This window comes from Sinocyclocheilus grahami, unplaced genomic scaffold, assembly GCF_001515645.1.
Source record: "Sinocyclocheilus grahami isolate Dianchi unplaced genomic scaffold, SAMN03320097.WGS_v1.1 scaffold168.1, whole genome shotgun sequence".
NCBI classification, from domain to species: domain Eukaryota; kingdom Metazoa; phylum Chordata; class Actinopteri; order Cypriniformes; family Cyprinidae; genus Sinocyclocheilus; species Sinocyclocheilus grahami.
In genome coordinates, this window is record NW_015505347.1 from 992563 (window position 1) to 1064651 (window position 72089).

General features: G+C 37.5%; 2 protein-coding genes across 11 annotated transcripts in view; both read right to left on the bottom strand.

The window, feature by feature from the left end:
• tfap2b (transcription factor AP-2 beta) overlaps window positions 1-5190 on the bottom strand; it is a 13178-nt gene extending 7988 nt beyond the window's left edge. Inside the window, exons 1-3 of one of the 2 annotated variants that reach the window (XM_016282920.1) lie at window positions 5057-5190; window positions 1845-2297; window positions 560-617 (exon numbers count right to left, since the gene is read on the bottom strand). In XM_016282920.1, the coding sequence (XP_016138406.1) occupies window positions 560-617; window positions 1845-2297; window positions 5057-5137 (592 nt within the window). In that variant the 5' untranslated portion in view covers window positions 5138-5190. Of the gene's footprint in view, window positions 1-559; window positions 618-1844; window positions 2298-2899; window positions 3210-5056 lie in introns of those variants that run through there. The other variant, XM_016282921.1, reaches the window with a different exon arrangement.
• A 4513-nt stretch (window positions 5191-9703) lies between these two features.
• tfap2d (transcription factor AP-2 delta (activating enhancer binding protein 2 delta)) lies at window positions 9704-38092 on the bottom strand. 9 transcript variants are annotated; one of them, XM_016282965.1, is made up of 10 exons: window positions 28674-28691; window positions 28232-28306; window positions 27717-27947; window positions 17524-18021; window positions 15405-15465; window positions 12584-12749; window positions 11659-11777; window positions 10940-11081; window positions 10468-10581; window positions 9705-10176 (listed from the first exon to the last, which is right to left on the bottom strand). In XM_016282965.1, exons 4-10 carry the CDS (start codon window positions 17986-17988, stop codon window positions 9960-9962), a joined length of 1284 nt encoding a protein of 427 aa, XP_016138451.1. In that variant the 5' UTR covers window positions 17989-18021; window positions 27717-27947; window positions 28232-28306; window positions 28674-28691; the 3' UTR covers window positions 9705-9959. The 9 variants fall into 9 exon arrangements, with proteins under 9 accessions (XP_016138448.1, XP_016138447.1, XP_016138449.1 ...); XM_016282968.1 differs by lacking the exons at window positions 27717-27947; window positions 28232-28306 and adding an exon at window positions 21213-21261 and having other exon boundaries at window positions 28656-28712; XM_016282967.1 differs by lacking the exons at window positions 27717-27947; window positions 28232-28306; window positions 28674-28691 and adding exons at window positions 21213-21261; window positions 21353-21379.
• Window positions 38093-72089: the final 33997 nt, after the last annotated feature.

Below are 72089 nucleotides of genomic sequence, written 5' to 3' on the forward strand. Positions count from 1 at the left end.
CATGGAGGCCTTATCTCGGAGTAAATATGTCAAAACAAAGTGGTGCTTAAATGTCGATTTTAAACAGTCATGTTCCCAAAGAAAATAGATAGGCATGAATAAATCTGGAATTTGCGCTACTGTTTTAATGCATAAAAGACAAGAGGCAGCTGATAATAACCTAAGTCTATAACAGACGATAGATTGGTCGATTATTAGCTACTAATAAATAAAGCTATAAATTCTTTGTAGTGACACAAATAACAGTTCGATTATAACGGTGACGATATGATTCTAAAAATATTCAATGGCTTCCAATTCCACTTGCTTTGGCTGGACGTCCAAGGTTAAGAAAATAGGCAGGTGACATCATTTAAATAGCAGATGTGTTTCAGCGCATGCGTGAAAAGGTGTGCCAAGGTGTATTCACCTGAAATGACTCTTTGCCCTAAATCCATAGAACAGTAATTCCTTCTATCAGCATTTTTTAACCAAAACCCAGTGAACGTTGAAAAATATGAAATGACCAAATAATTAAATACAACAATGGCATAATTCTTCCAGCCATTTTCTAACGTACCTTTTTTAATGACTGACTGATCCAGGATGTTCATCCCGTTGTTTGCGTCCTCCATAGCCTAAAAAGGCAGCATAATGAGTAAACATTTACATCGCTACAGCAATTATACAAGTTCAGATAACTTCAGAACAATGACCTTCTGTTTAGTAAATTTAGACAGATTTAGACAAAAATAAATCAATCGATCAATAAATAAATAAAACAAATTTCCAGTCCAGGGTTATTATTATTAAAACATTTTTGGATCCAAATAGTGAACATTAGCAATTGAAAAAAATATTTTTAATTAAGTTTAGGACGCATACCATTGTTTTCACTAACAATTCGTCCAAAAATAAAATGTTCCATGTAAGTTTTCTGAATGCATTTTTAATGGTATTTTCTAGTCAGGAAACGTAAACTAATCTGAATTTAATTAAATAAAAATAAAAATTTTTTTAACAAAATGTATTTATTTTTTATTGAAAAATGAAAATAAACCCGATGTCAGTTAGGCTACGTTTTATAATCATTTTGGGTGGAGAGGCAGACAGTCATTGTCCAGTCAGCTGAACGCATAAACTTGTCAACTGACGAAAATTAGATATGATGTGTGCAGAGATATATTAATAAAAAACAGATGGTTAGAAATGTGAACCGAGCATGGCTTAACAGATTTAAGGTGGGTGAAGTTTTCATTTTTAGCCATTGCAACAATAATTTTAAGTTAAACAGTAGGCTAGTTTTCCTCAACAGAAGCCTAACGTTATTGCTTTTAAATATTATTTATAACGTACAAATATAGTTTCAAAAACCAAAATGTGATTACAACCACGACAGATAACAAGCAAGCTCTACTACTATTAGCCTACTAAATATAGGCTACTTAGTTTGGATTCCGTTATTTGATAAATATTAATTTGATAAAAATGTTTGTAACTTGTCTCAAAAAATGTCAACAGGTCAGAAAACACCCTGAAAATATACAGAATTATGTCAAAGAGAGCTACTGCAATTATTTAGAATACAAGATAAAAATAACCTAAATCAAATCGTTAAACGTTAGTTCACTATTACACTAAAAAAAATGCTGGGTCGTTTTACCCCAATGTTGGGTCAAATATGGACTAACCCAGATGTTGGGTTACATTTTTACATTAAATGTATAACCCAAAAGTTGGGTTGAAACAAACCAGCATTTTTTAAAATGTTAACATTCTTAATGATTTACTACACGTCTTTGTGCAATTTCCATCCCGACAAAAGAGGTTATTGTCCAAACCAAGAAAGAAAAATCATAACCAACCTGCAAATCCTCCATGCCGTGCGCCAGGCCATGAAGGGACAGACCATCTCCCATCCCCACCTCGAGCCCGTGATGCGTGGAGTGGAGCAGCACGTCTGGTCGGCGCACGGTGTAGTCCCGCCGGGGGTCCAGACCCGAGAGCTGCGGTAAAGAGGCTCGAGGCTGCGGCAGTAAAGCTCCGCTCTCCGTGCCCACGTCCTGCCGCTGCCGGGAGCCCCACGGGTGCTGCTGTTGCTGGTGAAGAGCGTTCAGAGAGTACGGGTCACTGACGTGTGAGTACGGGTCCTGACTCTGGTGATACGGCAGCGGCTGGTACGGCGGCGGAAAGTACGGAGGTTGGAAGTCCGAGGAAGGTGTGTGAGAGAGCGGCGGAGCGCTGGAGTACGGACCCTGAGAGACCGAACCCAGCTGGGACAGTCTGGAACTGTGGCTCGGTACCCCATCATGGCGGTCCTTCAAACGAGAAAAGAATATAAATACGATTACAAACCAACCATTTGTTTTAATATTCTCATTTTTAAAAATAAATGATCTTTCTGGATGTTTTGAATGGCTACTGGAACGAATCCAACGACATCGAAAGAGTATTAAATAGAAGCTTATAGACTATAGCATATATCTGCGCCCGCTGTGATTCAATAAAGTACAAAAGCTTTCAAAATATTTGCATTTTCGGACTGATTCATGTGTAGTAACTTAACAAAACATTTTTAAAACGAGACATAAACGCAGGTTTTAAATTACTACCCTTACGAAAATTAACCATGGTTTTACCACAAATAAAGCCAAAAACGATGGTTTACTATAATTAAACAATGGTAACCATGGTTTTGCTACACTAACCATAGTTTAACCATAGTATTTGTATTAAAACGGTTTTTAGCTATACAAATGGTAATCAATACGCCAAAAAAACGATGGTTACTACACTTTAACCACAATAAAACCATGGTTGATTTTCGTAAGGGTAAGCTCGCAACATAAGCAAAACACGCATGCCACCTTTTTACCACGCAGCTACAAGAAAGTATTCTTCTCGCTGTTCTCAGACTCACCGTGGAGGAATAGGTGTGCACTAACATCTGGACGAAAAAACGCGAGCTCGTTCAGAGCAGAAGGACACGCGACAACGCGACAACGCGACACACGCTCGCCTGAAGAAAAACGCGTTCCTTTCTCAACTCCTCATGACCGCACGGAGCAAAAACTGGATTTTTTTCCACTTCAGCTCAAATGGCTTCTCCTACACAGACTTGTTCCTCCAGGTCTCGGTTCTGTTCTTCCCGATCCGGCGCTCTGATCCAGAGTGCGGTGCTCCGTCCGTTCGCCTCGCTACACCTCCTCCTCAGAATAATTGTTATTCATGACTCCTCTAATATTGCGGGCATACTTAAAGCAGCGGGGAGCAGCGGAGCGTGAAGGCGCTGCTGCTGTAAGTGACGTTCATTCAGGAGGAGGAAACTCTCGTGCTCTGTTGTACCCCTCTCTGTTTGAGGTCCGGCATGCACGGGTCCGGACTTCTTTCTTTTGCTATTGTTGCCTTTTATGTTATTGTTGTGTGTGCACAGTCCATTTATCTCCAGCCAGAACAAACGAATCGCCGGAATCAGCTGCTTTGAGGCAGATGGACAGAGGCCTCATTCACAAGCACTATATACTCACATACTTTCATATGCATTAAATACATCACACTCACCATAGCAATTCAAACTCACAATAGCAAAATTGGATTCCACCATATAGGGTAGGCTACTAATGTTACTTCATTTAGGCTAAATAAATAACAGCCTATATATCTGATAAAAAGCGTTATTTGGAGCTTATGTACCACAACTATGCCCTTCGCCCTTCCTATTCCAAACTCACCATAGTTTCACATGCATGTGTGTTTAATCAGGCCCAGGTCTCTGGTCAACAAAAACATGAACTTCACGATAACAATATTACACTAATATGATAAAACACTCATCGCGGTTTAAACCTTCCCTAATGAGTGTCTGAAAAAAGATGAAGTTTTAAAAGTTTTGCTTGTTTGTTTCTGCACCGGGTGACAGTTTAAAGTCCTCCACTAATGGTGCCCCATTAAACAGCTCGTATAATGGTCGATTTCACGGACTGGGGTCGAAGTGTTTAATTACACGCGTGACGGTTGACTGTGAGAGAAAAGCCAGGCCCAGGTCTCTGGTCAACAAAAACATGAACTTCACGATAACAATATTACACTAATATGATAAAACACTCATCGCGGTTTAAACCTTCCCTAATGAGTGTCTGAAAAAAAGATGAAGTTTTAAAAGTTTTGCTTGTTTGTTTCTGCACCGGGTGACAGTTTAAAGTCCTCCACTAATGGTGCCCCATTAAACAGCTCGTATAATGGTCGATTTCACGGACTGGGGTCGAAGTGTTTAATTACACGCGTGACGGTTGACTGTGAGAGAAAAGCCATGTGTGACTCTCCGGGTCGGCATCCCGCGAGGCTTTTCCAAAAACCACCACGAGTCTCTCCCACGAGCTCGAGCCCATTCAGGGGAATCCACGGGACTCCCACGCGTGACACTGCGTCCTCTCCTTCGGTAGATTCTGCGATTCTCTTATTAATAAATCGATGGCAGGCTCTCAAGAAAATAATGCGAGAAGTTTTTCAGTGCATATAAACATTGACATTTTCTTTTTTTTCCCCCCCCATCTGTTTTTTTATGCTAACTCTTTTTAGACAGTTTTTTTAAACATCACCTTACATAAATACAAACAATATTAAAGTGTAAAAATAGAGAATTTAAACGTGCCTCTTTTTTTGACAAAGCAATTACAGATTTTTTTTTCTTTTACAAATTCCAGAATTTGTAAAGTTATAATATTAAAAGCTCTTCTGTAAACAAAGGAAAAATTAGTTTTTTCCTAAATTTCCTACTTTTAAAGGAAATAAAGTAACCTGCTAAAATCACTACATTGTTAATACAAAAATAACACAAGCAATTGGGTAGAAAATGAATGAGTAGGCCTATGACAAAATTCTTCTAAATCAAACGTTTATCATTTGATTTTTTCCCTTATTTATATAACCAGAATAAACCTCCTGTCAACAAGAGACAAAACATAGCCTATTAGAAAAAATGTAACACGACCAAATGCAACGTAATTTTTTGTCGTTAGCCTATATAAATCATACAGTGAAAAAAAACAGATGTGGATGCAGTTTGTCTTCTCGTTACCTCGTATATATCTTCATACTTGACATTTTCCACCAGTTTCCACAGCATGTTCGCGCGCTGATCCCTGCGTAACGAGTGCATTCATGTGAAGAGTGAAGATCTCAACTCTCTCTCTCTCTCTCTCTCTCTCTCTCTCTCTCGCTCTCTCTCTCTCTCTCACCGAAAACGTAAAGCTCATAGAAACATTCCCGATTCCCCTTTACGGTGTTTGTCTGCGTGTGTGCTGTAACGGCGTTGATACAGTGAATGTCTGATGTTAAGTGTGTTGACTTTGAGCTGTATGTAAAGCTGCTGCGGGGGGCTTCGCTGAGACCCCAGCTCCATCATCAACTGCAGATGAAGTGAACGCTTAACAAAAGCGGTCTGCCATTTTACACGACAGAGTCAACGTGTGAGCACGGAATTTAAAGGAAACAGAATAAAAGTATTAAATCAAAACCACATAACGTAAAATAATCAATAGCTTTGCTATATAATTTTAAAAGTCATTCTTGCAAAGTCATTAAATAGCTGGAGAAGGCGATGATAGGTGGAACTGTTTATTCACGAGAGGGTTTTGTTCGCTACAAATCTGTCATTGCTGTAAGCAGACATTACCTCAAAGTCACTTGCAAGAAAACGAAGTCAGACAGTCCACAACCCGAGCGATGCCGTGATGAGAGGCGGTCCAGTGCGCCCCCTGCTGGTCAGTCAAACATACACTTAAACACTAAAAAGAGAACAACAAGCTCGTTTCAGGTTGACTAAAATAGTATAACAAAACGTTGCAGCTTGTTTTCAGACGAGGTCAAACAGTAGGCTACTTAACTTCACGTTACCGTGATACTCACAGTTTCTGACATCCTCAAGAACCGCGGTGCTCAATCCAGCTCCTGCAGAGTTTAGCCGCAGCCCTGCTCTAGTCTAACACACCTGTCTGTACCTGACCCTTCGCTAAGCCCCGCCCCTTGGTTACTGCTGCTGTCTCAGAGAAGCTGTAAAGAAAGTTCCATAGAAACAAACTCTTAAAGGAATTATTAACTGCAAATCAGAACAGAGGCAAACACTTCTCACAGTTAAATAAAATTAAAATGAAAAATCAATTATCACAGTGAACAAACCTTGTTCTTAAGGCGGTACTGAGAACTAAGTTTTATCAGCACTGCAGTGACCTGAATCAAAATGAAAACAAACAAACAAACACGAATTTACCTTAAAGCAAATGAAGGATATTTTTAAAACTTATTTTGAAGATGTATTTGGGAATGAGAGCTGACACATAGTTTAAAACGCAGGTTTATCAATAATTTAGTTACACAAAATTGCGTTTAAAACTGTGCAAAAATACACAAATTGTCCAAAGACTGACATTAGGCAACAGAAAAAGCTTATCTAAAAATCATCCATCCATCCGTCCATCTCTCTGTCTCTCTTTCTCTCTCTATACAGTAATTAATTGTCATTAATAATCAAATAAAATGTAAACATAAAAACGAAGGCAGACAGAATAATTATTAAAGAATTAAATTATTAATAATTTAAATGATTTTATTCCATTTAATGTTATTCATTTCAGTGCTATAAATATTAGTTAAGAAATTCAACACAAGCACATACAATTGAACTTGCAGACAGTTGCAGCCAGAGATCCAGTGTTTCTGTTCATGTAGAGCGTAACAATTCCCCCTTCCTGCACAAGAGGTCACTAGGTCACTAGAAACACACAGTTTACTTGTGATTAAGTATGATTTGTATTGTAAACATTTTGCTACATGTCCTAATATTTTCCAGAATGATTGAAATCAACTAAATGTGTACTGTGGGACATTTTTGTTTGAGACTAACTGAGCTCACTGATCATGACCCAGTTTCATGCCAGTTTCTCAGATCTGTTTCATTGGCCATTAAGATGCTGCCTGACGTATGGAAGAGTGAAAATAATCTGTGATGAATGTTTCAGCAGCCCTGCTGCCACAGAGAAAGTGCCAGAGCCACACAAACACACGCTCACTCTGGGCATGTCTAGAGGCCATGACAGATGTCCAAACAGTTTGAGAGAAAGTAGGCTCATTCTGCACAGACTTTGATTAGAATTCAACATAATCACACATTAAAATTCTCACAGAACACAAAAACACGCGAGCACACAGAGATTCTCACGCATACACACATGCACGCATGCACAAACACATCTCTGGCATTGCAAAAACATGTTTTGCCACATTTTCAATATTAGAATATATATTTAAAAAAAAGACAAAATAATTATTAAATTTTATATTTTATAGGTGTGCACATTTTTTTTACAAAAATTAAAATGTGCATAGTAACAAAAATATGTGAACACTTGTATGCACACTACATTTATTATATAATTTTAACGTGTGTGTGTGTGCATGTGTGTGTGTGAGCTCAACCATTGGCGGCCATTACACAAGCTGGCCACAAGATGGCGCGCGAGTAACGTGATAAATATCCATCGCGTTCAAGTTCATGACTTTCAGAAGACGGAAGTCTTCATCTATGATAAACCAAGTCCAGATGCTTCAGATTCCTTCAGATTGTACGATGACTTGTACAAATAATAATCTTCACAAACACGTTTCCCATTGGACCTTCAAAGTACCCAGTAAAATCTGAGTAGCCTAAACCAAAAAAATTAAAAGAAAAAAAAAATCCGGTGACAACCGGGGAAGTCCTTACATTTAAAAACTATTCATAAAGTAGACATTATTATTATTATTATTATTTTAATGTGAGTAGTTTAGCTAATTATCGTTGTTTAAATGCGATGAAAAATCGATGGTATGGTCAGATAGGGAGCTTGTAGTAATGTAAAGTAAATGTGGACTCATTTTGGTACACTAATTCAAAAGCAATATTAACATCTAGTGTAGCCTATGCGTGTAAGAATATATTTAGACCTTCGTTTTATCTGAATAAAGTTGTTGTGTCTATTATTTATGGTAACCGCTGGGTTGGAACAATCGGACTTGATCGGTTGAGAAATAATTTACTCTGAAAATGGATGTCTGTTTAACGTTACATAGAATAAGTGCCAATTGTTTGGTTGAGAGTAAACTGGCTTCTCTGTATTTTCCTCACGAGGACTTTTCATTTGCATTTTACTTTTTAAACTGGCAATTAATTACTCAAACTAGGTCGAGTCCACCTCGTAGCGTATTCAGTTAAAGCGGAACTTTATGTATTGAACGCCACACATGCATCAGAACTGATAAAACACACTCGTGATCAAAAATGCGCTAATTATGCGTCAAGGCTTTTCCTAAAATGGTGTTATTGGGAGAGCCTATGCAATTAATTACTCAAACTAGGTCGAGTCCACCTCGTAGCGTATTCAGTTAAAGCGGAACTTTATGTATTGAACGCCACACATGCATCAGAACTGATAAAACACACTCGTGATCAATAAATGCGCTAATTATGCGTCAAGGCTTTTCCTAAAATGGTGTTATTGGGAGAGCCTATTCAAGCTACGTTCGTTAACGTTGACTAGTCGCTGATTATTGAAAGTACTGAGATCAGACAGCGTTTTCCTCCCAAAAAATGCGAATATGAATCGCTTTTATCTTGTGCAAAGCTTCGCATCGATCTGTCAGTCGCTTATTGACTTTGTAAAGCCTTCCAGTGCAGCATTGGTCTTTCTGTGCTGTTAATGATCTGTTCTGCTTGGGTGCTTAATTTATTCTACATCAACCATTTTTTCGTGATGTATTCAATAATAGTCCAAACAATCAAGTTTAGCTGCATTGTGATTGTTTTTAGAATGAATAAAATGCAATAATTGTATAAATAAAGCTGCGTCTGTTCTCTTTTCCTTATAATGTTCTCCCAGTAGTTCCTCAGTGTTTTGTGGAATGAGTTCACTGGGTATTTTCATTCTTTGTGAATGAAATAAAAGTGTAAATGAGTGAGGTAAAGCAAATACTTCCCTACAGCATTTACTTACAAATCTATTGAACCTAAACCAGCTACTGAAGGTCTTCAGGCTCATTGAAAAGCTGCTATAGGAAGGGAGGCTGCTATAGATCTCCTGAAGTAGGATGATGAAAAGCCAGAGAGGCAGGTCAGCCAAAGACGTGTCTGGGTAAAAACCGCTTGTTTAACATGTAGGACAGACCCAGGTGAGTGAGATTTTTTGGCTGCAGCAGGTTGTTAGGTTGAAGTACGTGTCTGATTAATCAATAAGGAGTTGTCTGTGTCGAATCCATTTCAAATGCACATAAAGATTCGTATTCAAGAAGAAGCACAAGAATTCAAGTCCAGTAAGGAGAGTTAATATAAGACTTTGAGCAATATGCTTTATTGAACACCAGTAGTTTGCATGTAGGGTTATTTATATGTAGTTCAAAGCCTACAAGAAAAGATTGAATTTATATATTTATATATAATTTTTGTACAAATGCAGTCAAGAGTTTGTGTTTTGGAACAACAGTGGGGAATGTCAGTTTCAGATGGTGTACAAAGTTTAACATGCACAATATACAGTAACTAACAGGGAAAGTTACCTGTAATAATTTACAGTCTCAAACTGACCTCAAATTAGGTCTTGCCAAAAATGGAATGTGAGTCTTTTAATAAAAGATAATGCATTTTTTAAATCATTATTTGAACTAATTACATACAGACAAACTTTAAGCAAAATAACTTCTTTGATAACTTAGAAAACAATGAAAATGGTTCGCGTTCGTCGGGCAGTGAGAATGCCATGACTGGTTGGTACATACAGACAGACTCTGGTACAGGGAAAGCTGAGGTCATAGGAAGTTATGCCAGTTATATAAATAAAACGCATATGGAATAAAAACCCTGTAACCCCGCCCCCAGTAGCCACGCCCTGAACGAGGCCCGCCCATCAGGGCTCGGATCAGGAAGTGGGAAAGCGGCCACTCCTGTGTCAGAGTCATTCCGTTTTCTCGATTTTACCGTCTTTCATCTGTGGCTCGGTGGTTTTGCGCAGTGTTTTGTCCGAGTTGGAGTTGATCTGGTTGGTGTCCGGTGTTCCCGTGTTCTTATTGGCTGAGTGTTTCTCCAGGTAATTAAGCATTTCGCTGAGAATCGTTTGAAAGGTGCTAAGAGCCGCGCAAATCGCCGGCGTACCGAATCCATGCGTGATCAGACTAAAAAAAGATAATAAAAATGGTGATTAATAACAATACTTGCATTAGCATATTCCCCTTAAAAATATCTTGTATGTGCAAGACTTCCAGTAATTTTAGCTGTACAAAAACAACATACTGCAAACTTATATTATTTTAGTTTATAATTGTAATCATAAATGCAAATAGGTTTACAATTTAATGCACTTTTGTTACCTGTATCAGCTCATGAATCTAAAGTCTTATGGTTATTTTTTGCATAAGGTGCATGGATGTTTGCTCTATTTTTGCATGCAGGTTTCGGCTTTATACCTGAAGTGTGTTAGATGTCTCTGAATGTCCAAGTCCAGAATAGGTGTTGGTCTAGAGGAACCGAGTGGAGATCGATCCTGACTTAACAAATCCTGAAATTCCTTACAGATCTGCCTGCAGACACACACAGCCATTCGAACAGTTACAAGGACGCATTTTCAAAATGCAAACCAAAGCAGAGTTCCTCATAATTAATGCATAGAGCAGATTTAATGAGATCTTAGTTTTCATACGTTACACTCATGCAAACACGTATGCTTTCCTCCAATCCTCAATAATAAAACCTCATTCTCTAAGGTGCATCTGATTTTGAAGACGAGTTCTTATGAAGACAGACTGCACTAGATCATTCAAATTTGGTGCATATGAAGGTCTCATTTAGAAATGTATTATTTCAAGTTCAAATGTCTATCCAATTAAGTGGTATGCATAAACACATTTGGCTAAAAGTAGTAAAGAACTGCCGTCTTACTTGGTGGCCAGCACCATTTTCTTGCGCGCGTTCTGTTCCTTTGGTTCTGTGTGCTGGCGGGCGAGATGCTCCCCGACCGCTTTGGTGGGAAACTCTGTCTCACAGGTGTAACCAAAGTCCCGAGCCAGATGTAGCGCTTCCCCTACACACACACACAGATGAAGAAGATGAGGGATGAATGGAGCAGGGAAATCAGTTCAATCTCTAACTGCTGCCTAAAAAATTGCATAGATGTTGCATCAATCTGTCTCACACCATTCTAATTCTTAAACTCTTCCCTTGAGTAATAGAGATTTTGTCTGTAGACTAAAAATATTTCAGACTTTTTCTTTTATGCCAGAATAGATTTGTTTCAATCTTAATAAGAGCTCATCCACAACAAATATATAGAAACTAAACCAGATGCATCAATATCACGCTTACAACCTGTTGAATTGCAAAAATGCACTCAACAGGTCCTAGATATTAAATAAAATAGAACGAAAATATAAACAAGTTGCTCACATTTTGCATCATATTTTATATCTGCTTCCTTTAAACAACTTCAACAAACCAAATTCATTAAATGAGTCATTGTCCAAACATCAAGTATCAAATCAAATCAAATCAAGACAGTATTCAATGTCAGAAACAAAAGCATGCATATGAAAACAACCATGAACTTGATAAACAAGATATGGCATTATTAAAAAAAAAAAAAAGCACAAATGACTCCATACCTTCCACTAAAGAGGTCAACAGCGTGACGTTTGCTGCTTTCCTGCGGCCTGCTGGGAGATTGAGTCCCAACCTGTCCAGTTTCTCCCTGAGGCACCGACCGCCGTTCTTTGACTTGGCCCTGACCCACACAGATGGAGAAAGTCCATCAGCAACATGCTTACATGCAACTGACATGTCACATTTCATATCCACTGTAGAGCATTTGCTGCTGTCTTTTTTTTTTCTTTTTTCAAAATGCTTTTAAATTATTGAACCTAAACTAACTAAAATGAGTCCTGACATTTTTTTTCAACGGTGCAATTTTAAAAATATTTAGGACTAAGCATCACAATGCTTATTTTGCCCATGCATCGGCTTCATTCAGACTATAATGTGTATAAAGACCAATATTCCATTTTTCCTTACAGACTCAATTTCTGAATGTTTTTCTGTCGATTCTTTTGTTTCTGCAGGCATTAATGAACCTGAGCTTTACCAGCATGTGTTGTCCTGTGTTTAAAATGAGTGTGTGTGTCTCTCCTCTCTTCTCGTCACTGGCCTCATTTCTGCTCTCCAGTCTGTGTCCCTCATCAATAATGGAACCTCAGCTTCACTGTTCTCATTCCCTCTCCATCTCTCTCTCACACATCCACATTCTCTTCTTTATCTCTGGATTAAGTGTCCAGGACTCCATGTCCCATCTCTTTTTCCTCTTTCTGTCTTGCGTTTTGTTTTGCCAATTAACTAAATTTAAAAAAAGGAATTTCCTTCATTCTCATTACGCGTATTTCAATGCCTTGAGAAAATATTTTGGATTACTAATTGTAAAACTGTGCTTCTCTTAGACATGGTTTCCTAAAGCCTTAGTTGGTTCAGAATTGGATGCTTCCTTTCAAAATTTCAAACGTGTGCATGAGTTTCATGTGTCTAAAGTTCATCTCTTACCTTCTTAAAATCCCACCGAGTAGTGAAGCATTGAGACACTCTGGAGGAGACAGGCGGCGTTTGACTTCAGCGATGGTGACTTTGTACTTTGAGGTAGAGCTGAGCAGAGAAAGTCTTCCTGGTACAGAGCAGAACAGGTCTGTAGGGTTCACTACACACGTGCCACCTGCATGTGCACAACAACAAACCACAACACGTCAACCCTTCGGAAATGACCGGCGACGGTGTTTGCATGTTCTGTTGGGGGCCGCAAATGAGAAAATCATCCATATGCAAGCTTTGGTAACTGAATAAAACTGCAAAGAAATCAATTTAATATGATGCATAATCATTCATAATGCTTTTTTATTTTGCAACCATTTCTAAAACCATGCACTGAAGCTGTGCAGTTGCATATGAGTGGCCGATGACAGATAACGTGTCCATGACATACAGACAAGCTTATGTATTGTAGGTATTTTTGCTTTCTATACTTCATTTCAATAGATCATGTGGTGTGACAAACGAGTGCAAATATTCCATGTAGTTAAATACGAACAAGCATGCATACAACTTATTAAAAATGCCACTAAAATTAAAATGATTGTAAGTAGCTATTTCATGACAACCACTTGTGTGAATAATTCTGTTTTGTAGGCTACATTAGTTTTTTGCACATCTAATTGCATATGAAATAGTACCCATTTATTTATTAAGCACTGTATATGTCAGATCCATACCACACCTAGATCCATGTTGTAAAGATCACAAGTTCAGCTCCAGCTGCAATCAATGGCTCAGCTACCTTATTTAGCCACGTGTGTGTATTTGTGTTTGAGTGTGCCAAGGTGTGTGTTCCTGAAGGGGTTTTCTGGCTAGCCGGCCTCTAACCTGCTCCTCATCAGTCACCCTAAAGAGCTCTGACAAACCCAAGATCTCTGCTAGCATGCAAGTTCACTTCACATTAATTCCACCCAAAATGTTTTGATTCAAAGTAGTTTGTATTTTATGTTGCCAAGGGCAATTGAAAAAGAGCTATTGCCGGTAGTCTGGTCGCGCGCGCCGGGCCCAGAGGCGATAGCGGGTATTTAAGCGCGAGGGAGAGTAGCCCGAGGCAGCGCGCGAGCGATCACAAAGCGAATCAAGCGCTTTTTGCAAGTTTGCCACGAAAATTAAAGAAAAAAAGACATAGGCCAAATGTCATTCTGTTTCCATTTCAACTGTAGCGGTGGTGTGTGTTTGCGGCGCGCGCCTCACGCCCATCACCCAAAACACACACATAGGCGAGAGAACGGTGCGGTGCGCGCGCGTGTAAAGGCGGGGTGAAGCGCGATCAAATTCCTGAAAGCGAAGAGGGATGGATAATCATGATTAAAACACAGACGACTTTTCTAAGTAGGATCCTCGTTTCTTGACTGATTTCTTTTGAAAAACGCTATCTGAATATTCAACGAAGCCAAAGCTGCAGTCAGTGTGAACAACATTAATATGATCTCCACTGAATTTGGATCCGCGCGGCATTAACATATCAAAGCGTGCGCCTGAGGCGCGAGAAGCTATCGATACCGGAGCGCGAGGTAAAGCAATGATTATTGGTTGTGATGGTTGGAGCGGCGGAGCTCTCGGCTAAATCCTGCACACCATTAACTGGAAGTGATGGCGAGCCCAACACCTAGACAGAGTTTATTAAAAATTAAGCGCCCGAGACACCGCTCGCTTTATGGCAAACTCCACACGTGTGTCGATCCGCTGCAGCTTTGAAGAGTCAGACAAAGATGCGACTGATATTAAGAAAATATTAAGAAACGCGGAACGCGATTCATCCGCACAAGCCTCGCGGTTTTACAAAATACCGCGGCAGGCAGACAGAGAATACTGACATTCTTCTGAGATGATCTTGAACGGCTCTCAGTGGAGAATGACCTTGAGAAATGTATGTTTTATCGGGGTTTGAACTTCTCAAAAAGATATAGTTCCTTAATTATGCAGCCTGAATTGCGACGTCAGATAATAAGCATGCTTTGAGACAAAAGATAACGTTCATTTCAATACAAGTAATACACATTTTCAAAGCAATACGAACGTCTAGGACAACATAAACACCAATAGTAATACTAATAATAATTTTGAACATCCAAGATTTGCCTTTTCAGATATAATACGTTAAAATGAATTTGCACCTTTTTACTTGAGGACAAAAAATGGTTGCATCAAATAGCCTATGTAAATATGCATTTAATTAAGCTAAATTCATAGATTTTTTTCCTGACGATACTGAAATGTTTATTATTTCTTTGTTGCATTATTTTTTATTTATTTTTCTTTCAACAACAGTAATAATTTAACAGTCTAACAATGAAAGCAGTAGGCCTGTTGATTGACATTCACATTAATGCAATTCCTTATGAAAGGAAAGACAACATTTTATAATATTACAAATAAATTATTTTCCTATCATTTTTATTAAAATATTACTATTAGTTTTCGGTATTAAAACAATATTTTTGGATTCATAAATGAATAAAACCAACGCTGATTTTTAGTAGCCTATCTTTAAATGAAAAAGGCTAAAATGCTTATGCTAAAATATTAAAACCTTGTGCTTGTCACGGGAAAGCAGTACGTAGGCTATTAAATATACAAAAAAAAAATGTAAACGATGATACATTTTTTCGTATTTACTTTAATTATATTCTCATGTGATTATACAATAAGAATTCAAATCATAGTTAACAGTCAAGACTGGCGTTAGTGAAAATATAATTAGAAATAAAAAAATAAAAATAAAAACAGTTTATAAAATAAATTAAATGAGTGTGTGCTTCTCTTGTTGTGACCTTACCTCTCCGAATCACTCCACCTTGTCCATTTAACACGAGTCCGCATTGCGCGTCTACAGATCCCTAGACACACATATATGAACTTCATTATCAATAATAAACTAATCTTATACATGGTGATGATCAGTGTTTAGGTTTTGACGAGGCATGTGACATATTAAACAGACCACGTGGTTACAGGTAGTTAAGTTGCAGTAGCAATGGAACCGGTTACATTATGATGTCAAACCAACAGATTATTTTGCTTTCTCTTATCAGTGATGTCATCAGGCAAAGGAACACTGGATGGCATCAAAAGAAAAGAGTTAATCCGTCTCACGAGCCACGACCAGTCTGGAGGCCAAGTCAGAGACACAGTCTCAAAAAATAAATAAAGCACACATATTCACCCACACACGCTCACATCCATACTGGCGTGCTCTTATAACCCTTTAACAAACTCATGCTCTATTTTTTCTTTTCCCCGCAGTTAAAGTGATTATAGAATCAATATACAAACCCGTCGGATCAGGCATAAATTACTCGTGTGCGTGTTAAAGGTGCGGCAGCTTCTATTGTTCCGCGTGCCAAATCTGTTTAGCGGCTCAAAGATGCGCTTGTGCGCACGAGACTGACCGCATCTGTTCCGCGGCCTTCACCGAGCGCACGGTTTCATTCAGCACCAAAGAAAGGTCCAAAACCTTTTCACGGGACGTATGTGTTGCTTTCTATGTTTTTGTGTCCGTTCTCCTGTGGGCCTTTTTGTGTGCGTGTTTGCGTGTGCAGAATGTTCCTGAACACGCGACAGCAATAATAATCGAGTCTTCACGACTTTTTTGTAGAAAACACGTCTAAACTTTATACTATTGTGCTACTTTTTCAGTTTGTGTGAAGCTATTATTCAAAAGTATACCATATGATAAAAATCATGTGATAAAATAATATAGGCTACTACAAAATGACATCTCTGCTAAAATAGCTTAAAACGGTTTACGAATGTTTTCTGACAAATGATGCTATTGCAAAATAAAATGTTAAAAATAGAAAACGTAGGTGATGTTATTTTTTCAGGCTATTATTTAAACAGGCCCTATAAAACATGACGGGCAAATCAAAAATGAATTATTCAACAATTATCTATTTTTTATTATTAGTCAAAGCAATACAAATGTTTACATTTACTACACTTTTTATATTAGTTAGCCTACTGGTACCGTATTTTACTATTATCGAATCTTTATAAGAAACAATTTCTATTAATTCTATAAATTAGATTACGTCGATGTTATCATTTAAATACTCTATTAGAATTTGATTTGAGTAAAACAAATAAATAAAAAATTTAATCTGCAAGCTAAAATATGTTCTCTCAAAAGCAATATATTTAATCTGTTCAATTTCACTGAAGTATTAAAAAGGATTGTATAATTATTTTGATTTTAACATATTGTTGACTCACCGGTTAAACTTGAGCTGTTTCAGATGTCTGTGCATAAATAACCAGTTGATTGACATTAAGTCCTAAATTGGATAAACTACGGTGCTCTACTGCGGAGGATTTGCCTTTTGTTCGCACTTTTTCAAGCCCTTAATCCGCCTTTTAACGGAGGAAAAAGAAACGGCGGCTTTACAGCAGCGAGGCCCGACATATGCGCAGCCGAATTCAGACTTCTCAATATTCACTATATTAAATATGTAAAATCCACCAGCTAAATCAACTGAAAACATGGTGCCTCCAAACGTTTCGAAATATAGGTTTAAAAAGTCAAATTTCACATGTTAGGAAATAACGCATTTCTGCAAATCAGACGATTTTTTTATTTATTTGACGATTCTAATTAGCTATTTCGAAATACTAATGCATTGTTCGTTATTAGGCTACATTAATTTGTTTTGAGAAAACGAAAAGGCCGAAAAGAAGCGATCGCTCGGCTTCGATTTTTCTCTTTCAGACTCTCCTGACGTCTAAGGTTTTTTGGTCGAAGCCCTCGGGCGATCATTTCTTCTGTTCGGGCAGTGAAAGTGACTATACAACATCCCTGAAGACGTCAACCTCTCTGCAGCCTGCGTGCGTGTGAGACGGTGGTGGCACGTTGAGTGTGTGTATTTTGTGCTTGAACGGTAGAAATGCCGGTGAGGTACCTGTAGGTCATCGGCCCCCGATGGCGGCAGCCCCAGACCCGCCCCGGGCAGCAGTCTTTGCTCGGGGTGCATGCCGTACTGAGAGCCGTGGCTCATGATTGACAGGTCATGCCTGCGGTACGCGTCCAGACAGCCCAGTTCCCGCCGCTGCTCGTCCAGACACGAGGACTTGAGCGCCCGGGCGTTGTGAAGGTTGATGAAGTCCGTCGGTTCGCCGTGATGGAGCTGCTGGTAATACTGCTGCGAGTGATGGAGAGAGTTTAATGAGTACGCGTCCGGGTTCACGGACGGGTGGCTGTGCTGGAACTCGTAGTGGAAGGACTGGTGGTGTAAGGGCGTGTACTGGTGGTTCGTGGGAAAATACGGGGAGGCAAATTCGGTTCCGGTAGCTGGGTATGTAAGCGGAGACGATGAAGAGTAAGCGACAGACGAGTTGGCCACAGATTCCAAGCACCCGAGTTGCATCAAACGGTAGCTGTTTGATCCGTCGTGACGTATCTGTGCGGGGAAAAAAGAGAAAAATGTGAGGGATGCCATTTACACGCGCTCGCAGCGATCCGCGCGCATTTCTCACGCGGCGGAAACTCAAACCTTCCCCAAACACACAAACACACACAGCAGCTCAAAGTGTCTTTAGAAAAGTACCTGACGGCGATGTCATCTCTCCGTGCCTGGGAGGGAGTGCGTGAAACACACTGCAAACTGCTCCACGAGCTCACAGCGTTTTTTCCCTCCCTCACTTGTCTATCATTTGCCGCGGAGTGTGTTATTTGACTATATTATTATTACTACATCGTGCAAACTCTATTAAAAGCCGTTTTGTGCCAGCAGTCTACGCCCGTTTCACCGCAGGTCAGCGCAAGACACGAGAGTCTGCACAACTAATAATTATTATGACATATATAAAACGGTTCCAATCACGGCAGAGACTTTTACATGAACTAGAGAGCCATATTCGCCACCAAAAAAAAAACTAATAGTAAAAGCCATTTTCACTAGAAACTAACACATGGTATTTCTCCTCGCCTCGCAGCAAACTCCCCTCAGAAGTCTTCACTTCCATTCTGCTGTGCTAAGTGATCGCAATTTCCCTCCATGCCACGCTACGCTAAATGAAATGAAATTAAACGATTTCTGTGAGGTGATAAGAAATGAATTTAAATACCTCCGCATCGTGCACCAGTCCCGGAAATGTGGCTGACATTGTCGCGATCCAATAACCCGATTTCCTCGCGCTGTTGGACGAATGAAAGAAAAAAAAATCCCCAAAATAGCGCGTGAAAATGAAATCGCGCAGTCGGTAAAAGCGGCTGAAATGCCTCCCCTCTGCACAAAGCGCTCCCTGGCTCGGATTTTGTACTTGCTGGGTATTTCTCCGGCTGATGTCGTAGGTCCCTTGGTAATATAGAAGTTTTGAAAATTAAGCATCAGCATTGAGGAAAGGGAGGACAATAGAGAGAGCAGCCTCATCCCTGGAGACACGGAATAAATATTGTATCTTCGCCTAATAAGGAACCAAGTGCGCTTTCAACATTTTTGATGATTTTTGTGGACATTTCTTTAAGGTCGTTTGTGCTTTCTTTAGCAGGGCCAGTTTTATTTGTCTCTGTTTTCCTCGCGGCTTTACCATTTACCTGCCTTTTGGAGTTTTTCAGCAACACGTAAGTTTAACTCGGTGTATTGTGTCACTGTAATTTGGATTGCACGATTAAACGTTTTGTTTTGTTATTTAACTGCTTCACAGTGTGGTCTTAAATCTGTTTTTATCAAATATTTTTATTTCAGTTTAACTGAAGGAGAGACACTTGCATGGAAGCAAAATTAATTGCAGATATGGAAGAACGAATATTTCCCTTTTACGTTTTCTTATTTATCATCACAATGCATTTTTTAAATAATTATAATCGAACAATTCGTTTGGAAATAGTGTTGCACAACAGCAGAAGAATATTAAATCTACGAATTATTTAAAGACTGTTTTAATACCATGGAATGCAAATAGCCTATTTATACCACTTTATCGTCCGCTGTATACAATAATTCGACCACATTATTATTTAATTCATTTAGTGGCCTATTTTAGATAGCTACTTTAATATAGGCCTAGTAGGGAGTTTAGTAATGGCTTTTGACCAAATCGGTGCTGCACGGTCAATCTGGATTCAGTTGAATTCTCTTGCTGCCAATCCAATCAACATGTATTGTTTCTGTTCTGTTCACCGCTAACCGAACTGGGACAGTGACCCACGCTGGAAGTGCTTTGTGCACGTTTAGGATGATGAGTGGGGCGCGCGTGGGGGGTCATCGCTCAAATCAGCCTGTCGGTCAAATTTACGCTTTAAGAGCCACACAGGTGCATGAAAAGACTAGGACACCCGTTTTACCAATAGCATGTTAAAAAAATCCAAAATATGAATAGCTATATATATATATTGTTACTAGGAAAATAAAACCTATAATGACGTTTAACACTGTATCAGTAAGACTTTCTGCTCATGTGCAAATGTGTGTGTTTAAGTCAGCCCCAGTCAGTCTCCTCCCTCCCCAGCAGCAAAATACCCGAGTCTTTAGGTTGTGTCTATGAGAGCGTTGGCAGTTTTTAAGTGTTTAAAAAGCTGATGCTCCTTTTATTTAACCCAAATTACCGCCATTACCTCGGGCTTGCGCCCTCGTGCATGAGAAGCGCGGACGGAGACGCCTCGAGCGCCCGGTGTCTCGCGCAAAGGGAGGATCCTCTCACAAACATACACGTATACTACTGACGTATTCCGCTTCATAAATGTTTTACCCGCAAAACAACGTGAGAGAAGGGAAGCCTCAATTTATCTTCCATTAATGGGCGAGCTAAAACGACTGATGTTATTTTAACTAGACATTATTGAGCAGGCCTACATCATTGGCTCTTTCCCTCTCTGTTTCTCTGGCAAACAAAACAGAAAGGAAAGGAACGGAAATATATGAACCTTGAAGACCCAACACCAGGATGAATTCAGATCAACATAGCACAATGTAGGCTAAACTACTAAAATCTTAGCGAATAGAGCCAACAAATGGTTCGTAAACTCAACGCTGAATAACAAAAACATGATAGTCGAATAAAATGAGTTGGTTGTTGTGGCGTAAATGCACGTTTTAAAGGTCTCGAGGTGACTGTGGAAATGAATCGCCCAGCAGGAGGCTCTTATGAAATAACACGGTCTGGTTTCAGATATATATCTAAGGCCTCCAGGCAGACTGTAAATTACACGATGTGAGCGCGAGAGAACCCGTCCTCTCACGTGAGGGATTAGAAGCTTTCGCTTGTGTAGTCTGCGAGAGCTCGCGGGATTGAGCGAAGCACCAGTTGCACGGTACACGGTTTTAATAGGGCTTAACGCGCAAAGCAGCGGATGCACATGCACGATATACCGGTCAGGGCTCGAGTCCATCTGTTCGGTCTGGATGCTACTCGAGATGGTTCCACCACGTAAATCCGCCACCAATCCATGGAAAATTAGAAATAAAAATTGTGTTTGGCGTATTTAATGAAGTGCACTAAATTAATTTTCTCTGTTGGGAAAATGTTTGGTTATTTTCATTAGATGTTTAACAGGGTAAATAGATACATATAACATAAAAAAAACTTCACACAATTTAGGCCTATGCCATGAAAAGTTAGCTGTAAAAAGACAATATGATTAGATATTTACCTAAAAAAATCCACGATGTCCGTCTTGACTGTACGGTCCTTTTCGTTACCTTCCAAAAAACAATCAATAAATGTTCGGTGAAAGACTCCAATCACAGAAACTGTTGATCAAAAACGTACGAGAGCATTTAAACTACTTACACTCAACAGTTTCTCTCCCTTCTCCTAGATCCAACCCTAGATCTGTCAAAAAAATCAGCCAAATGTAGTTTCTTGACAAATGACAAACTGCAAATTCATTTCGCTCAGTAAACAAACACCACTGACCACCAGTGTATTATTTTTCCTTGAATGAACTAAGCTGAATCTTAAAAATTTATTTAAATCTATACACGTGCCAGATGCGCGTAAAATGAGCGTTAATTAAAAGAACAATCTACCAAAATAACTGTAGAGCGCGGACACACACATGCGCGCACACACACAAACCAAAACTCACAAAACCGCAATGAAGGCCTCAAAATTGTTTTCACAGGCTAATATAAAATGTATAAAAAAATTTAATAATGACAATAATTCACATAGCTAATGTATATAAAGTTCGTTAAAAATGGGCCTACTAATATTCAGTTAGGCTACAGAAAAGACCTCAGCCAAATGTAGTTTCTTGACAAATGACAAACTGCAAATTCATTTCGCCCAGTAAACAAACACCACTGACCACCAGTGTATTGTTTTTCCTTGAATGAACTAAGCTGAATCTTAAAAATTTATTTAAATCTATACACGTGCCAGATGCGCGTAAAATGAGCGTTAATTAAAAGAACAATCTACCAAAATAACTGTAGAGCGCGGACACACACATGCGCACACACACACAAACCAAAACTCACAAAACCGCAATGAAGGCCTCAAAATTGTTTTCACAGGCTAATATAAAATGTATAAAAAAATTTAATAATGACAATAATTCACATAGCTAATGTGTATAAAGTTCGTTAAAAATGGGCCTACTAATATTCAGTTAGGCTACAGAAAAGACCTGCCTAGAAGCATTATTTTTAATCGAACTTGGAATTTCTGACAAATTAAAGGAATAAATTCTACATACAGCATCTGATCGATGACACAGTCTGTCATCGATCAGATGCTGTATGTAAGATGCTGTATGTAGAATTTATTCCTTTAATTTGTCAGAAATTCCAAATTCGATTAAAAATCATTTCCGTTTCATTTCCGAGTCAAAGGTCCGTTACAAATGCAGCGTCACGGTCCGGTGAACTCACCAAACTTCTGGATGCTATGCTCAGTCGGTTTTATAGCAATGTAAAGCTTCAACATCATTCCAACACTGTAGGCTATATAACCACAATAGTGCTCAGATAATTCTTAACACACACACAAACCAAAACTCACAAAACCGCAATGAAGGCCTCAAAATTGTTTTCACAGGCTAATATAAAATGTATAAAAAAATTTAATAATGACAATAATTCACATAGCTAATGTGTATAAAGTTCGTTAAAAATGGGCCTACTAATATTCAGTTAGGCTACAGAAAAGACCTGCCTAGAAGCATTATTTTTAATCGAACTTGGAATTTCTGACAAATTAAAGGAATAAATTCTACATACAGCATCTGATCAATGACACAGTCTGTCATCGATCAGATGCTGTATGTAAGATGCGGTATGTAGAATTTATTCCTTTAATTTGTCAGAAATTCCAAATTCGATTAAAAATCATTTCCGTTTCATTTCCGAGTCAAAGGTCCGTTACAAATGGAGCGTTACGGTCCGGTGAACTCACCAAACTTCTGGATGCTATGCTCAGTCGGTTTTATAGCAATGTAAAGCTTCAACATCATTCCAACACTGTAGGCTATATAACCACAATAGTGCTCAGATAATTCTTAATTTAAAAGCACTTCATGTGCTAAAATGGGATTAATCTCAAAAATGGAAGAAAAAAATCCCATAACTTGTAGAGGGCAGTTTGTGGAGTTCACCATCAAAAGTCATATTATAAACTAAATTTTGGGCATGGAAATGGATCAATACTCCATTATGTTCACCAGAGCTACACAGTGAGGAAAACCCTTCTTTGATGTTCGGTGGGCTTTTCAGTGACTGAACATGTAGTTTGATTTTTAATCCAGACCAGTTTAATCCAATTTCACCTAATCTAGATTATCTGTCATTACTAGCCTACTCATCCTTCTTAGCAGAGGTTATTCAACAAGATGACAAAAACGATCAGTTAAACAGTTGTTGTTTATAGTTGGATAGCTAAATTTATAATCCATCCTACAGTTATCAATGGAGTTACTTTGTTTCCCATGTCTTGACTGACAGCTCTCATGTTGCCATGTTGAGAGAAATCGGGAGTAAATGCACAGGCCTTGTGCGTGCTGTGTGAACATGCTATTGCTGTAGTTCTAGACTAAATATGAACATGTATTTAGGCTCATATCACGTGCACAAAAACAGATTCAGTATTCCTCAAAATGAATAAAAACAGTCAAAGGCAAACTCAGAATATTATACAAACCTGCAATAACTAAATATGTTAAATAAGCCAAATATAATTTATGTATTAATCTCATTTTATTAACCAATGTCTTTGTCACTGACCTTCGATTTAATTCAACCATACTACGCAAAAATGACACATTTGGGCTTCATTTTTGTTATTGCTGAATAGTGTTGAACTTTCTTCTCCTGCATCATATTCTTCATGCAATTTGTTTGAGTTGCACCCTCTACTGTATAGACATTAATTAAAATTTCCTTCAGCCTGAGGCATATTCTCATTTCATTTTTGTTGTGAAAAGGGCTTTTACATTTGTAAAATAATTTTTTTAATATTAAAAACAAACAAGCAAGCCCTGCCCAAATTTAAAAAGTAACTCAAAGGTAACGTAACACATTACTTTCCATAAAAAGTAATTAATGTAATTAAAGGGAGTAAAACAATATTGTAATGCATTACTTTTAAAAGTAAATTTCCCCAACACTGTTCACTACTAATCATGATAGTACAGCCAAACTGCTCAGTATGACCATTAACATAGACAAACTCCTTAAGGTTAAAGATCTCCTCTCTACTACATTCTACGTGTTTAGCTTCTATTGGTCTCGAACCCGCTGAAATCGGATTCAATGGCAACACCATTTTCATTGCGATCCAATTAGAACAGATACTATTCATGTGGTGTTGCACATTTATATGTCAATGAAGTTTTATTTGAGTAAATAGCATGCTATTTTAAATAAATAAGTAAACTTGGTGACTACTGCAGCCTGCCCTCTCGAGCACACATTATTTAGTGCAAATCAGTCAGTATTCATTCACAAAACAGTGTGAATTTATAAAAACATGTTGCAACGCAACAAAATGTTGGTTCTTTGAATGCATGTAAATGCACAGTGTGTCTGCTGGGTGTGTGTGTGTGTGTGAGTGTCAGAGACCCTGAGGCCTGTACCAGAGGGCGGGATTAGCTGTTACGTTCATTCAGCACAAAATGGATTCCCATATCAGATAGAGCAGGGCAAGAGGTGTATCTCTTTCTCTCTTCCTCACACACAAACAATCTCCTTCTCACTCACACACTCGCTCTCTCTCCCACTCTCTTATACATCCCGACTTCTGCTCTTTGATCGTGTAATTCCTTTGTAATCTGTTAAACGAGGTCGTTTTGTTTATGGATATGAGCTTAATCAGCAGGCAAAACAGGAGAAAATCACTTATACGACTGCACAAAAATACTCAGAGAAGGAGACAGGCTCGGAAATTGTAAATATTGGTAACTATGGCATCTTCTAAGCAAGAAAACTCTAAGCAGAGAGAGTCATGGTCAAAGGCTCTAACAAAAGTTTTCCTCAAGATGATTTGGGTTTTGAACAATCCCCCGAAGTTTATTTGCCGAGCAACAATCACTTGAAACATTTGCAAAATCCTTCCTGAAACACGTGGACACACGGTCAGGAATGGAAAGAAAGAAAGAAAGAAAGATGTAACGAAAAGGCAGATAAACCGACTGACGGCCAAGGAACGTTGTGAACATAAGTAGTTCTGACGAAAGAGAGAAAAGAAAAAGCAGAGAGGAAAGAGAAGTGATGCTATTGACTTCCTGGAGCTGAAGTAAATGAGGTTCAGCAGCAGTTCTGAGAAACGCCGGCTTCAATAAAACCTTCACTGGAAAAAAACGCAGCTGCCCGGAGAGGATGGAAAGTTTAAGCCACAGTAGCATCAGCTCACTAATGGTCCAGCGCGGAAATTACACATTTACTTCATTTTACAGCTATTCATTCATCCAAAACAAGCAAAAGCGATTAATCCAAGGAAGAAATAGTAATGTTTAACTTCAAATGTGGCGCTTAACCTCATTAAGTAAGAAGACTGGATGTGTTTTCAAACTTACATGTTCTACAAATATTTAAAATGATAGTTTAAATCAAAATAAATTCCACATATCCCGACAAATGTTCTATAAAACTCAGAAGACAACAAACTAATGCAGGAAAACATCTCAGATACAAAAATATCACTAAGCCCCACCCACCCGTTTGATTGACTGACTAAGAGTTCGTCCAATCAGAGTGTCCGTTTTATCGGCATGAGGAGCACTGAACAGCTGGAGCAACAGCACCAGGGAAGACGTGCTCAGAAATTAATCACGCTTTTGATCTATCAGTCATAATGAGAACAACCCTCGTTTCAAAACACACACTCCGAGCTGCGCACATACTCAAAAATACACCAAATACACTACCTGCACTCCCCAAAAACACACACACTGAGAACCTGTTCAAAGGAAAGCAAAAAAATAAACAAAGGAGAGAAGGCAACCCCTCCTCTCCTCCGGGAATTTTACTATTCTGCACTTCTCTGCTTCTCTCATCCCTCTCTTCCCACAATCCTTTGTGCTCGGAATAAAGCTGCTGATTATGAAGCCCAGAGCACTGAGACTCTGCTCACCTGTCAATCAAATGGTAACCTACACACACACAAGCACACACTCAATGTCAGATACTCTGTAATACACCCCGTCTCGTATAGACATTATGACATTAACACCGTTTCCTCAACACACACGATATCAGATGGCTGAAAAGGCTTTAAATGACAATGTCTATCTTCAAATGTATTATTATTGTTTTTTGCTGTTCTCATTACTGCCACAAGAAATGAACCAACATGCCCTTGGTTTAGTTTTACAGCTAACTCTGATTTTACTTTTTGGGTTTTACTTTATATTATGGTGTCCATGCTAATGCAATAAACTACAATGTATCATTACAAGCAGACTAATTAAAGGAACTCTGTAATTAAGCATGTGAATGTGTCTTTGTAATCTGCTGAATTGCAATTTATACATTTAAAATAACATCATCTAATTGCATGATTCTAAATGGTCTGATTAGTATTATAGATAGTACTGTATACTATGTAAATGCATTGTAACCAACTCATTTATGAGGAAAATGTCTGAACTCATTTATTGAGGGTTTAAAAGCAGAAATGTGATCTAATAATTTCATAAATGCACTTACATTATTATTATTATTATTTGTTAAAATGTGTGCATTATTTAAGGTGTTTTACAGTTGTTTTAGGGTTTATGGTGTTGTCCTGAGATAGAGTTGTAAAGTTCTCGAAACTCAAAATAGTAAAGGTTAGGAAGTGATTTATTTGCTACTAAAATCATAATAACACTCAAATATTGTTTACATCTTGTGGCTTTAGTATTGAAACAGTGAGTATGTCAGCGTTTATGGAGAGCCAATCTTTTCCCTTTCCATTGTAAGAGCCTATCTTTAAGCTTTTTTTAATAGAAAATGAGAGACAAGTAGCCAGCATAATTAGAGAAATGCTTTTGTTGTAGATTCTGTTCACCACCAGGAGTTTGCCCAACTATGACGACTTCCTCTATTCTGACAACCCAGGAAAAAGGGACCGTAATTTTTTTTTTATTGAAGAATTTAATTCTGTTATTCAGCAAGGATGCATTCAAGTGATCAAAAGTGACAGTAAAGACATTTATAATGTTACTAAAGACTATTTCAAATAAATGCTGTTCTTTTGAACTTTCTATTCATTAAAGAATTCTGAAAAAATGTATCAGTGTCCACAGAAATAATGCAACTGTTTTAAACATTGATAATAATAATAAATGTTTCTTGAGCAGCAAATCAGCATAGTAGAATGATTTCTGAAGGATCATGTGACACTGAAGACTGGAATAAAGATGCTGAAAATTCAGCTTTAATCACAGTAATAAATTATATTTTAAATTATATTCAAATAGAATCTAAATATGAATATTGTGAAATAATATTTCACAATATTACTATTTGTGATCAATAAATGCAGCTATGGTGAGCAGAACAGTCTTCTTTTAAAAGCTTTTGATTTAATGCTTAATGCTTTTCAAATAAGTTCACATTGAGGTGTTTCGCATGTGTAGCAGGATCATCTGTCACTGATAAGCTTTACCCCAAAACCATATTCAGGAAAAGAACACAAGATTTTTTTGTCCTTCATTAAAGAGCACAGTAATTACCTGAGTGACAGGTCGGTGTGCAGTTCACCCAGTGCTGTGTGCTTCACACACACACACACACACTCCTGGAGGAGAGACTTTACAAGAGGTGTACGGTTAACTCATGCGGCCTGCTATGAGGTTTCCATAGAAACGGATCTGTCCTGCGGCCTAGGTAATCCACAGGAGCTGTGTGTGAGAGTGTGAGCTGCGGTGCAGATGGGTAAATGTCGAGAGGAGAGGGACCCTGACCTGCCAAGAGAGCTGAATTAGTATTCACACAGTATGTGAACCCTACTGTGCTCCCTACCTCTCACTCTCTCTATCACACACACACACACACACACACACACACACATATTTGGCATACACTTTCATATGTTTGATGATGTGGAAACACTAATAGACTTCAGAGTGCTGGAGCAGGAGAGATCAATACTGCTCTTCTGCAACCAAACATCTAATTCCAGCAACTGTGAAATCTAATTTCTGTACCACAGAGATAAACATTGATAAATAAAGACATTTTCACCTACCTTGCATTGTTCTCTATCAAATGATACAGCAAAAATCTCTTGAGTTTACTTGATTTGGCTGCTTTAGAATGAAAGCTGAATGAACAAATGAAAACTGAGAAAATGTCAAGTCAACATGAATGCATTTGCAACCAATTTTACTTACTTATTACATTTTCAAGTATAACTGAATGTTCAATGAGGAAAAACGTTGGGAAGGACTTGATTTTATCTATTGGGAACAGATTGGCTGATGAAAAGTGGGTGTTCCCTTCCCTTGACGCCACTGCTGGTTATTCTAACATGGAGACTTGTTATTATGAAAGATCTTGGCCTCCATAATGTAGTTTTTTGTGTGGGTTTTGAGAAATGAAGCAACATGTGTCATCACATTTAAAGCAACATAACACAACAAGATTCTGCTATTATACATAATATTATTTACCAAAAATATTTTACTCACTCTTGTGATGTTCCAAACCATCCATATGACATTTCTTTCTTCTGTGGAACAAAAAAAGGAAGAAATATGAAGAATTGTGCTGGTCAATCTTTTCCATGCATTTGCAACGAATGGCAAATAAAGCCAAAAAAGGATGCAAAATCAGCATAAAAGCTCAGTCTGAATAATATATCACACATTCTAACTTTGATATTGGAATATATTGCAAGAGTCATATGGATCACTTTTATGATACTTATTAATCAGCATATAAGAATGATTTCTGAAGGATCATGTGACATTGGAGTAATGATGCTGAAAATTCAGCTTTGCATCACAGGAATAAATTACATTATTAAATATATTCAAATAGAAATTTGATACTTTAAACTGTAAAAATATTTGACAATATTACTGTTTTTACTGTATTTTTGAATCAAACAAAAGCAACCTTAGACATAAGAGACTTCTTTCAAAAAACTTGCCAACCCAAAATGTAAGAACGGTACACTGCAATGCAATTCTATCACATGTTTTTGTAGTTCAGCACTAGACATTTCTTCTTGCACTAATGAATCTGAGATGTCAACAACAGGTAGAATTACATGCTGAAAGAAACTGAAGATACATCAGAGAGCATACAGCGTTAGTTTTAGACATTAAGAAAGCAAACTCCTAAACTAAGCTAATCAGCAAAACCACCGTAAAAACCACCCTCTCATTACGATGAAAAAAGGAGATTCACTTCCTCCTCCATGAGCTAATGCTAAGCCCATGCTAAACGCTAGCCCTTTACTGCCCTGCCCCGACACACCCTGATGCCCTTCTGCCCGCCTGTGCTTTGACGGACAGCTGTGGAGTTCTGGACCAACTCCAGCCAGTGGGATTACTCATGCAAGTAATCTCCCATGATGCCCTGCGGCCAAGCTAGGGCGTGCTGCGCCTCTGCTCCTTATTAATATGCATGAGAATGCTAATGAGCAGGAAGCACACAGGTGAGCTCGCTCAAAGAAGCCAGTCACAACACAGGAGCCCATATTCTAATTACGCGCCACAGACCTTCCCACTCGACACAATAGACAATATCACATTCTCACACACACAGCGTGAAAACTCTCAGCCTCTCGATATGATAACTGTCTGACGAGACGCACGTCTGGCTGTTGCAGAAACACTCTGCAAACTCATTCCTGAAATACAGTGTCATAGGTGTTAGCGAGACGTTTCAAATCAAAACCTGGTTTTATATAAAGGTTACAGGCAAAAGCCACGAGCAAATTCCCTGAAGCCTCTATCAGTCAATCTGAGTTTAAACACACACACACACACACACAGTCTCACACGCTCAGTGAATACTATGACAACATTACTGCAGTAACAACCTGACAAGGTGATATGAAGAACTCCTAAGCATAAGAAATGTAAAATACTACTATTATCAATTCTGATCAGATCATCTTGGTGCATAATACCAGTGCGGGGGGAGTTTTTGTTGAAAAAAAAATTATTTTACTCAGCAAGCATGCACTGTATGCACTGTTGACGAAACCTTTTGGGTCTCAAATACTAAAAAAATATGTATTTTCTTGAAACTACATAAAAACCCTAAAAACAAAATTACCCCAAATGTTGTCCCAACTAGTCAAACACAGTTATGTGAACAAAGAATTTCATATTGTTGAAATTTTAAGGGTTTGTGAGTTCCCATGCATTGCAGCATGAATAAATTATGCAGTTACTGTTATAGGATTATTGTTTTGCTGCATGTTTGCTGACTTCATTTAAACTTTTTTGTTGTTGTTTTGTCATTATTGTTAGTTATTTGTTGTACTGTGATGCAAAGAGCTCATCTTTTTAACATCTGTTGATTGCCACCGTTCTTGAGGCTTGTGCGTCTAGTTTTGAGGCCTAGAGAATGTTCAGCCTGATATCCATTTTCTGGATATATTAATCTTGTAAGTTGTTTTACAAGCAAAGACAATGTTGTCTACATATTAGACTAAGTTATGCATTCGGGTTTGTCATTCATAAATAAACATAAAATCAATGTGGTGATTTATTACACATTATTTTTTTCTTCCAGGAAACAGAAAAAAATAAATGACCTCAACGACATTGTTTCAGTTGCTGTGACAAGAATTTTTCTATTAGCAAAATAAGACAATCAGCATTGCATGAACAAGCAAATGTACATTGGCTCAACAAAGTATATTTACTGAGAAGAACTAAAATACTATTGTCGAGAGAACTCAAAAGTCTTACTGCATCAAGCTGCCTTATTTTTTTTTACGTTTTCTCAACTATTTATTTTTTTACAGTGTGCGTTAAACTGGTCAAAAGTGAAATTAAAGACATTTATAATGTTATATATAAATATAATTTCTATTTCAAATAAATGTTGTTCATTTGAACTTTCAATTCACATGAAAATTTTGGAAAAATCACAATTATTACAAAAATATGAAGCAGCACAAATGTTTTCGATATTAATAATAATAAATATTTCTTGAGCATATTAGAACGATTTCTGATGATGAGTAATGATGCTGAAAATTCAGCTTTCCTTCACATAAATAAATTGCATCTTGAAATACATTTCAATAGAAAACTTTTTTTAAATTGTAATAATATTTCACGATATTACAGTTTTACTGTATTTTTGTTCAAATAAATGCAGCCTTAGTGAGCACAAGAAACTTACTACTTATTACTGCTATTGTCACTAATGTAAAACCCATGATACATTTTTATGGGTTCTGCTTTCAACAGTCTAAAATGCATTTTGCAAGTAAATGCAAGTAGTTGACAGTGGTGCCTAATAACAAGTTTGTTTTATGGTAGTAACACTGTCTGTAGTGATTTATATGGCATTTTGGCAGACACCATGGTTACCATGGTGAACATTTGTAAGAGCTGTCTGGTTCCTACAAATGAGCTGTAGAGTTTATTCTAAACAGCATTTCTGGTCAATGTTGATGGGTATTAAAATGTGTTTTACCTGTTTTGGGAATGAACATGTAAACAGCTTTAAATACCTGCTTCAAGAAGAGCAGAAATGATTAAAGCAGTGGTTCTCAACCAGGTGGCCAAGGCCTCAGCAAACTTCTGGGGCCACAGGATGACTTAAAATTGATTATGTAACAAATTGAATTAAAACTTAATAGCCTAATGTTAAAATATGAAAAAACTCCCAGTTTCTGTTAAAAAAAAGTTGCCATAAGTACAAAAGAAATACCAGAGTATGTAATATCAGGCTATATTTATTTTTTGCCTCAACACAGAGATGTACCCTAATGGTAATAGTTCTGTATAAAAATCTACCTTTATTTGCTATTTACTACAGTAAAATTGATGCATTAAATTACTGTGACAACTATGGAAAGACTTCAGAAAGACCCATAACAGTGCCCTAAAAACGATCAAAGAGCTGTGTGGTCTAGGTAACTTTAGCTGAAGAGGGAAATTTGTTCAAAGAAAGTTATTATAACATGCACTTATAAATCATTCACAAAAGGACTGAACTTATTAAAAAGTAAACGGGGACTGAACAAAACAACTTTGAAAAGTAGGCTATTAATGGTCTCCCAAAATGTGAGATTGGTGGACAAAATAGCAATCTCTGTATAGAACGTTTATCCACCTTACTTTTAACGTAACAGTGGGTATGGTCATTTGTAACTTGAATGTGCGAGGCTTCCAGTGTCATTGCGTTGTTATTTTCAAAGCCACTAGAAGGCAAGCCTGCATCCTTAGCTAAAAAATTATAATGGCTAATGCTAACGTTTCTGCTCTGACAGTACGTGGGAAAGGAGACCAGAGGCTGTTTTCTTTTTTTTGAATGGATGTCAATGGAGGAGAGGCTTCACTACACTAAATAAACAGCTTTTTAGAGGAAACCGCTTATCATTTAATGAATCGACAGCCTATCGGCTAATCTTCAACAAGTTTTACACTAAACAATACTTTTGGATTGAACTATTTTTAGAGTTTACAATGGGGAAAGAGAAGTCACTAACTTTTTGCGACAGGTGGGATTCAGTTTATGGCACTTCTCATTCATTCGGTTGTGGCTAGGGATACAGCTAAAACCGGAAGCTAACAATAAATTACATTTTCCATCAGACTGTGTTTTATTAACGTCTTGCACCTACCCCAACCCTAAACCTACTCCTTACAATAATGCAAAAACAGTATGCTATATCGATGTGCGCATGCCAAGTAGTTTTAGCTGTATTCCTTGTAGCTTTAACCCATTCATTCCTATGGTATGGTATTATCGTAATCATAAACACACTGGTTTGTAGATTAAAAAGTTTGACCGTTTACCGCACTTGTTATTCTTCTGGTTGTTTAGCGGCTAATGAAACAGACATCTCGCACACATTCACAGAAAAGAGCTTACTTCCGCGTTGCAAAATAAGGTGGCCCCGTGTTTGACCCTTACCAGAATCATGTTTCTCACCATTACGAAAGACTCTCCGAATCAGCCGCACCTGCAGGATAAAAGTCACTCTGTCAATCTAACCAGCTCCAGGTCAAACAACAGTAACACAACGTCTTTCTTAACAAGACACGGTTTGAGTCTGAAATGAGTTTATGAGCGGTGACGTGCCGTCCCCTTCTGCCCGCACAAGAGCCCAGCACAGTCACACTTCAAACACACACTACTTGTATTATTGCATGGTAAACAGCAGCCGCAGAAAGCTACACACACGGCGTACTAGAGAGAGAATCACATTAAACAGAACGCTTGACACCGCAGATGCCTCACATTACTCCTGCTGCGTGCGTGCACGATACGCTTCATGATGCCTGACAGCTCTGAACTCCTTCCCATAATGCATTGTGTGGAGAGACACTCTAATTGATGACACAGGTGAGACTGCGCGAGGTGATCGAAAGTGTCGTCGCGGGTGAGACAACGTGCGTGTGCATGTTTGATGTTGATTACATATGGAGGAAGAAATGAAATCTTCAGTCAGTTCTCTCCGGATTTAAGGAGATATCAAGAGGCAGAGAGGGAGAAAGAGGGAATGGGGTGGAAGACAAGGTGATGCAATAATTTAAAGAGGAGGAGTTCTCCTCATTTCTCTGGTTATCAAACGCTCCCTGAGATTTTATTCTGTTCTGAGGAGATCCGTCTGTGCGGTTTTGGGAATGTCTTCATCTAATAAACCAAAGGCTTTGCGTGCGCTTTAATATAGTACAACAAATGCAAACTTACGTGGTGCACGTTAGACGCATGCGGCCTACAGAGAGACACGCAAGCCGAAAAGGTGTTTTTGTACATGCATGCAAAAAAATGTGGATGTGTGATGTGGCCTGTCGTGTTCTTTTGTTGTGTGATGTTGTGTGTTTTGTGGGAGTGTGAGATTCATGATATTCTGGAGTTAAAATATTGTTCTCTTCGGATTTTAGAGATTTAAAATGAGACGACATTAGACAAGAAGACAATGAAATCAGAGGAGATGATAAGAAAATAGAAGAAACAAAAAATGAGAGTAAAGAAAGTAGTGAGTAAAGATGAAAGCGGAAAAAAGGGCGAAATGGGAAGAGGCAAGAAAAGAAGAAATAAGCAGAGAAGGAAAGAATATAAGAGACGAGACAAAAATGAGAATGAATAGAAGAGATTAGGAAAGATAAGTTGACAAAATAGACAAAATGAGAAGAAATTAAATATAAAAATAAATACATATAGAAATAAGTCAGTGAATAAGATTAAAATAAGAAGAGAAGAGAAAAGAGACAAGACAAATGAGAAGAAACAAGAACAGGGAAAATAGCAGAGACAAAGTGAGAAGAGATGAAATGAAAGGAAAAATTATGGGAGGCAAGAAGAGAAGAAATGAGCTGAGAAGAGACAAGACAAGATGAAAAAAGAAGAGAAGAGGATTCAAATAAGAGGAAAGGAGTGATGAGAGAAAATGAAACAAGACAAAGGAACAGATGAAATGAAAAAAATATGAGAAGAAATTAGAAGAAACAAGAAAATGATGAGACAAAGTGAGAAGAAATGAGATGAAAGAGACAAGAAGAGCAAAGGTGAGAAAAGAAGAAAATGAGAGAAGAGACCAAATGAGAAGAAACCGGACAAGAAGAGTCCAGGGAACAAAATATAGAAGAGTTGAGAAAAGATAAGCTAAAACAGAAGCTAAATAAGAGATGGAATGAGAATAAAATAAGAGAAGAGATAAAATTATAGATGAAAGAAGAAGAGATGAGAAAAATGAGACAGAAATAAGAAGAGAAGGGATCAAAAGATGAGCTGAAAATGACAGATGACACAAAATGTGAAGAAACCAAAGAAATTGTGAAATGAGAATGGGAGAGACGAAATGAGGAGAAGACGCAAAATGAGAAGAGATGAGACAACATGAGAAGATGTGAGAAAAATTCAAGGAATTACATAAGAAAGAAGAGATTAACTGAAAACCTCTGAAAGAAAGTAGAAGAGAATTGACTTGAGAAAAATGAGAAGAGATACTGTAAAAGAGATGAAAATGTTGAGACAAAATGAGAAGAAAATAAGAGACTAAATGAGAATGAAGAGAAGAGAAGAGAAAAGAAGAGAAGAGAATGTGAGGAGAGGGGGATGGAGGGAAGAGGAGAGGAAGGTTTCATGTAAAAGAGGGAGACTGAAGCTCCCACGAGACTCTCTCCATTAATTGTGAAGTGAAGGTGCCCTCAGGCCAACACAGGGGAACAGAATCACTCACTCTCTCTCTCTCACACACACACACACACACACACAAACACACACACTGACAAACACACACACACACACACACACCCACACACACACACTATATATACTATACTCACAGCTACACATACTATAACACTATACACAAATACACAACAATTCTATTACACTACAAACACAGACACATCACATATAAGATATAACAATGACATCAGGAATCATAGTGTAATGTGTGTGTGTGTGTGTGTGTGTGTGTGTATTTAGCTCTTTGGGCACAAAATTATCCCAAGAAGTGACAACTCATCCCTAGAAAACTGACAAAAACCTCCCTAATTTGGACAAGCTAAAAAAATTATTTAAATGATTTCAAATATTCATAAAGAATTATATTTTTAATTCTACAAAAAATTTAAACGTTTATAATGACTTTATAGCCATAATTAGCTTTATAAATATATATATAAAAAAATTAATATAGACATATAAAAAAAAAAGAGCTAATGTTTTCATTCAAATTGCTGAATGAACTTGTGTTCTGGCATATGAGAGTCTGTGAGTGACACTGGGATTGACTGAGCTGTAAAACAATCAGTCCACTAGAGGGAGCACCGGGAATACAGTATGACTGACCCTCTCTCACAAATGCACACATACACTCTCTCACAAACACACACACTAAGCTTGGGCCTGTTAAACACAGAGCTAATGTTTTCATTCAAATTGCTGAATGAACTTGTGTTCTGGCATATGAGAGTCTGTGAGTGACACTGGGATTGACTGAGCTGTAAAACAATCAGTCCACTAGAGGGAGCACCGGGAATACAGTATGACTGACCCTCTCTCACAAATGCACACACACACTCTCTCACAAACACACACACTAAGCTTGGGCCTGTTAAACACTTCAAGAATTTCTTCATCATATTCTAGACAGACATGTGCAGAAAACCTCTGACAAATTACCCAGAAAACACATCTGATACTAAAGGAGTGTTCTGTATTCATTATGAACATAATACTGACACAACCACAGACTCATTTCGACTCATCTCTCATTTCTAAAAACAAAAAGGCTGAGCGTGTTCATCTCATTCTGTCAATCGCAATGCAAGTGTTTATATTCTTATATCATCCCTCATAGTCCAATTTAGAGGTCACATCTTGAGCTTGAGTCCTCTATCTCAGGCAGAAAGCTAAATGTGTTTATCTCAGTCAGAAATTATATGAACATGAGATCTTGATCAAAGCCACCGCACTGTTATAATTAACCCAGAATGTCAATTTAAACAAATATGGCAAACAATCTCCTGGATATATTTTAAAATTAAATCAGATTCAAAGCACCATTAAACAGCAGAGGAATGATCAACAGGCCTAAACAACCAGCACAAATCTGTAAAGATGAAAAATAGATGCCATGTACAACATGAAGAGATGTTGCTGATTTCACAAACACTGCCATTTGCCTCATCATGAACAGAGACACTACAGGATTTTCTATTTATGAACAGAATATTCTGGGTTAAATCCAGCAACAAAAAAGGACCGCCCCATATTTCCAATATATCTGCTTAACTTTTAGTATATTTTTGTTTTATTTACAAACTCAAACTAAGAGACAAGTCAAAATTATTGTCTGTGGTAATCAACATCAGGCCAAAGATTATATTGATTGTATATTGCCTTTTAAAATTTTAATCAAGATCAAGAATCAAGGGTTACAGATTTGTTCTGACAAACTCAAAGACAGTGACACATGCAAAATATTAAAATGCTAAAACGAATCATTTAATTGTGCAAAGTTAGGATGGCAATATATTCTAATTTGTGAACTAACCTATTAAATGTCAGGAGAAAACAATTACAATATCTCTTGTTGATGATGTTAATAGTCATGCATCCAATGAAATGTTACAATATTTTGTCGCAGACTGTCCTGTATCTTGTTAATTTCTTTAATACTAATATAATATTTAAACCCATGTTTGTTTTGTTTATATCGCTGGTAAATTAATATTCTGCTGTTGCATGAATTATAAATTTAAATGTTGCTAATTTTACATATTACTGGGTGATGTTAATGCATTTCGATGTTCCATTTTAAGCACAATTTGGTTTAATTTTTGTACGCTAAACAATTTAGTGTTCAGTCGCCACTTAATTTGTAAAATCTTAATCTGGAAGAAAAGCTAGATTCAACTAAACCCTGTTTGTTTGCAGTCTTTTACTGTAAGCTTTTACTAAGTTTCAGTGCAAATAGTAGGCTAATACTACAGTAGGCTACTTTGTTATAAACGATGTATAATTAAACAATTTCCATTCATATACCATGGTATTTGCATATTGTACTCTAGTATTTAAAAACTACCACACAGTAGTACACCTCCGAAAATACAGGTAGGCTACTTTTTGTCAGTGCTGTTTAAGTGCTGCTGCTGCTTTCCCAGATTTCAGTGTGAATTCAGTCCTGAGGAAAGAGAGCGTGTTTGACTCAAGGTTTCACCATGACATACTGAGGAAGAGGAGGATATTGAGAGGAAGATAACAGGAAACACACACACACACAGAGAGACAGCCATACCCCGATGGAGCTGCTCTCTCCTGTTTCCCTCTCCGGCCCATCTCTCCATCCTGACAGGAGAGGCTTCAGGCATCTGCTGAGCTTCAGGCCACACACACACACACACACGGTGATGTCTAACCACATTACACACTCATAACAACAAATTCACGCTGTACTCTGCTGTCACACGCGAGGATGATGAATTCGGTGTTGTGATTGTGTGACTGTGAGCGTTCCTGCAAACCACAAAATTCACTGATGACAGTATATGAGTGTGTGTTGTGTGTGCGTGGCCTGACGGCAGTCTGAAGTTTTGCCATGCTCCCAGGGATGGCGAGTGTAAAGTGGGTTGCCGGGGGCGACGGCGATATGAAAGGTGGCTAATGAAGCACTTAGCATTTGAAGGCTAGCAGCGGACCGCGCCCGAGTTCCGTCAGTCCTGATTGGCCGACGGGAGGGCTAACTCGAGCTGAGTGGTCTTTTGTTGCTCGGCGACGAGCCCTGAGGCGACGCCCCAACCCTGACCCCTCCCCACCCATCAGCGGGGATGCGATGTGACAAGTTTAGTGGGAGGAGAGAGCCGCTCTTTTCTTTCTGTCTGTACAGCTGGAGAGGTCGCGTGTGTGTTTATCAGATCTGCTCTGAGTGACTGAGAGAATATCTGTCTCTCTACCTGCTCCCCGTCTGTCTCACCTCATGTTTCATTCGCTTGCTCTTTGCCAGCACCTGTCTCCCTGCATTTCACTTCTCCCACGCTTCCCCTCGTTCTCTCTTAAACGCAATAACCGTTTTAAGACAGACAACGCCAGCTCCTCTTATACAGAACCGATGCAAACACGCTCATCCGGGTAATGAGGACTAACCATAGGCTTGCATTGTTATTAATGCAGGGGAACTGGGGCTAGCTGTCACGTGTGGATTTCCTGGGTTTATTGTTGAAAGTCAGTTTCTGTATAGATTGAAACCCCTTTTCACCGTTTTGCTCAAGAACAACATACAGTTCTTTTAACATGCTAAATTACTATTAATAGTAAAACAATTCTGAAAAAAAGATAAAAGAAAAGGAAAAACATACGAAAAATATTGTTTTGGCCAACATAAATTAACATACACATATTTAGAAAGTATTTATGCATGCAAAATATATGAACAAAAAAGATAAAAGAAATGAACAGCTTTCTTATTATTCAGGAAGGACGCATTAAATTGATCAAAAGTGACAGTAAAGACATTTATAATGTTACAAAAAAATTATATTTCAAATAAATGCTGGTGTTTTGAACTTTCTATCCATCTAAGAATCCTTGTTTCCACAAAAATATGAAGCAGCACTAATGTTTTCAACATTGATCATAATCAGAAATGTTTCTTGAGCAAATCGGCATATTAATGATTTCTGAAGGATCATGTGACACTGAAGAGTAATGATGCTGAAAATTCAGCTTTGATCACATTACTTTAATATAATATTTCACAATGTTACTGTTTTTACAGTATTTTTAAAAAACAAAATAAATGCAGCCACCAGACGTCTTTCAGAAACATCTTACCAACCCAAACTTGACTTTTGTCTGAATATGTCAGTGTGGTTTTATTGTTTATTTGTTAGTTAGCAAAAATATGAATATTTTAATATTGAATTCAGAAAAAAATTATCTTATTTCAGCTTAGACTAACAAAATTTGAAATACTGACTCAAAACAGCCACTGTGACAGCTTCTTCGTGTGACAACTAGCCCCGGTCTCTCATAAAGCCAATTATAATGACATCTGACTGACTCTAGGCCAACCATACCCTTCGTGAAAAATGCTATTATTTAACATTTTTGCCTTTAAGGCCGGTTTTGTGAGATTTAATGTAACTAAATAAGCCCATACTTACATAAACTAAAATTTTATGTCCAGTTGCATGCATTGTTTTTTCAGACAGGCGATGACAGTGAAGCCCATTGCAGGTCCTTCACTGTGTGTCAGGGTAGAGAAGGGGAAAATTAAAGCCATTGACAGAAGGAGTAATGAACCACGAAAAAAAACAGTTTGATGGAGAAACAACAGTAAAAATAAAGAGAATGGCCCGTTCCTCCAGCGTGAGGCACTTATTTATCTGAAGACTTTCTGTTTTATTGTTATTGAGCTAAAAAAGGGAGCATTGCATCTTGAGACATTGCAGACTAGCAAAGAGCAATCAATTTCTGCAAACACACACACACACACACACACACACACACAAACACACACGGACATAGAGTTGTGTTGTTTTTTAGGTTACGTCCCTTACCCTAAAACACTTTCTCTGTCTTTTATGTTTATTCGTTTCTCTTGTACTCGTGTTTTATTGAGTTTGTTATCGTCGCGTCTTTATTTCCACGACAGAGCAGAGCGCCGTCCCAGCAGAGTCAACTTCATTTGAACGTCACAGTGAATTTGTGTGCATGTGTGTCTAAACCACTCTGATGTCTGTTTCCATTTGAAATCAGTTTCACTCTCATTTCACTTTAGGTCTGAGATTTTGAACGTCCCGGGGTTTAAAAAATTTTTTTTTTATCGATCAAGATCCCACCCGAGCCTTGATTTCAGTCTAATTTGTAGTCTAATTGGTCAGCTACACATTTCACGCGTCGCACAAACACACACATGCTGAAGAGGCACTTTTGTGAAGTTTGCTGCTCCTCCCGTTTGTTTAGATTTGTGGATATTGATGTCGTCAGCCAGTTCTGTTTATACTTAAGGGCAAAAATCATCAGTGCTTTCATCTTTATGATTACAAAAACATTGAGAAGAGAGCAAGAGGATGAGAGAAGTGATAAATTAAACAAAGATCTTTCCTCATCTATAAATCTATACATCTGCATTAGAATGGACAGTGACAGGAGTCAGCGTAAGGACAAGTCGATCTGTTGGCAAAACAAACACATTCATTGACCTAATGACCTTCAAACTCTAGCCATTATAGTCACCAATATGACTAAATATGATAAACTACAACTACACTGATCTTAGCATGTTTAAAGATGATCTTAATCACTATGGAAAGTAAATTAAAAGCTTTAGATTAGGTGTCTTTAACTTATATTTAACCCTCATGTTGTGTTTTGGCCATTTTGACCTGGAGAGGATTTCATTTTTTCTAAAAATTCTAATTAAAGGGGTCATATGACGTTGCTAAAAAGAACATTATTTTGTGTATTTGGTGTAATGAAATGTGTTTATGTGGTTTAAGGTTAAAAAAATACATTATTTTCCACATACTGTACATTATTGTTTCTCCTCTTTGCCCCGCCTTTCTGAAACGCGTCGATTTTTACAAAGCTCATCGTTCTAAAAAAGCAAGGTGTGCTCTGATTGGCCAGCTATCCAGTACGTTGTCATTCGCCGAATGCCTCAAGCGTGTGACGGAAATGTTACGCCCCTTACCATACTGTGATGCCGTGTCACGGAGCGACGAGACAAAACCAGTAAAACCCATTATAAACGAGGCATTTGTTGCATCCAGTGGGGACATAATTACTGATTATAATGACTAATGACTGTCTTTTTACACATTGCGTTGCATATCGTGCCGCGTAAACATAAAACCATGTCTGCATTTGTGATCGGAGAAAGGACAAACAACAAGCGCTATACACTGCTCAAAACTCACGTTTGAATCGTCAGTGGCAAATTCTTTAAATATGAAAACATACTTACAGGCTGTGAGTCAGAAGCGCCAGACTGTCCTTGCAAAGTTGGAATTGCCCACTTTATAGAAACAGCCTTTGTGCACAGCCGCATTGTAGCTACTCTCCTAGGAAACAGTTCTCCATAAAATGTGCTGCACACATAGGCGGAGCGTGTGTAAGGCTGGGGAAGGCGTAGCCAAAAATGCCCCTGCACAAACAAATTAAATCTATTAGACTGTTGCTAACAAAATGATAATGAATAGAAAGTGTCGATTGCGGCAATAAATTAAGATCTGCTCATGTTGCACCGTATTTCATTTTAGGTGTTTTTAGAGTGTTGTGCATTATAACCAATCACTCACGATTCTGTTGAGCTTAGGAATGCAATGGCCAATCAGAGGCGTTCAGATGAGTCATCGCTGAAACTCATCAGTTTTGAGTGCGCACGCGTTCGCTGACTGAATTCTGGATGCGCATATGTATGTACAATGTAAGTTAGAGATTCATTTCACAGTGTAGACAGCTTAAGTGATTATAACGATAGTTTTTTTTTTAGTTTTTTTTTTTTAGAGTGCTTAAACTCGCGATAGATCAAAGTTAGTGATAATGTCACTTTCTGTATAATAATTTATTCACTGTTTGAATAACCTTGGAAAGGAAACGTTTTATAATTACCTGTTTCTAATGTTTTTTATTAAATTGTAATCACGTTAAATACAAATTCAGTTCCATTAAACATATTTTATTAGCCTACATGACACCCATGTCTGGTTCTTGCCTAAAAAGATGGGTTTATGTTTGTAGGTAATAGATTTGGCTGCTTTTACCCTTACCCTGGAGTTAGTCCACCCTCCACCTATGGCTGCACACACTCGAATATTTGGTTTGAACTGTTCTGGAACAGTGTTGTAAATACAACTTAACCACTGATTTCTAGTCGTGCCCTCTTTTGGAAGAGCAAACAAAGTAGTTTCACTTCCACAACGAAACACACAGCGTCTCCACGACATGGCGGCGGCGGCAACAACAATACTACAGCGAGAATAAAAGTTACGCTTTCTTTCTTTGCGTGAACATTTGGGCGGTGTTATGCAAATCTTCCCACACAGTGACATAGACATGTGGGGGCGTGTTTAAACGAGGTGTTTTAGGAGGGAGTGGACGACTCTTAACTTTTTTAAAAGAATATCTCTTCGAGACTTGGGTTCGAGACTTTAGTCTTTGCAACTTTAGGGATCTTATCTATGCACGAACAGCTTGTAACACTCCAAAGAGAAAGGAAAACTTGAAATCGCATCATATGACCCCTTTAATGTTATGACTCTTCACACACAGGGTCTAACAACTTCCCCACCATAATTATAATATTTGTATTTTTCCCCCCGGACTTTGTTACACATGTGGTGTTTCCAATCAAAAATGACCTACAAAAAATTGCTTATAAATTTCTTGTTATGCTATATTATTAACAAATACTGGATTCAATCATTTTATCAGCTTATTTTCTTTCAATGAAAAGAAGAAGCACAGGTTTTGTATTTCTTTTTGTACCTGGCTATATGCCTCACTGATCTGACTTCATGCACCTCAGTTTTTGAGTGAACATTGCAAAAATATATATATTTTTTCAATTAAAAAACGGAGGTGCATAAGCTCAGATCAATGAGGCCTACAATCAATCAGTTCCAAAAAAGAGCATTACAAGCATTTAAAAAAAAATTATTTTTACTGAGAAAACCAGCACAAGGGTTAAAAGTTTTTGACGCAAATGTACATTTTTTGTGCACATATTAAATGCACAGTCAAATGCATTATTAATAATCAAAATAAATCATTTTCACTAATATAGTTGGTTGTTTACCATGTAACATGCATGGTGCATCAATATAGAATTACTATAGAATCTGACTAAACTCTCATCTAATTTTTCTGGTTTTATTAAAGTGTTTTTAAGATTCCGTGTGTGTTCAGCATGATGCATGTGCTGAGAATAATGAAGGATTGTGCGAGTGTGTCTGAACGTATTTGTGAGTGTGTGTTTGTGTTTACTGAGGAGCGATGGCACAGCGATGTCTCCTCAGCAGATGAGATCGGAGATGACAGGCCAACACTGCTCTTTGTCAGAACATGAGAGTGAGAGAGTGTGTAAAATTTTAATCTGTAGTTATTTAGGGTATGGAGGCGTAGTGAGTTTGTGTCTCTGGGGTCACGGGGGCTTATGGAAGAAAGTTGTTGCAGCAAATGGCACGAAAATAAACGTCTGTGACAGTTTCCTGTAGCAAAACGAGTCTTAAAACTCTCGCTCACTCGCTCTTTTTCATTTGGGGCATTCTGGATTAATAGTCCCTGTTTTATCCATCCCATCATGCTTTGCTGTATACAACACAACTCTCTCCACAGAAATCACAGGCTGCAGCGTCTCTCAAGAGCTGGTTTAATCATATTACAATGATACTGATTAGAGTACATGAGTATAATAATGTCTACGGATTCATGCTGTTAAGTTATTCTTAAGTTGTTCCAAAACGGTCTGACTTGCTTTCTTCAGTGACATACAACAACAGATATATATATAATAATATAAATTGATGATAAAAAATGATATAATATATATATATATAAATTGGACCTCACTGAATTTCATTGTGTGGACACACACAACAAAGATTCATTTTTCTAAACATCTGAAAAAAGAATTAAAAGCCAAAAAATTATAAATTATAATTATACATTTAATTACATAGAAATGGCAAAATTGTGTAAATTATAAAAAGATAACCAATATTTATCACATCGATATACACATCCAAATATATATATATATATATATATATATATATATATATATATATATATATATATATATATATACTTAACATCTGAAAAAAGAATTAAAAGCCAAAAAATTATAAATTATAATTATACATTTAATTACATAGAAATGGCAAAATTGCAAAATTGTTAAAAAGATAACCAATATTTATCACATCGATATACACATCCAAATATATATATATATATATATATATATATATATATACATATATAAAACGAAAAACTGTAATAATGTAAAATCAAATAGTTTTTATTTTATTTTATTCTAATACTTCAGTGACGTGAATGGCTAATTGACTTCTGATGATTTTGGAGTTTAAGGAATTTATTGTTTGGAATGAGGGTCATGTGAAGGTCAGATGCTGCATTTCCCCTCTGTGACCTTTGAACTTTAAAGGGCCCCATTATAAAACAACAATTATCGTGACGATGATAATTCTGTGATATATTGTGGCAGGTAGATGGCGAGTTAAACTGGTTTGTTAGTACTAATGGGTGAGTTAAAGGTGATGAACGAAATGTTTTGATGATACAATACTTTTTCCTACACGCAGATAGGGACTGAGACACACACACATATTAGTGATGGATTATTTTACGGGTCGGGGAACAAACCTATCAAACACCGCTGAGGTTTATGGGTAATCACTAATTAGAGTCACCCAATTAGCAGCTGTTCAGATAGGGAAACAGGTGCAAAGCGAGAGGAGAGAGAGAGAGACCAGAAAATATGGAGGAGGGAGAGAAAAAGAGAGTTACAGACTATAAAGGAAGGAGAGGAACAGAATCTGGGAGCATTTCAAATACAAACTCCAGAGGGACGGAAACAATTCAAAGAAACCTGAGATAACAGACATGCAAATTAGGAAATGTGCACGCGCACACACACACACACACTCAACAAAGATATACACACATGCTTTTATGGACATTTTTCAGTGTCTAATTAATAATTGTGATTTTAAACTAGAAATAGTGTAAATTATACCAGTGTGAGTACACTGAAAATGGCAAGTTACTGAATAAATGGTCATATATCCACATAATTCATTCTCTCAGTAATCCTTAATATTCATATTCACAGCAATCATCAACATGTTGAGTGATAAACAACACCCGTGGTTACCTGTGTGAACTTGACTTCATAAACCCACTACAAAGCAGCAAAACACCAGACATTGTACAAAAACCATAAAGAAAAATAAAGTTAGTTAAGAGAAAAGATCCTGCAGCATTTGAGACCAACAGATATAGACACTTGATCTAACGAATCACATTCAGACTGACCGTTTAAGTCTGGATAAAATACTGATTAACACCGTGTATATTTATATTCTGTATATTTATATCAAATTATCATATATAATACATATATAGATATAAAAAAACAAAATATACATATTTATATATAATTGCCTCTTGTACACTGTAAAAATTATTTTTCAAAGCTGTAAATACAAAGATAAGTGGACTACATTTGACAAAAGAATATTATTTAATTTTTTTACTTCAAAAATTCACATTTAATTCAATGCATTACTTGTCGTTTCTTTGTAATTGCTAAATTTACTAGCAATCTCTGTGTGAAAATCATTTCTACACCTTTTTTCAATACTGTATTAGTTTATTATATTTAATATTTTTGTGAATATATATATATATATATGTGTGTGTGTGTGTGTGTGTATACTAATGCTTTAATAATACTATTCCCAATAATACTATTACTCCAATCGAGAAGGCAGACTGACAGACAGACAGTAAAAGGGTAAAGAGGGGTAAAGCAAGAATGTAAAAGAAAGAGAAAATGCAGAAAAACAGAAAAAGGACAGCGCAGGACGACAGCAGGTATCAGGTGGGGGGAATTATCCTCCATCCTCTAATTGAGGCCCCCTGAGTGTGTCCATCCCAGTGTGTGTGTGTGTGACCCACTGCTCTTTGCCTGAGGCAGTGGCTGACCCCGCCCACCCTGGCCACACCCCCTCATTAAAACACTAATCCCTCTATAACACCACATGCTCTCCTCACAACACACACACACACACTCATACTTCAGTGAGTGTGAGTTATGAATGTTAACAGCAGCATATACCTCTATCTATCAGATCAAACATGTCACACACACACAATATATTTATTAGTTATCATTCTTATTATTAAATTCATTTATTTTTAAATTATTATTAATTATTAATAATTACTATTATAACATCAAAATAAGAAAACAATATATTTAATAATACAAAATATAAATTTATTTTGTGTAAATTTTTGTATTACAAAATATACATTAATACATCCATTTATCATTAATAATAATAATAATCATCATCATCAGTCATCATAAATTTGCATTTATTTACAATAAACAAATATAATTTTATGCATCTATTTATTTAAAAAAATACATAGAATGCATTTTTTTTAAATAAATAGATGCAAAATAGACATTAATACATCCATTTATCATTAAATAATAATCATCATCAGTGATCATAAATTTGCATAAATTTACAATAAACAAATATAGTTTTATGCATCTATTTATTTTTAAAAATGCATAGAATTAATCATTAAAATTATACATTTACATTTATGTATTTAGCAGAAACTTTGATCCAAAATTACTTATTACAGAGGAACATATATTTATTTATATTTTGTAATAATTTGTAATATAATTATAAAAAAAATTGTAATAGAATTTGTAAATGGCACATGCAACAGGCATAAAATGCTTTTAAAATTATATAAATAGTGAATCATAAATTCGATTTTAAATGTTTGTGTATATATAATTATTTGCCAATGTACAGTTTTTTTTTTACCATGTCAATAAAGTTACTTTTATCTTGCGAGAGATAGAGAGACAGAGTCAGATCATGTGAGACCTATGAAAAACTCAGACCTAAGATGGCCAAGCAAATCGATTACACACGACAATAACCAGCACCAGATTGTCTGTGTCTCCTAAATGACTTGTGTGTGTGTGGGTGTGGGTGTGTGTGTGTGTGTGTACACTCCTGGGCTGGATATCACTATAGTTCTCTTAGTTTTAATATTCTTGCTCGCAGGCATATGCCACAGCCTCTCTCCTCTCATCGCCATATATATTAATAGCTTTATCTCCCCAACCGAAGAGTGCAAATAAAACACAAATGAAAGAATCCTCATGCATATAAAACACATGCGCACACACACAGGAGCAAATGCCAGTCAAGGTTATTGGTCTCATTTCCTATTTGCTGCTCCGGATGGAAATTCAAATCTCTTTTTGCAATAACACTTTCAAATTCAATCCAAACTCCTGCAAACTCAATCAGTGAGCGTTCATGTGTGTTTGTTACAGCTGAAACCTGTGAGAATTTCACATGGAGATAGTGATCCATTTCACAAGCTATATCAAACACTGATGTATTACCAGGTTTGTGTTTGCAACATTGTTATGATGGTTGTTTTATTAGTGCTGTTTGCTAGGTTGTGATCAGATACACAGTTTTTGCTAGGTGGGTGATAAAATGCCAAAAGAAATTCCTTGAGAAAAAAAAAAAACTCAAGGGTGGACTATTTTGACTTGGGTCAGTAAACAACGACATAGCAACACCCTGACAACCACTCAGAACACCTCAGAAACTACAAAGCAACACCATTGCAGTGATTCAGAAAATACATAGCAACACCCTAGCAACCACTCAGAACACCTGAGAAACTACAAAGCAACACCATTGCAGTGATTCAGAAAATACATAGCAACACCCTAGCAACCACTCAGAACACCTCCGAAACTACATAGCAACACTGGCAACAATTCACATAGTAACATCCTAGCAACCACTCAGAACACCTCCGAAACGACATAGCAACACTCTGGCAACAATTCACATAGTAACATCCTAGCAACCACTCAGAACCCCTCAGAAACTACATAGCAACACTCGCAACAATTCACATAGTAACATCCTAGCAACCACTCAGAACCCCTCAGAAACTACATAGCAACACTCGCAACAATTCACATAGTAACATCCTAGCAACCACTCAGAACCCCTCAGAAACTACATAGCAACACTCGCAACAATTCACATAGTAACATCCTAGCAACCACTCAGAACCCCTCAGAAACTACATAGCAACACTCTGGCAACAATTCAGATAGCAACACCATAGAAACCACTCATAACACATCAGAAACTACACAGCAACACCCTGACAACCACTCAGAACACCTCAGAAACTACAAAGCAACACCCTTGCAGTGATTCAGAAAATACATAGCAACATCCTAGCAACCACTCAGAACACCTCCGAAACTACATGGCAAAACTCTGGAAACAATTCACATAGTAACATCCTAGCAACCACTCAGAACACCTCAGAAACTACATAGCAACACCCTGACAACCACTCAGAACACCTCAGAAACTACATAGCAACACCCTAGCAACCACTCAGAACACCTCAGAAATAACATAGCAACACCCATGTGATGATTCAGATAGCAACACCCTAGCAACCACTCAGAACACCTCAGAAACTACATAGCAACTCTCTGGCAACAATTCAGAGAGCAACACCATAGAAACCACTCATAACACCTCAGAAACTACATAGCAACTCTCTGGCAACAATTCAGAGAGCAACACCATAGAAACCACTCATAACACCTCAGAAACTACATAGCAACTCTCTGGCAACAATTCAGAGAGCAACACCATAGAAACCACTCATAACACCTCAGAAACTACATAGCAACTCTCTGGCAACAATTCAGAGAGCAACACCATAGAAACCACTCATAACACCTCAGAAACTACATAGCAACTCTCTGGCAACAATTCAGAGAGCAACACCATAGAAACCACTCATAACACCTCAGAAACTACATAGCAACACTCTGGCAACAATTCACATAGTAACATCCTAGCAACCACTTAGAACACCTCAGAAACTACATAGCAACACTCTGACAACCACTCAGAACACCTCAAAAACTACATAGCAACACTCTAGCAACAATTCAGATAGCAACACCCTAGCAACCATTCAGAACACCTCAGAAACCACATAGCAACACCCTGGCAACAATTTAGATAGCAACACCCTAGCAACCACTCAGAACACCTCAGAAACTACATAGCAACAACACCCTGACAACCACCCATAAGCATCATTGCAGTGAAATTTGCATGTAAACACCACTCGTTTTTCTTTCTTTCAGAAAATAAAGTTATAGTTCAACTTTCAGAGTTACAGTGAAATACACATTTATGTTCCAAATCTCTCTCTCTCACACACCTAAATACAAGCACACAGAGAAGAAAAACAGCCTCATTCTCTTTGGTGCAGAGATACACACACGCTCCATGTTTATTCGAGCACGGTGTGTGTGTGTGTGTGTGTGTGTGTGTGTGTGTGTTGAGTATTTGGTATCCCACAGTGCATCTGTCTTTGTTCTGTTGCCCTACTGCAGTGCTGCCCAGAACAGCAGCCCAGCTAATTGAGAATCTGCACAACAAACCTTCACAACACCTGATATACAGCTTTCACAGGGTCTGCTAAGAAAGAACAGTCACACAAGAGCTTTATATCTCGAATATCTCAACTGTTGCTCCTCAACAGCAGTATTTAATGGAGAGCAATTTAAATGTCCCGATTTTCCTCCGGAGAAACTGAAGATCTCTTGAAGAGTTTCACAAGAGATCTCAACAATGTCTCAAACTGTGCTCAGATTTGCTCAGATATCAATGCTTGCTATTTCAATATAAACTCAAAAATGTATCCTCAATTCTTAATTTTCAGCATCATTACTCCAGTCATCAGTGTCACATGATCTTCAGAAATCATTCTAATATGCTGCTGAAGAAACATTTATTTTTATTATCAATGTTGAAAACAGTTGTGCTGCGCTGTTCTTTTTTTGGGGAAACTGCTACATCCCTGCAAAAATAAAATATTTTAAGAACAGTTTGCTATACGTTATGCAAACATATGGAAATCTGATCCTTTTGCAAACATTTCGGGAATGTTATTTTTGAATGTTCTCTGAACATTCTGGAAAAATCGTAACATTTAAAAAAACATTACACAAACATCCAATTTAAATGTTCCATGAACAATGCATAGATCTTTTTTTTTGTGCTAATGTTTTAAGAAGAGTGAACAAACACTCTATTAACGTTACTGGAAGAACGTTTCTTCATAACTTTGCCAGAATGTTCTGAAAACGATCCCTGTTGCTGGGATTTTTATTCAAGATTCTTAAATTAACAGACATTTGATGAACAGCACTTATTTGAAACAGAAACCTGACAAAAACTTGTCCTAAGTAATTTTAAGTGAACAATCTATCTGAGACTAAATTTGATACTTAAGAACTCCATTAAATCTCCCAATCTATAAAAATGCAACCGCTGCTCAATTCCACAGCAAAACGAATCACTGATTCACACACTCAGTTAAAGGGTCAACCATGTTGGACTTAAATATTTCTGCTCCTCTCCTCTCCTCTCCTCTCCTCTCCTCTGGCTGGCCACTTCTCTCTGAAGTGTTAGATGAAGGCATTTGTCTGGAGGGTGGGTGAGGTACAGCCTGGCGCGTGTGTGTATGAGTCAGTCACAGAGATCTCTTCTCAGACATTCTGACAGGTACAGACGCTCCATCCGGCTTTAAAGGGAATTCCAAACGAGCCTCTGACAGGAGGCCTATTCCGTCTGTGAGCGTGTGTGTATGTGTGTGTGTGTGGTTTGCACACTACTGTGAGGGAGGGGGGACCTGCAGGGCAACACAAATACTGACAGCCAGATCAACCAATCAAATCAGACCCCCCCAAATCCACCCAGCCAACCCATGAGCACGATGCCACGCAAAGGCCCGCCTCCACTGCTGATTTATGCATGTGTGTGTGTGTGGTTTGCACACTACTGTGAGGGAGGGGGGACCTGCAGGGCAACACAAATACTGACAGCCAGATCAACCAATCAAATCAGACCCCCCCAAATCCACCCAGCCAACCCACGAGCACGATGCCACGCAAAGGCCCGCCTCCACTGCTGATTTATGCAAATGAGAGCACTGATTAATCCACCGATGCATGCTGGGTAACTGCAGCATAAATTGGCTGTCTGTCAGCACAAACCGGGGAGGAACGCACACACACACACACACACACACACACACATACACACACACACATACATACACACACACACATAGTCTCTCCGTGACACGCCGAAACAATGGAGGAAGCTGTAATTGGAGACCAGCGCTGTGTGTGTGTGTGAGACTAACTGTGGCACCGAGGATGTAACCCGGACCGTGTGTGTGTGTCTCTTCAAAGCTCAGGCGTGTTGTTGAGCAGCATTAGCTGCCTCTCAGAGCACTTTTAACACGGAGCGAGGGATGACAGGCCTGCCACAGGAGGAGGGAGAGGAAAACGAGTAAACATGCGTATGCAGCAAAACAACAGTTACCTGAACAGAGAGATCTGAGCACACACACACACACACACACACACACACTCACAAACACGAGAGCGGCAGAGGAACATGTCGCTTACTGCCAGGTGTGTGTGTGTGAGTAGTTTGGTGGTGGTTTTTAAACACAGACATTTAGTGCATTACTGTTCTAGTGTATGTGTGTTTTATCTGCTGGTTTTGATAACTAATCACACATAGAAGAGAGATAACATCATATTTTTTTATTATTTTATAAATTTTTTCCCTTTATAATTTTCAATTTAATGATTTAATCATTTAGTTTTTGTCATTTTTATAGTTTTTTGTTTTATATGTCTGTATAGTTTTTAATTTATTTTTATTTGAATTTTAGTTTCAGTTATTTTTAGTACAAAAATGAAAATGAGAAATGTTGCTTTGGTAACTAGCGGAACTAAAATATGTTTTTTTTTCATATTTTGTTTTATTTCAGTTAAAGTTTATTTCATTTTAAGTACCTTTTTTAAGGTTTAGATTTTAGTTTTAGGTTTAGTTAACTATAATAACCCTGGTTGGGAATTGAGATAATTACAAAATTGTGTATAGTGCAATCAAATGATTTAATTGAACAAATGATTCTCATGAACTGGTTCTTTTAAATCATTCAGTCAAAATGACTCACAATTGAGCATCAATCTTTTCAAAACATTTACTTATTTATGACTTAAATTAGAGTAATAGTTCTATGAAAACATATACATGCACATACGTGCGCAGACACACACACTATTTTTATTCATATTTAGGAAAATATTTATATATAAATTAAAATGTAAAGGGACATTTTAAATGTCACAAAATAGATTTCTTTTTAGTTTTTTTTGCCTGTGTCGTATCTAAACAAAATGTAGAATTATTTGGTATTATGTGCAGTCAGTTCAGATCTTGTCTGATCGCTTAGAGTAGGCCTATATCATGCACTTGGATGTTACACATCACGTCCCAAGTTATGATGTGCGTGCTGGATCTGGTTCGGGTCTAGTTTGTAAACATCTGATTTTCATGTGGTTTACTGCTGCTCAAGCTACAACCAACTAAAGAGATTTTAATCAGATATGTCAGCAAAAAGAATCTGCCTGTCTGAACAAGGGGCCTCCGATGAAACTTTCAAAGAGTTGATGTCGTGAACCCCCCCAAACTCTGGCAAACCCAGCAAGTAGGTCTTCCTCAGAAGGCTCGTTTTAGCAACCTGGGAACTTGCACAGACAACTTTTCCAGAAGGACTGATGTAAACCAGCACACCCAGACTTGTGCAAATCAGCCAATCAGCTTAAAGCGTGTGATTGCGAAAAGCACTTGCCATTTTTACATGCAACACACATCAGACGACACATAGGCACCTCTGTACCATGTGACACAGCAGGTGGATCAGATATATTCCATCACTGTCCTCCCTTCCAGCTCTACAGAGACAGAAGAACATGCACGCACGCACGCACGCACGCGCACACACACACACACACACACACACACTCCTGTGAGGCCGCTGGCAGTGCGCTTGGGTTGGATTAACCGCAGGATTTGTTCCCTGTAGCTGAAGTCAAACAGAGGAAACTCTCCTACATTACACTTTTAATTAGAATCATTGTCTTACACGGTTCAGAGACAAACCGGCTCACACACTGATAACCCACACACAGACACAGAGCATTAAGTAATATCCCACTAAACAGTAAAACGCTAATATTGACATTTCAGACACAATACACTCTTAAATACAGGGGTTTTCCCAGCGATTCCATAGAAGAACCATTTTCCCATAGAATCTTTCAGTGAACAGTTCTTAAAAAGAACCATTTTGTTCTTAATGAGAAGAACATTTCAAAATTGTATCATTTCGATGCAATAGAAGAACCATTTTGGGTTCCTCATAGAACCTTTCAGTGAACGGTTCTTAAATTCATTTAAAAGAACTGAATATCATGTGGCATTTAACATAGTTCTGAATTAGATTTTTTTTACTGGAATATTAAACATTTAAAATTTAACACAACTGAATATTTTTATGGCAGAGTTGTATAGACATGTGTATTTTCAAACAGCAAATTTTTTGTTCTGAAATCTTAGACTGCAAATATCCAATTTTTTTAAATACAGCTTCAAGATGTTGTTTTCAAGATGAAGTTCGAACAACTTCAAGAGAGAATTTCAAGAGGAAATTCGGAACATAAGATTCAATACGCAGAAATTCAGATCATAGAGAAAGTATACTTATAAGTATAAAACTTTTTTCAAAACTGGATATTTGCAGTCTTAAGATTTCAGAACAAAAAAATTGCAGTTTGAAAATACGTCTATAAAACTCTGCCATAAAAATATTCAGTTGTGTTACATTTTAAATGTTTAATATTCAAGTAAAAAAAAATCTAATTCAGAACTGTTAAATGCCACATAATATTCAGTTTTGTTAAATGACACAAAAATTCACATTTACGCAATACAAATTCAATTTGTTTTGTCATACTATAAGCTCCATACTACAGATGGCAATAGTGTCGATATTCAACTCAATTCAGTTCAAGAATTTTTCTCCTCCGATAGTGTCAGTGTAGTCAATATTACTGAATATAAAGTGTCTTTGAGAGTGTATGGCCAGATATTTGTTTAGTATTTATTCCGCCAAAGAAAGTAGTTCCAAAAGAAGAAGTGAAGTGCTAAAAAGTTTGAAATAGGCCTATCTATACTCTCGGAATGCCGCTCATCCAATCAAATGAACAGAGCGGAACTAACTAGCGACAACAAAACCTCACCAGTTTTGCCACTCGAATCTTCCCTAACAATGTTTTTTTGCTAAAACAGGTGAAATACAAAATGTGGCCATTGTCTCTGTCATATGACCCGTTGTGTGGGTTTGGTGGGTTCCTGTGGCTTTCAGATGGGAGTGCGCCTGCCATTCCAAACTCTCCTCTGGAACAACGCATTCTGTTTGAAGTGCTGATCCCTGCTTCACCTGCGAGATCAATACGCTCCCGTTCAAAGCCAGATCGGCTTCATACAGCACCAGATCTTTATTAATTTATAGAAACTTCTTGAAACTTTCTCTAAAGGGAAGCAGGAAAAAAACACAGAGAAGGAAGAGAAAGAGAGAGAAAAAAAGAAGAAACCAGCATGGAGAGGGTGATTAACTCAGAGATGCCTTTGACGGACAGCGAGGTCACATGATCGGCCTGCTGCAGCCCTTAATGAGAACGCGTGGATATTTAAATGAGCCAGCATGTAAATGAGAAGACGTGTGATTGAATCGCATTTGTGCCGGAACTGGTATTTTTGGATCCGAAAAAGCCAGTGTCAGAAATTAATTGAATTATTTTTGCAATATGGGTGCAACAGTTGTCTCCTACACTATTAAAAATGAAGATTCTTTATTGACATTGATGGTTCCATGAAGAACCTTTTAAAATCTATGGAATCTTTCCATAAAAGGAAAGATTTTTTTTTTTTTAGGTTCTTTGAGGAACCAAAAAAATGGTTCTTCTATGAAATAACTGCAAAAAAAAAAAAAAAAAACCTGTAGAAGATTTCCAGGGACATTTTACTTTAACATAAGGATTATTTTCAGCAGATCTGAATTTAGATGGGTCAATTTCTTCATGTAAACACGGACTGTAATTTTTTTTACATAGACACATGATGTCATTTCAGCATTTGCAGATGATAATAAATTAGAAAATAAAAACAGATTTTTTGCCATCGTAATGTTTTTCTCCACCAGCCGGGAGAAAATTCCCAGCTGAATTATCCACTGGTTGGTAATTGCATTTCTGCCTAAATCGCCATCTCTGTGTTAACATGGAGGAATTGGCCAAAAAGTCATTTTAAAAATCTTTATTTGACCACTACTAAACGCCATAGCGCTGCTCTCTGACATTTTTGCCGGTAATGAGCATTTGGGAAATTAAATACTGGCCTAATTCCCTAAATTATTATTCCAATATGGAATTTCTCCTGAAACCATTATGGTTGACCGTGATAACCAAGAAATATAGATGACAAGCAGATTTTACAGACACCCTAACAAACAAGCACAATATGAATGGTGCTTGCCAGAGCATTGAAACCTATAACATTATGAAGTATTACAAATGTTAAGAAATGTTTCTTTAGCACCAAATCAGCATATTAGAGTGATTTCTGAAGGATCATGTGACACTGAAGACTGGAGTAATGCTGCTGAAAATACAGCTTTGCATCACAGGAATAAATTACATTTTACAATATATTCAAACAGAAAAGAGTTATTTTAAATTGTTATAATATTTGACAATATTACGTTTTTACTCATTTTCATTTAAAAAAATGCAGACTTGGTGAGCATAATTTTACAGAATTTTATAATTTACCCGTTCCACATGCCTTTCTTTTTAAACAAGAAAATACATTTAAATGTCTGTGTTTTTTGTTTTTTTTGTCCATACAATAAAAGTCAGTGTTGTTTCATTCCAAACATTCTTCAAAATGTCTTTTGTCTTGTGCAGCAGAGAGCAAGTAATACAGGGTGGGAAAGACATGAGGCTTTTTGGCTGAAGCATCTCTCGAATTTCTCATTTCGGACCCTAATCTTCAGAGCTGTGATTTAAGAGCCCGATTTGGAAGCATTTTAAGGCCTCTGTGAATGTTTGAGTGTGTGCGAGAGAGAGAAAAGTGTAACTGTGAAAGAGAGAGAGAGAGAGAGAAACCCGTATGCACAGCGCTGGAGATCTTCATTTCTTTGTTGTCAGATTTGATGATTTTAGAGAAATTACCATCCCTGCATTCAAAGGAAATCTACCTCACACTTCCATGGCCTGCGGCACGGAGGGAAATAGAAGGTTTATATTTATTTTTAATTATATCAGTTTATCAGGAGGCGTAACATCAGAGCCACATCTGATTTTATCTCTTCTCTTTCACACCTGAGGGAATATTAATACAAACAGCCATTCCAGCTCTGATCGTTGCCTCACACACTCACACACACACCGGCACTTTTATGATATCATTTCATCATCTCTGTCGTTCTCGCAAATAAAAACAAACCGCAAGATCTGTGTTTATATTCGGCGCTTATAAAATACACTGATGTAAACAAAACAGCACACGGCGCGAACACACACCTCAAGACAGAATGTGTGTGTGTGCAAAGGAAAGAAAAATCACAGATGAGACCTCTTTAGTGTCTCACTTGTTGGTCCTCAACAGCAATGAGATTTTATGGAGAGCAAACTGAGACTTGAAATTAAAACCACCCGCTTCTCAGAAATTTCTCCTAAGAAAATCACCTCATCTCACATGCATCAATTGTTGCTCCTCGACAGACATGAGATTTCATGGAGAGCAAATGGAGACTCGCAATCTCCAACTTTTCAGACGTTTCTCCTAAGAAAAGACCACAGTAATCTCACTTGCATCTCCTCCAGAGTTTCAAAAGAGATCTCAACAACGTCTCAGACTGTAATCAAAGTTCATTATGAACTCAAACATTTCTTGTCAAGGTAAATCACAAGATTTTCCATGTTATAGCTCATACTCCTACTGTATTTCAACAGTTTGAGGCTGTTAGGAGAAACAAAACGAATCTTTACCTAAAAGTCTCCTGAGTTATAAAAGAGCAACCTCTGAGCAATAAAACTTACCTATGGGTGCTTTTCAAGGTTTGTACTGCTACATTCAGTATTCTGGATGGCCACAGCACCCACAATCCCTTGCTGCAGAGGATCCCTGTGAAGACAATTTTCCCAGATGAAGGTGACCTCTGTGTCAAACGCTCGCTCCTTCTCTCTCTATCTCCAGCCTCAGTGTATAAAATAACTTATGCACACAGACACAGTGTCTTTATGTCTGTTACAGCAGTGCATTCACATGCTAGCAGTGTCTCATGGCTTCCTGCATTCCCTCTCTCTCTCATCACTTTCATCTCTGTGGCCATGTATCGCTTTTCCACAGACTTGAGAGTTACACAAACTAGAACATAACTGACTGTTTCTCCATAACCTGCCCACAAACAAATATCGCGTGCTGTGCCCTGTTGAAAAAAACAGCATATGCTGGTTAGGTATGTTTTGAAGCATGGCAGCTGGTTTGAGTTGGTTTAAGCTTGTCCTTAGTTGGTCATGAGCTGGTTTAAGGAGCTAGTAGGACCAGCATATGACCAGCTTAAACCAGCTGCCATGCTTCATAACATAACTAACCAGCATATGCAGTTTTCTTTTTCAACAGGGTGGTCTGTGTTTACAAGTCTTATTCACAGTTTTGAGAACATCTTTATGCTATCATGAGCTGCTATTGAGTCAGAACACTCAGAAGTCAAATATAAAACAAATATGATTCACAGCAATCAATTCACACGCATTTGTAAATATATATTTCAGTTAGCCAAGGAAAATAACGTGACTGGAATCGATCGAGGTCTGTGCGCCATTCAGAATTGAATTGAGAATGACTTTTAAAGTACAGTTCAGTTCCTGAATTTGAACTGAATTAGCAAACAAGATGCAGAACTGCGAACTGAAATTAAATGTAAGGAAGTATAATTAAAATGAATTTAATAAATGCAAAGAAATTGATGTAAATGTTTTTATGAAGAGAAAAGTAATGTTTGTCAAAAACTTCAAATGTTGATTTGACAAAATCTTGTTTGAATTTAGATAGAACGACAACGATACAACAATAGATAGAACGATAGATAGAATGTTAGATAGACAGATAGAACGATAGAACGATAGATAGAACGATAGATAGATAGATAGATAGATAGATAGATAGATAGATAGATAGATAGATAGAACGATAGATAGATAGAACGATAGATAGAATGATAGAACGATAGATATATATATAGATAGATAGATAGAACGATAGAACGATAGATAGACAGATAGATAGATAGATAGATAGATAGATAGATAGATAGATAGATAGATAGATAGATAGATAGACAGATAGCGAGATAGACAGACAGACAGATAGATAGATAGATAGATAGATAGATAGATAGATAGATAGATAGATAGATAGATAGATAGATAGATAGATAGATAGATAGATAGATAGATATGTAGGTTAGTTTGTTGGGTTTGTGTGTCTGCTGAAGGTGTTTTGGGCCTCACAACATGATCCCGTAGCAAAAAGTTATTTCTCAACACATCAAGGAAAATCCAGCAATTTGATTTCAGGGTTAAATTCACCTTTAAAGCCCCAGCGTCTGTCTGTCTGTCTGATGAAGGCTCTCTCGGCTCACTTCAGTGCTCCCAGAATGCCGAGCGCAGTGACATGGCTTTGCTATTCCACACGTCGCCGTGACCCGGCACCGACACTTCTTGGCTTTTTCTTGGTTTTCCCCGCGGCGCTTTTCTGGGGGGCGGTGGAACGAGGCAAAGAGCGTGAACCGGCGTGTGTTGGTGTCTGTGGGGAGAGCAGGTGACATTTAGAAGCTGCTTGGGGTTTCGTCCCGTTAATATCCAAACTAATTAGCCTCAAAACGTAGCGCCGTGGAAATCGCTACCCAGCCTAGCAGCTAAAGCACTCCCGTACAGACCAGCACACCCCCACAAGCTCCACAAGAACCACAGTCCACAGGATCCGTGTGTGTGTGTGTGCACGCTTAGATTACAAATGTCAGAGAGAGATCGCAATTATAACTTCTCAGCTGGTATATCAGTCAAACCGCTGACACCCTCTCGCTGTCTCTCTCTGGCCTGTCTGCTGTGCGGTGAGGGACGATTGTCATGATGTTTTGACAGGCTGGTCAGAGCTGCAGTCCCTGCGGTTTCACAATTATGCAGCAGATCTCAGCTCACACCCCACTGCCAGCACATACAGGCCAAGAATCTCAATGCAGCTCACACTCCTTCCCTTCTCCTGCCTTCTCCACCCCGTGGCCTCTGCTCACTTGATCAATTTTGCAATTTTCTCATCTTTCTTTTGTTTCTTTCACACTGTTCTGTTTCACACAATCTCTTTCATATTTATCACCCACTCGCTTTTTCATAAATCTGTCTGAGCCTCGTTAGATGTGTATTTTCACCATTTAAGGTGAAATAAGTTTACCTATCTATCTATCTATCTATCTATCCATAGCTCTGAAAAAAATCTAAATAAATTACTAATTCTAATTAAAAATATTTTCATATAAATTATATATATATATATATATATATTAGATGAATTAGATTAATACTCTCCCTCTCTCTTAGAGAAAAACTTGTTTCCTTTGCAACTAAACTGAAATAAGTACTAAAATAACTAAAACTGAAATATTTTTTTTTAGAAAATAACTAAAACTGAAATTTTTTTTTTTTTAGAAATTAATAAAAAATTTAAAAAGAAATATTAAATAAAAACATTAAATATTAAATTATATAAAATATTACATATTTAGAAAAAATATAAAATAGTAAATAATTACAGACATAAAATGTTAAATTATATTTAAAAAAATGACAAATTAGAAACTAAATTACTAAACTACTTAAACTACAATTTAAATGAAATGAAAATACAAAATAGCATTGAAAGTCACACTAAAATGTCTGAAAGTCACTGTTTGATACAAAATATTAATTATTTAATTTTATAGAAAAATTGCATTCGCATATTTTTTTAAGCAAAATATTTCACAAGAAAGCAGTTTGTAGGTTTTTCAGTCTAAAAAGTTTATTTTGCTTGTCAAATACTGACTTAAGTTTTATGACAAACTACTGTATATAATACTATTAAAACCAGAAGAAAATGACAGGTTAATGAGAATATTACTGAAGCCCTGTAAGCACAAAGCTTAAAATACGATTGGTTAGAAATCAGAAAAATCAGTCACTGGGAAACTGAGGGGAACTGAATTCATACATGCACTAAAAACGACTTCGAGAGGAGCTGTAAAAACGGCTCAAAAAAAGTGAAATTAGTTCTAAAAAACCCCTCCTGCAGAGTTTGAGTGCTGATGACACTTGCTTTGATATTTTGTTATGTAATGCAATGATATCCAAACATTTTAACTGTAAAATCGCAGCAGTGTTCTTGAGTACAAACATCTACATTTCGGCGTGAGCCTGAACAGCTCTGAAGTTTAACAACAGCTAGTGAAGTCGGTTCTGCTGAGACGTTCCTCTACCATGTGCTGTATAGATGGTTATGGAGGCAGATGCCCTACGAACAGAAGTGTGTGTGTGTGTGTGTGTGTGTGTTTTAGAGGGTGGGGGAAGAAAGCGAGAGACAGTGAAAGAGAGCAGGGTAGAACCTTGCCTCAAGCAAAAGCCACTGAACAGTTAAGAACTTCCTGTTTCACTTCAGGCTACGAAGAAAACGCTAACCACACATGATGGAATGATGGCCTTTCATCCGTCCGAAGAAAAGAGGGAGAGAAAGAGAGGGAGCCGGCGGAAGAGAGATGTTCTAAGACAGATCCTATTTCCTTGCTGTCTGTGTCAATTAGTCCGGCGCCTTTGTGTTAAGCGCAGGTAACCGTTTAAACGCCTCAGCACAGCATTTGGACTCAATCTGTCCGGCTCGCTTTGGGTGCTTTGAGAGAGAAGCAGTGGAGAACAAATGCGTGTCGACCTGCGCAGCGCCGCAGCTGATCACAGACGTTCAGATGACTGCATGCGGTCGGATTTTGGTTTGATTGATTGCTGGATGACGATCGTTTTGCAAATACTAGAGACTCGGGCTGTATCAGTATATTGTGAACAAATTTAGCCACTGGGCCTTGATTCACTGAACACTGGGACACTGACGATTTTGTTACGGTTGCACAATACAGATCATGCATCTTAACTGGTAAGCTGTTAAAAGCACAATATGCACTTCTATAAATACACACTACCATTCAAAAGTTTGGGGTCTGTATGATTTCTTTTTAAATGTTTTGAAAGAAGTCTCTGATGCTCATCAAGGCTGCAATTATTTGTGGAGATATACAGTACTATTACAAAACAGTAATATTGTGAAATATCATTACATTTTAAAATAAAGTTTTCTATTTGAATACTGTATATATTAGAAGATCATTTATTCCTGTGATGCGCAGCTGAATTTTCAGCATCATTACTCCAGTCTTCAGTGTCACATGATCTTTCAGAAATCACTCTAATATGCTGATTTGCTGCTCAAGAAACATTTCTTATTATTATCAGTCAAAATTTCTTTGAAATAGAAACACTTTATAACATTATAAATGTCTTTACTCCTACTACGCAAGTATGCAAGTAACTACTTCACTTGCATATACTTTAACATACAAAAATTCACAAAAAAACTGTAATTTTCCTCTACTTTAATAAAAAAAACTCTAATATCTGTATAAAACGCGTGCAAGTATTAAAAATGTGCAGGGCAACTATTATGGAAAAAACATTTACAACTTCTTAAAGCAACAGTTCATCCAAAATGAAAATATATATATTTTTTTCATTTTATTGATTTACCCTCATGTCGTATATTTCTCCTGCCAAACATAAAATGAAAAAAATGTGACTGCTTTCCATGCAGTTAAAATAAAGGGGGGCTGAAGTTTTCATGCATCAAAAAGTAGCATAAACATGTAAAAGTAGTCAGAAAACTGTCTGAAATGAATGATGTTATTCACTGATAATCTTTCTCTCCAGTGAGCTGAACTCTAGAATTGAATCAGTTCAATTCATGAACAAATCATTCAGACTGCTTTTAAATGATTAACAGAAAATATTGGACTCAAAAGAATGATTCATTCATGATTTAGATCTAGTGCAGATGTTAACATTTTTAGCCAATACATTTTAGTCTGTTCCTCCCTTTAAAATTCCTGCATGACTGGGAATATGGTGCATGAGTCATATAAACCATTTATGATTCTTTTATGCTGCTTTTGCATCTTTTTGATGTCTGAAAGCCTTAATACACATTCATTGTAAACGCATGAAAAAAGCATATCCTTCAAAAAACAGCCTTCATGTTCCCCTTTAGTATTTTACAAAAGTAAGAAATATAATGTTCATAAATGTTCATTTGGGGTGAACGGTTGCTTTAATTTAGCATTAAACGGCTGTGAAGGGTGCGATGCGCTGCTGCTTTAAGCAGTCGTGTAATACGTGTTTGTCTGTACGGCCTCTAATAAAGCAGCAGCTGATATCTGAATCCAGACCCTACGATAGCTGTTCACTCGCATTTCACAAGCTAAATGTTTAGCCATTAGTGGAGCGCTTTGATGTGTCAAACAGGTTAACAGGTACATTTTCTGCTTCATGAAATGGGGTTTTAAAATACGCACACACATACATACACACAGTGGTTTAAGGCAGATGCTTAGAAGTGCAAATTGGCCGCGTCTGTGTCTCTGATCAGCGGATTGCACGAGTGTGTGTGTTTGCCGTGTATTTCCCAGTGATGCTGTGACAGGGCTTTTACACAATGCCTCCAACCCGGCTCAGGGACGAGTTTCAGGCACTACATGTAACCTCTGCCACACTCCATTTTCATTTAAAGGTGCTGTATGTTATTTTTTGACTGTATTAGGCATAAAAATACCATATGTGGAAAGTCGTGGCCTAATGGTTAGAGAGTCGGACTCGTAACCCAAAGGTTGCGGGTTCGAGTCTCGTACCAGCGGGGATTGTAGGTGGGGGGGGAGTGAATGTACAGTGCTCTCTCCCACCTTCAATACCACGACTGAGGTGTCCTTGAGCAAAGCACCGAACCCCCAACTGCTCCCCAGGCGCCGTAGCAAAAATGGCTGCCCACTGCTCTGGGTGTGTGTTCACGGTGTGTGTGTGTTCACTGCTGTGTGTGTGCACTTAGGATGGGATAAATGCAGAGCACTAATTAGACTGATTAAACTAAAAGTATGGGTCACTATACTTGGCCACATGTCACTTTCACTTTCATATGTTTGCAGACTAGGAAACATGTTAAGTTCACATACTTGTTTCCCCGAAAAACATTCTTACAGCCTGTTATTTTTCTATATACGTTTTGTGTCGGAATGTCTGTTTTTGTTTTGGTCCGTGTGACTCTGCCCCCTGCCAGTTTACCCAATAGTATTTCAACAACGCGGGTTGCCAGTTGATGGAAAACACAACGTATTGCAGCAATGGCAGCCAGCAAACAAACTGGATCAAAGGTCGCAGATTCGACCTAAAAAGCCTCAGCATCCATCTAAAAAGCTCTACGACCAGAGTAATATTAAAAACATGGATAAGTCACTTCATCAACTTACATTGTATGGTTTGTCGCCTACAATTGTCAAATGCGCTCGTTTGCTGCATGTCCTCAATCTGGCGACCCATGTTCTGCATGTTTTATAGTATTGAAGATCCCTCCTTCAATGTAATGTAAGTTAATGGTATATTTTCACTTGCTTTATCGTCCACCAGACGAAAACACAGCAGAGTCACTAAGAAAAACAATATCGCATTCAAAACATGCTGCACGATTTTGAGGCATCGGTCAAGTCTGTAGGACAAAAGAAGTTTAAAGTCAACATGAAACATTAACAATGGCTTCATTTACTTTCTGCACACATGCTCCAGGTCTTATTGGAAATTATTCATCAATGGTGAAAAAAGGGTATTTGTAACCTTAAATTACAATATAATAACTCACTCTTCTTCTGAATTAGGTCTTTTACTGTTTCACTCACAATAAAGAAATGAGTCCCAAATGACAATTCATGTGCTTCTCATAAGCAAGTCTAAAGTCCTATAAGGTCCAACCGCTATAGTTCTTAGATACAGTGTGTCAGTGGGCATGTCTAAATGAGGCCACTCCCTCTCAGCTGGTGGGCGGGTCTAATCGAGCCTCCCACCCCTTTCTGCCTGACAGTGAGATGGGCGGGCCTATGTGAGGCCCCTCCCTCTAAGCTTTACAGTGTGCTGGTGGGCGGTGCCAGATCAGGCTCAGGCTCCTCCCTCTCCCCGACAGCAGTGTCAGGTTTCATTATGTGTTTTTTTGGTGCGGTGGTGAATCCTCCCACTCGACACACACAATCGCCCACAGTCAGGCTGAGCGTGTTGTATGCATGTGTGATGTCAGTGCCACAGGCGACTACTGCTCATGGGCCAATCTACCCAACCTGTCACTCCACATCTGTCTCCCACACACACGCGCACAGCGATTCTGCCTGAAGCGTCTGGGCGGACACATGGAAAGTGGATTTTTGTACAACACTTAGCAATATTAGCAGACTCAAGACTGGTCATGTGTTTGTGTGTGTTTTTGGGGGTGGGTGCATCCGAATTGTGATGAACAATATAAGGTAAACGTACGCGTGTGGGGGTATTTCACTTACCTGCTGCATTTAAAGCTGAATTGTGTCATTTTTTGCTATGAGCTCATGGGCCAATCTACCCAACCTGTCACTCCACATCTGTCTCCCACACACACGCGCACAGCGATTCTGCCTGAAGCGTCTGGGCGGACACATGGAAAGTGGATTTTTGTACAACACTTAGCAATATTAGCAGACTCAAGACGGGCCATGTGTTTGTGTTTTTGGGGGTGCATCTGAATTGTGATGAATTGGCAATATGAGCTAAAAGTACATGTGTGTGGGTATTTCACTTACCTGCTTCCCTTAATGCTGAAATGCGCCATTGTTTTGCTATTAAATACTCTGTTCTGTTTCAGGTTAATATGCAGAATATGCCAGTGGCGTGAGATTATCTGTTTTGTTGGCCAGTAAATGAAGGAGGGAAGTTTCTGTAAACCTGTTTGAAAACAATCCCATTATTTTTACAATTCAGTTTAGTGATACTAAATGACATACTTTGGCTTTAAATACATTTACATTGTTTACTAAAAACACTAAAGACCTACTAAAATTGACAAATGAACCCTCTCTGTATAAATCAATATATTTGACTAAACCCAAGGTTTTTTGGATCAGGGTAGTCAAGTATTATCTCCTCATGTTTAAACATTGATGAGAACAACACACCACTGTCAGTGCTTACAAGTTGAAGTATTAAAAATGTTTACAAAATATAGATATAATATAAGTAGATTTTCTATTTTTGGCCAATAAACTAAAGACTGACATAACATTAACATTAAAATAAAACTAAGTATTAAAAATATTTATTACAAAAATATTTTAAAAATATAAATGTATATAAAATATATGAATAAATAAATGTAAAATATATAATCTAAATTATTTTTAAAAACATACTAATTTTATCCCATAAACTTTTAGGATATATATATAATTTTAAAAATAAACTAATAAATACATTTAAAAAATACCTTTAAACGTGTTATTCTTTAAAAAAAAAAAAAAAAATTTTTATAGCCATTAATCAAAAATTTACGAAAAAAACAAAAAAATAAATAAATGTAAAATATATAATCTAAATTATTTTTAAAAACATACTAATTTTATCCCATAAACTTTTAGGATATATATATAATTTTAAAAATAAACTAATAAATACATTTAAAAAATACCTTTAAACGTGTTATTCTTTAAAAAAAAAAAAAAGTTTCTATAGCCAATAATCAAAAATTTACGAAAATAACAAAAAAATAAAAGTATTATATATATAATATATATGAATATATAATATATAAAATTATGTGGTTTACTTTAAAAAGTATTCTATTTGAGATTCTTTTTATAGCCAATAAACCAAGAACTGAATAAAATTAAAATAAAGTATTAAATATATTTCTAAATATTATTTAAAATATTTATATATTATATTATTTAAAATATACATATATAAAAATAAATACATACCTTTAAAACAATAAAAAAATTAAAAAGTATTCTTTAAGATTTTTTTCTTCTGGCCAAGAAACTAAGGATTGAATAAGACCAAAATAAAATTAAAGGATTAAACATTTTTCTAAAATACGAAAAATAAAAAATTTTAATTAACCAATACATACATTTAAAAATCATTTAAAGTGTTTCACTTTGAAAGTATTCTTTTTTCCTGTCCATAAACTAAGGATTGAATTCTAATAATGCACACTGTTGAAAACTGGAACTCTCATTATCAGGAGGTAAGGATGCACACACACAGTGCATTAATTTAAACCAAGACTCTACCTGAGTTTAACTACTCACCACCAGTCATTCCCAAAACTACAGCTCGACCTCATTGCCCCAGGATATATATCCCACACGGGTTTTTCAGCAAAGATTTGATCATTTAGAGGCCTTTGCAATGTGTGCATCAAATATAGGCTTTAATATTTTTGTGGAACCCGTGATGCATTCTAGATGATAAATGTCTTTACTGCCACTTTTGATCAATTTAAGAAACTTATTATTTGATTTATATTCATTTCTAGCATTCGGTGTGTGTGCGTGTGTGTGTATTAGTAAGGCAGTATGATGTGTATGCATCTGTTAGTGGTCACTGTGGCGGCCGTTAACGCTAACCACACGTTTAACAGCGCGGTCATGACACACACACTGAGTTTTGGAGTGGTCTGCTGCGGTGGACTGGACTGTAGTGTAACAACGGTATAACTCTCATGAAAATACTTACCTGAATTACAGTCATACTGATACTACTACTAATAATATACAAATATAATATTATAATTATATATATATATATATATATACACACACACACACTCACTGGCCACTTTATTAGGTACACCTTGCTAGTACCGGGTTGGACCCCCTTTTGCCTTCAGAACTGCCTTAATTCTTTGTGGCATAGATTCAACAAGGTGTTGGAAATATTCCTGAGAGATTATGGTCCATATTGACATGATAGCATCACGCAGTTGCTGCAGATTTGTCGACTGCACATCCATGATGCGAATCTCCCGTTCCACCACATCCCAAAGGTGCTCTATTGGATTGAGATCTGGTGACTGTGGAGGCCATTTGAGTAAAGTGAACTCATTGTCATGTGTAAGAAATCAGTCTGAGATGATTTGAGCTTTGTGACATGGTGCATTATCCTGCTGGAAGTAGCCATCAAAAGATGGGTACACTGTAGTCATACAGGGATGGACATGGTCAGCAACAATACATAGGCTGTGGTGTTCAAACGATGCTCAATTGGTACTAAGGGGCCCAAAGTGTGCCAAGAAAATCCCCCCCACACCATTACACCACCACCACCAGCCTGAACCGTTGAGACAAGGCAGGATGGATCCATGCATTCAAGTTCTTTTCGCCAAATTCTGACCCTACCATCTGAATGTCGCAGCAGAAATCGAGACTCATCAGACCAGGCAACGTTTTTCCAATCTTCTATTGTCCAATTTTGGTGAGCCTGTGCGAATTGTAGCCTCCGTTTCCTGTTCTTAGCTGACAGGAGCGGCACCCGGTGTGGTCTTCTGCTGCTGTAGCCCATCTGCTTCAGGGTTCGACGTGTTGTGCATTCAGAGATGGTATTCTGCATACCTTGGTTGTAACGAGTGGTTATTTGTGTTACTGTTGCCTTTCTATCATCTCTAAACAGTCTACCCATTCTCCTCTGACCTCTGACATCAACAAGGCATTTTCGTCCACACAACTGCCGCTCACTGGATATTTTCGTCCCATTCTCTGTAAACCCTAGAGATGGTTGTGCGTGAAAATCCCAGTAGATCAGCAGTTTTTGAAATATTCAGACCAGCCAGTCTGGCACCAACAACCATTCCACGTTCAAAGTCACTTAAATCTCCTTTCTTCCCAATTCTGATGCTCGGTTTGAACTTCAAGAAGTCGTCGTCTTCACATCTAGATGCCTAAATGCATTGAGTTGCTGCCATGTGATTGGCTGATTAGCAATTTGTGTTACCAAGCAATTGAACAGGTGTACCTAATAAAGTGTAATAAAGTGGCCGGTGAGGGTATATATATATATACATATATATATATATATATATATATATATATACACACGTTTAACTCTTATGTAAAAATTGATCTGAATGGTCCTTCTTAAAATAATCACATTATTTATAATTTCTTTGGATTTGGGGGGGGGGTAACATGAGCTGGACATGATCTTGACATGACAGCTTTCATATTCACCAATACATCAAACACACACATAGAGACAGACTTTTTTCCCAGACAGACATCGACACATTTACACAATGATTCACAACTACTTACACAAATATCATTCGCTATGTGAAATGTCACTCAATCATTCATCGTGACACACTAAAAACACTGAACTCGTGCAAAGGATGATGGGTACACTCTGACTGACAGCAGGCCATTTAGCATCCAGCTCACCCAGACAACACACACACAAACGATGCTCGGTTTGAACTTCAAGAAGTCGTCGTCTTCACATCTAGATGCCTAAATGCATTGAGTTGCTGCCATGTGATTGGCTGATTAGCAATTTGTGTTACCAAGCAATTGAACAGGTGTACCTAATAAAGTGTAATAAAGTGGCCGGTGAGTGTATATATATATATACACACGTTTAACTCTTATGTAAAAATTTATATGAATGGTCCTTCATAAAATAATCACATTATTTATAATTTCTTTGGATTTTGGGGGGGTAACATGAGCTGGACATGATCTTGACATGACAGCTTTCATATTCACCAATACATCAAACACACACATAGAGACAGACTTTTTTCCCAGACAGACATCGACACATTTACACAATGATTCACAACTACTTACACAAATATCATTCGCTATGTGAAATGTCACTCAATCATTCATCGTGACACACTAAAAACACTGAACTCGTGCAAAGGATGATGGGTACACTCTGACTGACAGCAGGCCATTTAGCATCCAGCTCACCCAGACAACACACACACACAAAACACCCCCCCGACTGCTACAGTGCCTGGGGGGGTTTTCCACGGTGACGGGCCGTGTCAGCGTCAGCCGCTCAAATCTGCCAGTCTGCACTACGGCCCTGCCATCTGATTGGCCACTGCATGCTGCTATGGAAACTCAGGCGGAAGGAAGCATGGAAAGGGGGGCGTCGACGACGAGCGGAGTGTGTGTGTAAATGTGTGTGTTCTGGTCTTTCCTGGACGTCCCTGCCCTCGTGGGACCCCTGATGCAGATGTTTATAAAAACCTGAAAACTGGTAAAGTTGCACGACAGAGACTAATATCAGCTTGTACAGTCTGTTTATGTCTAAGATAATGTGTTAATCAGCTACTGTAATGCTTCAGTCGGCTGAGAAACAGCAGCTAGTGACCAGCCTAAATGACCAGTTAAAATCCATCATGTTGCTGGTTTACAGCATACAGTATGTTTTAGGCACTTTTATGTTGGCGTACATGTAATAACCATCTAAACTAACTTGTGCCATTAACAGACCAACATTGCATATCTAAACCAGTTGGGCCATTCATTTCATTTCATTTCATAAAACAAAACAATGAAAGGAAATGAAATGAAAGACCAAAAAAAAAACTAAGCAAAACAAAACAAAACAAAAAACAAAACCCTCTTCAGCTAACTTAATTTGAGTTACACAGTTCATTTTGTACAACAAATGTTTTAAAAATGTTTAAAAAATCGTGTGTAGTGGAAATCTGAATTAAACACAGTAAAATCAAAGTATGAAACTCCTAGATAGCAACGGCACATTTTAAACATAACTTTTTCTCAATATATGAAATGCATGGGATGAGTAAGCAAAAACTCATCTAAATCTCCACCATAACATGAACTCTAAATCTCTGAACAATAAACACTCATGACAAGCCTTATACTCAAAAACATATTAAACACTTTATATTAGTATAAATGTAAATATTATTTGTTTTGCTGATCTGTTTTACAAATACAATTAGAATAAACATGATGAAATTGTGACAAAATGTTCATAAATTCTGTTGAATCAACTCATTTTAACGAAGTAAATTAAGTAGTAAAAATACTTACAAATTATTGACTTTATTAATTAAAACTAATAGACTAATATAAGTAAGTTAGTCCATTAAAATTAATATACTTTGTAAATTAATAATTGACTGATATAACTACAGTTAGCAATTGTCTGGTAATTGTTCAATGACTGTTAATGTAGACGTCAACTTAATAATTGATTTTTAACCAGCTTTTGAAATTTTGATAGTGCCAAACAGTATTGCAAGTGAGACAAACCAAAAAAAGAATACTAAGAATAGGCTAATACTCACAGACGCGTGTGCTGCTGTTGATTTCCCTCCAGAATGATGTCACTTCCTGTAGGATGATGTCATTCTGAAATTATCTCATGGTTTTTGTTTGTTGAAGGAATTTTACAAAAGACTGGAAAGAGAAAACAGAACGGAAAGTGATATTGAGGGCACAGGAAAATCTTTCAATTGAAACTTAAACTAGTAATCAAAATTCTAAAATGATATTAAATGTAAAATGTTTCAAATGTAATTTATAAATCAATTAAGAGGAAAAAAAGAAGGAACAAACATTTAATAAATTACATCTTAGAAATACTGAAATGATTTAAAATGTCATGACCCTTTTTATTATAAAAGAAAACAATTAATCTGATTGCAATTGTGAAATTGTGATTTTTATATTTTATTTTGCCTATTTAAGATAACGTGGAATGAAAATGTACTTAATAGTAGAAATCACCCAAACTGGTCTAAACTTCATTTTTTCCCACACAGCGTCATCTGTCCCTTTACTACAATAAATACAGCTTTACACGAGTAACCAGTCACGAGTATGATCCAAATTCACAGCACTACCAGAAAATAACCGTCTTGATGTATCCACGAAGGCTTGGGTTATGGAGACTGTGGTTGAGAACGGGTGAAACTGACTGAATTTCCTACCGATATTCAATCCAGGGAAAACTGACCTAAGGAAGCTACAGGGGTCAATTTGTGTCTAAAGGAGTTTGTGTGTGTGTGTGTGTGTGTGTTTCTGGGCTGATGCGGGCTGGTTAACCCTTAAGTGTTTTGCCCTGAGGACGTCATTAAATGTTCAGCAGCACACCTGGGAGGAGCTGCAGCTAATATGAGTGAGAGAGAGTGTCTAAATGCTACACACATATATATACCTCCAGTCAGGAAGGAGGGTCATATCCATAATTGATGGTTGCTTTTTATTTGAGGTGCCGTGGGACACACGACTGCAGCCTAATTTGATGAGAAATCGTTTTTTAAGGTTGTTACTTTGGTTTGACACGTCTGCTTTGAGCCGCCTGCCTCCCTCTCAACTCAAACAGCACTCCGCTCTGATGGACGAATTAAAGATACATGTGAGAATAAATCTTACATGCAGGAGAGAACAGTGCACTATAGCACATAAAGGTGCGTGTGAGTGTGCATTTTGCC

Bases quoted from the DNA above. Each gene is read 5' to 3' on its own strand.
- tfap2d (XM_016282961.1), bottom strand. From the start codon at position 38,062: ATGTGGTTAGACATCACCGTGTGTGTGTGTGTGTGTGGCCTGAAGCTC. The intron at 11,778-12,583 runs GTAAGAGATGAA...TGTGTGGGTCAG, and splicing joins CTCGGTGGGATTTTAAGAAG to GGCCAAGTCAAAGAACGGCG. The intron at 11,082-11,658 runs GTATGGAGTCAT...GTGTGTGTGTAG, and splicing joins GTTGACCTCTTTAGTGGAAG to GGGAAGCGCTACATCTGGCT.